A 71,668-nucleotide genomic window follows, 5' to 3' on the forward strand; every position below is an offset into this window, starting at 1 on the left:
TAACGCTTTTCATGTGAGCCTTTTGAAATCTTATAAGAACTAATCACCCAAAGATCCAGTAATTGAAGATCCGCTAGCATCAAGTAGACTTTGCCAATCTACTATGGAAGATAGTTAGTGGCTACTAGGTAGATTACATGCTTACGGTAACTTAGTCTCTCAAGCACCAAGTAGACTTTGCCAATCTACTCTGAAACATGTAAGGGCTAAGTAAAGACATGCTTGCAATCTAAGTCTTCCAAGAAGCAAGTGAAATTACTCATAATTGTGGAAGGATGTTGAAGGATAAAAAAGTCAGTCGAAGGGTAATGCAAAAGTCTTGCACCTGAGCTAGTTAGATTAAAGGTAAGTCTATGGTTTTTACCCAATTGAAGGAAAAGCAAAATATTAAGATTATATGAGCCCTTCTCCATTTAGAGAGTTGACTCTAGTCCTTCTCTTCTAGGTTTGACTAGGCCACATATCCAAAGGAAGTTGGATATATGTGTGTGTGTGTGTGTGTGTGTGTGTGTGTGTGTGTGTGTGTGTGTGTGTGTGTGTGTGTGTGTGTGTGTGTGTGTGTGTGTGTGTGTGTGTGTGTGCGCGCGCGCGCGCACTTTCCAATTCAAGTCAAAAGGTAGGAGGGAGTGAGTCGTTCAAGAATGGAAAGAAAGGAAGGGAAGAAAAGTATTCACTTACGCATCTAGTTTCCCATTAAGTGTTCACTTGTGAATGGTCCATGCACTAGTATTCCATTTTGAAGATTTTGGCAAGTGAAAGGAGGGAAAAGAGGAGGGCTTGTGGAACTTTGGGCATGCTCTCTCACACTCTCGCTAGTGCCCCATTGTGTCCAAGAAAGCTCTCTCTCTCTCTCTCTCTCTCTCTCATGTGGGAGCTCAAGAGATAGTCTCCATGCTCAAGCACTTGTATATGGATACAAATTCAAGCAACTAAAGTTCATCTTCTTATTCTCTATTATTCTAGCTATGCTAAGAGCTTGTTCATGGAGTAATCATATAAGAAATCACTACCTGTTTGCTTGAAAAATACTTTTGACCATCCTCATCTACCTCCATCCCTGCAGTTCTTTCTCCCCGCTTGGATGTTAAGGGCTTGGAGGGTTACACCATCAAATCATGAAGCTCATCATCTTCTTAGTTTCAAGAAATATTGGCAAGAGAACAAGCTGTATTGTGATCAAAGCTACCATTGAGAACTATCCTACAAAGTCCTTTTGGAGGGGGACTAGCCAAGAAAATCCGGTCCTCCAAAAGTTGCCAACCTTAATTGTATTATTCTCTTCAAGCTATGTGTATGATTTCATGTTCTAATCTGTAAATGATGCAACGAAATCAACTGTTAACCCTCACGGCACACGGACACCCTATGATCTATAAACGTTGTATTATTTAGAGTCAGGTATCGGGCTTGTCGAACCAATAGGAAAAGGGTAAGAGTGATCGCCGATGAGAGGCGCACTCTAACTGGGACATTCAAGGGATTAGTTGGCTAAGCATGGGCGCCCAAGTGTGAATGGGGTGAGCTCATATAAAAGCCAACTAAACCTAATTTTTACTCATTCTCCCATTTTTGCAATAGAAGAGTGCTCTTGTTCCATCTCCATCTCCATCTTCTTCTTCTTCACCTCCTTGTGTGTGTGTGTGTGTGAGAGAGAGAGAGAGAGAGAGAGAGAGGGAGAGTGTGTGTGCGATCGAGCATTACGAAGGCACGACGGCGGCAAGGCGGTTAAGCGCGGCACGACTGCAGCTTCCTCTTCATCGCGGCGAGGAATCCACCACGAAGGCAAGCGTAGAGCGGTGAGTGACACACCCTTTGCTCTCTTGAGCTTGCTAGTTTAGGCTTGTTGTGTGCTTGGAGCCGTCTGCGGCTCGCACACGGTGTATCGGCAAGTCCCTTGCTTCGACAGTGCGGCAAGGAGCGCACATTTTTGGCGCCGCTGCCGGGGATATGCCCTACACTAAGCTCGGTTAGCACTTTACGCTTTCTTGTGGTGCAATCTCTATCATAGGAAAGGCAAGGAAGGAGTGTGTGTAGTTGCATGGAGATTTCTGTTTTTTGCGTTTTCTACGTTTTCTGGTTTGCATTGCACAGTTAGCATTTCTTGCGTTTTTGCATTTTCTGCATTTTCTGGTTCTGTCAAGTTTCAATTTCTGCTATTTCTGCATTTTCTACGTGTTTTCTGTGTTAAATTTTCTGTCAAGTTCCAATTTCTGCAATTTTCTGCATTTTCTGTGCTTTTTCAATTTTCTGCATTTCTTGCGTTTTTTCAATTTCTGCAATTTTTGCATTTTTTTCTGCATTTTTTCAAAAAAAAATTAATTTTTCTGGGGGGAAAAAAATTCCGAAAAAAAAAATAAATAAATAAATTCCGAAAAATAAAAACGCGGGTGAGGGGGAGGATAAATTTTTCGATAAAAACGGACGGGTTGGTTTGTATAAAAGATAGATCGGGATCGGTTGCCCAAGCCCAAGCCCAAGCCCAAGCCCAAGCCCAGGCCTTAGTCCTTAGTCTTATGATATATACTTGACTCACTCTTATATATATACCCTACTCCCTCAAGAGAGAATGAGAGCATGTGGGACAAGTCCTCCACTCTCCTCCCTTCTCTTCCCACTTGCACCCTTAGACTTTCTAGTTTGGGCTTAGTTCCCTACTGGAAATTGACAGTTTTAGGGATTCCAAGGGCATAGAGTGACCAAACGGAGGGCTGTAAAGCACGGCACGACCCTTTGACCGAGACGCTCGTTTTGAGCTATCATACGCTCTATTCTATAGCCGGGTCAGAAAAAAAGGACCAAAAAGTCAAATTAAGGAAAGACTTGGGTTGCAAAACACCCAAAAATACTAGGTGAGCAGCCTTCACGGGCACTCACTGACACTTCTAGGGGATCAAGTCATATGAACCTACGCTCTAGACGAGTGTTAGAGCACGATCACATTGGTAGTGCCTCTGTTCATACGGACACCCATTACCCATCCACGATAGGCTCTAGACCCTCAGCGGGGACACAAGGTAGCACCACCCAAGACCCTAAAATAGCCGCTAGTGATTCCTCCTCCGACTCAAAAATCATGGAAGCATACCCTACCCAAAACACTGAGAGAGAAGGCCATGCACCTCCCGAAGCTCCACAGCCTAGTACTAGTATGTTTAGCCGTTTCATGGAAACATTAGGTAGAGCTACTCGCTCGGAACCTGATGCAAATGAAGCACACGAAGGGGGTGGGGAAGTGGACTCTCCTTTCACATCGCACGTGGACCCCACACCCCCAAAGAGTGTCCATGTGGATATCCTGCCAACTTCTTACCAAGAAGGCCCTGTTGAGATGCCTCCTTCAGAAGTTCCCTCTAGAGTACCGTTGGTGACAAGTAAAACCACGGGGAGCAACATTGCTTCTACCTCACAAGAAACCGTTAACACGTCGACTCTAGAAGGATTGTTCATTAATGATCATTGGACATACGACCTCCACACTGAGGTGTTGACAGATCTACACTCTGGCCACGCCTACCATGTAGGATGGATAGAGATTGTACAATCCACCTCTAGTGCCACGAGCATCGAAGATCAACAGAAAATGATCTGTAATGTTATCCATGGCATTATTCAATCAGAAAGGCAAAACCGAGGGGTAACTATACTCTCAACTGGCCCCATGAGATTTCTGGATACGAGCAAGGCTCAACAGCCCACTCTATCACAAATGGAGACTCCTCTAATGAGTCCCATGGACCCATCTTACGTCATTTCACCTGGGGTCTCTATGCAATCTGAGCCTCCGAGCGACAACTTTAGCTTCCCTAACTTGGCTCAACCCTCTATTAAGGAAAACACAGTGCTCACTCCAGGGATAAGCCTGACAGAGAATGTACCGATGACATCTACGGTTAGCGCAGTGCCACTACCTAGTGTCATAGTACCTAATATGGGGCCTCGACCGTATGTGCCTCTAGCCCCTTATGCACACATGGCCCCCACACCTCCAATTGTACCACTTGCTTATGCTCCTCGAGTGCCACTCCCTAGCCCTTATCCGAGTGGACCTATGCCCGGTTATGTTCCATATCCTGCATCATCCACACATATGCCAAGACCGGCACCCGTCCCTCTCCCACATATGATTCCAAGAGTACCTCCACCGGCCCTGCCTCCTCACATAGGTGACTTGGCAGTGTTTGCTCAAACCATAGGTCGATCTATCGCGGAAAATATGCGTCATGCATCTAATAGAGAGCCTAGAAGCAAGGCAGTACAAATTGCCAAACTCACGCAAAAATTCAATGGGGACGAAGATGCTAGAAAACACATTGAAGTGTTTGAACAAGTATGTGATTCCTTAGGGGAACGCAACGAACTACATAAGTGCAATGCCTTAAGCTTGACATTAAGTGGGAAGGCTAGAGATTGGTATAGAACCCTAAGGGTGGACGAGAAAACAATCTACCCTACCCTTCGAAGGTTGTTTCTAAAGGAGTACATACGAGAAGGTGTGCTTTGGGGTGTAGCATCTCAGCTACAGAAGGCTGAACGTAAGGAAGGAGAGTCAGTAAGGGACTTCATTAGTCGTCTAAAGCACTTAAACTCTCGCTGCCCTGTAAATGAGCGCTTCAACAATAACCAACTGCTTGATCGATTCATTCGAGGGTTGAGGAATGAAGGAATCTATAATGGACTAGTGATTAGAGGTATCACAACCTGGGAAGATGTCACTGCCAATGCAATCCAATTAGAGGACAACTTGATGATAGCAGGCATGAGGGTGTCTACTGACACGAGATCCACTAGCTCACAAGCCATTGAGTATGAACCCATGACTGCAAAGTCCATTGCCAATGAGCCAAAGGTATTTGAGACATTCTTGACAGACCTCACCAAGGCAATCCAAGAGTCTCTTTAAGGATAATCGACCCCCTCAAAATAGTCACATGTATCCAAGAAGGGAGCAACAATGGTGTTCCATTTGCTTAGGTCCACATAGCACTAGTGAGTGACCTACGTTTAGAGTAAAATTTAATGGAACTTGCAACGCATGTGGTAGGTATGGTCACCAAGCTAAGGATTGTTTAATGATCAAACGCATTATGGCAAATAGACCACATATAGCCTGAACAGATGCCCCTCGAGCTCCTGTATTGATGCCTGCTCCACGTGTTGAGCAACTACCGCAACACATGGTCCCTAGATCTCAAAATGTTGTACAAGCTACACCGCTACCACCTCCTGTGCTAGGACCGCAGCCCCCGCATCCAAGGGTCGCCCCTATGAACTAAGTGGGTTGCGAGCCATCTAATGCTTATGCAGATGGTTGTGAGGAGGAAATAGACACTAGTATTGCCTACGGACTTGATACATTGGAAGAGTGTCCTATATACTACATGGAAGATTGTTGGGGGCAAGTCAAGCCGGTTTATCAAGCTGCTGCTCTCGCATCCAGAGGTCAAAATATCAACACCCAGGCTAGGAGGCCACCTCTTCAATGCTACGAGTGTGGTGGACCACATCGAGCAGCGGAGTGCCCTATTAGGCTGCAAAAGAATGCTGCACAGATGCAAATGAATCAAGGGAGCACGTTTGCAATGCCAATACTCACATGTAATCGTTGTGGCATAGATCACTTGATTGCCCAATGCCCCTATAACCCAAATGCGCCTAAAATCACACCCCTAAATTTGGTCGAAATTTCTAGTGTGACATAGCCAATACCACCCGTCGCACCCGCTTATGCGATTACACGGTCCATGCTTCAAGGGCCAGGCCATATCCTCGAAGAGAGAGATACCGCGTCAGTTATCCAAGCAAAGAAAAAGAAGACACGAAGGACGAGGTCGCAGAATACGGGAAATTCAAAGCCAAGTTCCAAAACAAACATAGGAACAGGAGATGACCCCGTGTATATGAATGACCTCGAGGATGATTCAGATTCAATCGAGACAATGGAGACTAGAACCAATACCACAAAGGGAAAGACCGACAAAGAAAACCGTAACATGGAACCAAATGAAAACCGAATAAGAGAAAACCATAAAGAGCCTCTGAAAACACCACAAGTGTTTCCAAATCCAATCCAAGACCCCCAAGATAAACCGCAGGGGCAAAAAGGGAAGAATCGTAAAAAGAAAATTGGGACGTACCCAAACCCAGTAGATGAGAATGAGCAGGTGAAACATCTAAGAGGTTTAGTGGAGGAGACTCAAAGGAAACTAGAACCAGAACCCATGCATGTCAAAATTCATGACACAGTGTTTCCCACGCAAGTTCATCCACCCCACATGAACCATAGACCGTTAGCCATATCTAGTATCATCCAAGAAGGGAGTGAGGACGGGGCATCAGAAAGTGAGCAAACACCCTTCTTGTTGGAAAGGATGTTTAACGAAGGAATACCTGATCCCATTGAGGAATATGAGATTCCATCCTCACCAGTTCCTAGTCAAGGACCTACACCCTGCAAAATGCCAATGAATGTTGCCAAACTAGTGGACTTCATGTCTTCTGAGGTCCGAACCACGATCATAGCAAAGATGTATGGAGATCCTGAGTTATTCCTTGCACTTTGAGCATTCCTTAACGGAGAGCTACAAACGGGATTACCGCAGTTTGCGCAACCAAATAGGCCTGACTCGATTATGATTGATGAGAAAAATCATGTGCAATCACTTGACTTAGATGGACACGAGTCCGTGATCGAGGTACCCATTAACGAATTAGGGTAGTATTTTGAAGGCGACGAGTCTAATGCGACCCTACCCATCACTACCAAGGGATTAACTATAAAGGAAATTCTTGATGGTGGTGCGGGAGTTAGCATCGTTACAAAAGATTGTTGGGAATCCATGGGAAAACCCCGCCTCAGTGTTACTAACATTGTGGTAAAGATGGCAAATGGTACCATAGCCAAACCTATGGGGATGCTCAAGGATCTTAAGATCAAAGTTCTAGGATACAAGGTACGACATACGTTCATTGTAATGGATTTCTCTAAACACCTTATGTCATATGAAATGATTTTAGGACGACCATTCATGAGGGAAGTACAAATGGTTCATGATTGGTCTAAAAATCATGTCTATTTGTAATTCCAAGACTCTGTCCTTAGAGTGGATTTGGTGACTGGTAAGGTACACCCCTTAGGGAGTAAAACCATTATTGATCATCGCTCTGACACCACAGTTCACTCGGCCCCACTACAATATTGTTACACTTGTAAGAAGGATACAGACATTGGCCAAGATTCCCCTTATATGGATATCCTACCTGGGATGACTGAGTCGGACAATGTGGATTGGGTCCACCTAGCAGCAACCATAGACACTTGGGGAAATAGGGGGACGACCTGGGTAACACCTGAGGGGGATGAAATTCCTGTACCCTTAAATATGCTACAAGAAATGCATATCGCTTCCAACAAGACTCATCCTAATGTAACGAAGAAAACATACAAGTGGGTCCCTAAAGCTTCTTTAGTGACCATAGCTAGTGCTAAAAAACAGAAGCCTTGTAAGAAACGTACCACTCGCTCCAAGAAAAGTAAGAAAATGTTGCGATGGATCCCTAAACGACTATTGGAAGCCCAAGGCTACTATCAAGGAAATGATCAAATCTGGGTGCCAAAACGTAGATTGTGCTCTTACCTATCACCTGACCCAAGTGAGCCCAATCCCATAGCTCCAAAACGAATCAATGATCGTGAAAAGAAAAAAATCACAGAATGCTACACACCCGCTCCCGAGCTAGTTTGGGTACCAAAGAAAGAACGATTTGTTCCACCTAGCTCAGGAAGGGGGGAGTCCCATGAAGCTTCTAGCTCCTCATGTAATACATCCATAGAGGTAAAAGCTTCTACACAGCCTCCATCTATAGTAGTGGACCTCCATGAAGCTACAAAAGAATCCACACCTCCCAGTGTTCAAGAATCACCTGATGAACCACTTCAAGTTCGATCCTGGGAGAGTACCTTACCACCCTTGCAGCTTGACGAGGCACCTAGGGTAATAGAAAACTACTGGCAAAAATCCTCACCTATTACCAACTGGAACAATTGGTTTCAAAGGGTGACAAGCTCATTTCAAACGGTATGATCTACCCAAGGAAGGGGGGAGTGTTTGTGGACAGTCATCATTCATTTGTTCCCCTCTCAACCTTTCTCCCTGACCTCTTAATCTCCGATCTTAGGGAATGTACATATAAAGCTTTATACTCACAAAAAAACAAAAAATAAAGAGCAAGAGCAATTAGCAAACGAGTATGCACAATAAAAGTCAAAACATTGACTCAGACCTACACATTTACATCCGGTACATTGAAACAGAAACCTATGTCATAAAACACCTTTGATCCTCATCACTTGAGTGTAGAGGGTAGGTAAGATTAGTACGATAGGAGTGTTTCTGTTTTAGAGTTGAGAGATTAGCGAAGTTCTCTTTTCCCACTAATGTGCCTCCTGGAGGTATTCCTTTTGTTTCCTAGTGTGTACAGGAGCGTGTTGCTATTGATAGGATTTGGACCTTCATGGAATCTTTCTCTCGTTCACACTTCAAATCAAGCATGACCATCAACACAAACAGGTGTTTTATGTCCATTAGCATTGCCCTTATCTTTTGGCATCTATGATTGTCTGCTTTGATTGTGATTGGTAGCATAATATTCAGCGCATTGGCTTAGTATCAAACATTTAATTCAATGTAATGTTTTGTCATAATCAGTTGTTTAGGTGTAAAAATCAAGCAGTCCGACTAAGCTAGTTTGACCAAGCTAGGTAATAGAAATCTTCTCTTAATACCATGGGGAATGCCTTCCTAATAAGCAATGGTTACTTAGGTTCTTAATCCGATTTAGGCAGCATTGTATGAAATGTACTAGGGCTTTCTAGTGGGCTTAACCCTATTGACCTTTAGCTTAAGTATTATAAAGGGAGTTTACTAATGTGATGAGCCTGGGGAGGGTAACAGTGTTATATGACCCCCCAAAGTTACAAAATTAAAATGTTGAAAATGAACAAACAAAAAATCAAAGTGCCACACTGTAAAATCTTAAGCTGGAAGAGAAATCCCTGCTTAAATTGGTACTTCACTCACATGTATCGCCTATGGTACTAGAGCCCTAGAGGTTCCCAATGTGGGCGCTTTTCCTTGAAAAGCAAAAAACCCAAGGCATACAAAATAAGCACACACATCATAATTGAATCAATGTGAAAAGACTTTGGGGGGTCAAAGAAAAAGTAATCAGTCAGGCGATGATTTCATGAGAAATTCCTTTTATGGTAGCTTAACTACAAGGTTTTCTAGATATAGCCTCTAGTCAGCCCTCGAACATGAATACTTGGCTCTCGCGATTAAACAACTTAATTGACCACAGAAAATTAAGAAGCTTACCCATGGTATTAATATTCGATCTCTAGTGCCTTTCGACCGTCAAATTAGCGACCCCAGACTTGTTTAATTTTTTACCTTTACATCTGTTTTTGCATTTGATTACATTGCAATTTAATGTTCATTGCTAACAAATTGTTTGAAATTCTTTTACCAATCAATTTGTCTACCTAAAACTGCATATGCTTTTTCAGAGAATGCAATTACTGTGCCAATGTTGTTTGATTTTGCAGTGACTGAAGAAGGCTAAGGACATTCATCTCAAATGCTTTTCCACCTCGACGAACCAGCTTCAACTCAATAGCTTCCGAGGATGGAATCTACATCAGGAAGGGGGGCATGTTAACCCTCACGGCACACGGACACCCTATGATCTATAAACGTTGTATTATTTAGAGTCAGGTACCGGGCTTGTCGGACCAATAGGAAAAGGGTAAGAGTGATCGCCGATGAGAGGCGCACTCTAACTGGGACATTCAAGAGATTAGTTGGCTAAGCATGGGCGCCCAAGTGTGAATGGGGTGAGCTCATATAAAAGCCAACTAAACCTAATTTTTACTCATTCTCTCACTTGTGCAATAGAAGAGTGCTCTTGTTCCATCTCCATCTCCATATTCTTCTTCTTCACCTCCTTGTGTGTGTGTGTGTGTGTGTGTGTGTGTGTGTGTGAGAGAGAGAGAGAGAGGGAGAGTGTGTGTGCGATCGAGCATTACGAAGGCACGACGGCGACGAGGCGGTTAAGCGCGGCACGACTGCAGCTTCTTCTTCATCGCGGCGAGGAATCCACCACGAAGGCGAGCGTAGAGCGGTGAGTGACACACCCTTTGCTCTCTTGAGCTTGCTAGTTTAGGCTTGTTGTGTGCTTGGAGCCATCTGCGGCTCGCACACGGTGTATCGGCAAGTCCCTTGCTTCGACAGTGCGGCAAGGAGCGCACATCAACCCTGCGCAATCTATGGTTCTCATCTAAAGAAACCTCTTAAGGAAATACTTCCCCTTTTGTAATCACATAAAAGTACTAGATCTAGTGAAAATAGCCTTGTACAATCTATGGTTCTTATTTAAAGAAACCTCTTAAGGGAAAACCCTCCCCTTTTATAAATTAATTCTGTTTTAATCACATAGATGTACTATACGTTTTGATCTTAAGATGAAATTGTTCCAATGGTGTTGGACTAGGAGGACTGGTTCAAAATAGGGAAGAATCTATTCTCCAAAGCCTTGGCCGGTTCTTCCAATAACAACAACAATGAGAAGAAGAACGGTAAGAAGAAAAGAAACAACAATCCAAAGAAGAGTGAAGCTGAAAAAAATGACTTGAATGCAAATTGATATTGCAATCATTGTGGGAAAAAGAGACAATATTGGGGGAAGTTTCCAAAGAAACTTGGAGATTCTTTGACTTTTACAATGGCAGGGTTGCACTCACCAACCTTTTTACATTTGGAGATTCCCTCAGATGACTCTCCAAGGACATTTACGGCTGAAACAAATCTTGTGGTTTGAGATAGTCATGATTGGATTCTAAATAGTGGTGGCACGGGGTACATGACACCTTTGAAGAATGTTTTGTCTGGGAACACGGTGCTACTATTTTCAAGGGCAACAAATCTAAAAAATTTAATCATAGTGAGGGTTCCATGCAGTTGATTCTAGATTGAAGAGGGGGTATGCATACCTCCCGAAGTTTCTTTATGCTCCAAAGATGGGATTTCATCTTGTGTATGTGCACGAGGTGTGCAAGCTAGACATGGAGATGATTTTCATGAAGGATGCGGTGTTCGTTCATGATCAACACTCCAACAAGGAGTTCACAGGGAACAGAGTGGAGAATGGTCTCTATAGGCTCCATGCTCTTTCTTCAAAAGGATTCCCGTGGGTGATTTGTGGCATTATATGTTTGGTCATTTGAATCTTCAAGTTTCAATTCGTGAGTAGATGCTTAAAGGCTTATCAAATGTTGGGAGTAAGCATGGAAAATGTGTTACATGTATTTGTGGAAAGCAACATAGAGAGGCTATTTTGAAGCACTCTACACATCGACGAGCTACTGTAGATGGTTCACACCGACCTTTGTGGACCTATGCAGAATCCTTCTCTATGCAAATCTCTTTGCTTCATGTTGCTTGTGGATGATTACAGCCGCTTTACTCGGGTATATTTTCTAGTGCACAAGTCAAAGGCATTTGGTTTTTTCAAGGCTTAGTGTGCTCTTGTGGAGAAGAAGAGCAATGAAGTGTTGAAGACAGTTCAATCCTCATTCAATCGAACAAAGGTGGAGAGTTTACCTCCAAAGAATTCATACAATTTTGTGCGGACCATAGCATCAAGGAGAGCTTGTGAATATCGACAAAGAATGGAGTTATGGAGCGAAAGAGTAGGACACTGGTTGAGATGGTATAGACTATGCTTGAGCATCAAGAATGACAACGTCTCTATAGGTGGAGGTAGTTGCGATGACAGTTCATACCATAAACCAATCTCCCACCTCTTCAACTCCAAGAAAGACTCCTTTTGCGGCTTACTTTGGAAGGAATCTTGATGTCTCTCATTTTTAGATATTTTGGATCAATGCATACATCCATGTACCAAAGGAGCAAAGAAGAATTTTGACCCCCCTGAGTCGAAAAGAATGTTTTTTGTTAGCTAGAATACTCTTTTTGAGGGATATCGACTTTATGATCCAGTAAAGAAGGGCGTTATACTCAGTCATAATATTGCCTTTGACGAGCATATTCCTTGAGAGGGGTCTTTTTGTCCCCAAGTCTTTCATGAAAACCCTAGATTTGTTGATTCTTCTCCTACCCGTGTTCCTCCTCAGGCACAGAATGTCATAAAATCTAATATCTAACCAACCCAAATGATTTTCTCATATTAAATTGATCACTTAATGTGGGAGAATAAACGGGAACAAGTGCTAAGATATACATATGTGCTTATAGATCTATCTCAACACGGGGCCAATGGTAAAGGGACCCAAAAGGGAGATGGTCTATCAAAGAGCAAGGCTAACCAATGGAGCATAAGACCTTAGGGTTAGCTTCATTGAAGACCTCCAATAAATGTGTGTAAAAGTCCTTTGACCTTAGGTAAGCTAGGGCTGAGCTTGAGGTGGGAACCCGGCCCAACCTCGAGGTGCTTGTCCTACTTGAGGTGCTTGTCATGCTTGCGGTGTTTTTCATGATTGAGGTGCTTGATTAAGATGCTTGAGGTGCTTGACTGGCTCCATGCTTGAGGTGCTTGACTTGCTACATGATTAAGGTACTTGAGGTGCCTTGAGAAGCTTGCGTGAGATGCTTGAGGGAACACCCCCTAGTTCAAGTGCTTTGTCATGCTTGGTGAGTAAGGTGCTTGATCACCTAAAGTCAAAAGCATTCCTACAAGAGGGGGGGCGAGCCCTTTTCCTAGGGGCTAGAGAGAGAACACCCACTCACACACACAAGGGAAGCCCCAACTTGAAGAGGCAGCAAGGACACATGTCAGGCCCCTACCCATGTTACCTTCATGTGTTGCTTGAAGCCTATTGGCTAAGCTTCAAAGGGGTCCAATGATAAATTACATGAATTATCTAATTTTTTTAGCATTTATCTAGCCCTCTCTCTCAAAAAGGAAAGGGGGACACTTGTCTCAAGGCTACCCCTACTACTTGTAATGCCTCCTGCTCATGATTGGCTAGGCCTGGGAGGGTCCAATGAGCTTCAAGCATGAGCTACAAGGGGGGGTCGACCCAAGCTAGCTAGGGGCTTTCTTGAGGGGTATACTCACCCACACACACTCACAATCACTCTCATTGTGTGCTATGCAAAGTGCAAGAGCTCCCTCTCCAAGCAAGTAGAGGTTGAGAGCCTATACCAACACTCTTGGCTATGGAGTGCAAATCCAACCAAGAGCCATGCTTCAATGCTTGAGCTTGTCATCTCCTTCTTCTTCATTACTATGCTATTATGTATGCTAGCAACAAGAGCATGATAAGTGAGGAACTAGTTCTTTCTCCTATGAAATGTTTCTTCTTCCTCTTCCCTACCCTCATTCCCTGCTAGCTCTCTCCACCTTCGAAGGTGTTTGAGGTCTTGGGACTGAGGCTTGGGACAATTAAAGCTTTCTTCAAGTTCATGTTATGCTATGATTGTGATGCATGAAGCTTTCCATCTTCATTGCATCACCTAGGTCACAAGGAACACAAAGAATGTATTGTAACAAGTCTCTCTTAATGGGAGAAATCATAATACAAATGCCTATTGGAGGGGGGACCGGCTCCACATAAATCCGGTCCTCAACTGTTGTCATGTTCTCTAAATTCTCTCTCTTGCAAAAGTATTGTTCATGCCAAGTTAACTAATTGCTATGATTATGTTGCTATCTTCAATTATGTCTACCCGCTATGCTCACAAAGTTATTTCTTGAAAGTATTCTCATTAATTTCCGCTATTCCAAGTTCAATAGGCTAATTCCATTACATTGGTATCAGAGCATTTGGTTTCTCTTTTCTTGCTTAAGAAGAGAGGTCCTTAAGTAGCCTATAAATGGTTGATGTTGTTAATTATAATAGGGTAAGTGGAACTGGGATCTAATATCAGTTTTGTTAAGCCCACTATGTGGGGGATGGTGCACACCTCGGGAGCTTTGGACTTAATAATGGAGTCTTTTTAGACTTGCCTACGGCTTTACCATTATTGAGCCATAAGAAGTCCGAAAGGAGCTAGCCCTTGGCAACTCTGCTATGTTAGACCTACTCCTCTACTCTCTATAATTAACCACTTTGAGCCGTGGGTGTAGATACTTAAGAGCCAATTTTCAAAGGCTAAGAGGAGTGGCAACTAAGGTTTTGAATTGCCAAAGCATACACTAAGTACATACATAAAATTTTGTTAACATGGCTGACAATAATCAAGAGAGTAGAATGAACATTGATAGCTTTGATTTTGCACATGAAGGTGCTAATGATAATGCTCCCATGTTTGTGAATTATCTTGTGACTAGGTTGCAACAAGCTATGGGCAACCCTACCTTGCAAGCCGAAGTTACTCAACAACTTCGTGCCTATGGAATTTCCCTTCCTCTCCAAGAGGAGAGAGAGCTTAGGAGGCCTCTTGAAGAGACCCCCAAAAGAAGACTCTCTCCCATTCGAGAGGAGGAATCCAAAGAGAAAGAAAGCAATGAAAGTCTAAGTTCTTCTGAAGATGTGGCTCCACGAAGAAGGCGGTCTAGACGATCGCCTACTCCTCCCAAGAGGAAAAGAGCAACCCATAGTCCTTCTCCTCATCACTCTGAAAGGCAAGAGAGGAAACAAAGGAAGAAAAGGGCTAGGAAGAGGTCACCCTCTTCTCCTTCTTCTTCACCTTCCTCCTCTTCCGATGAAAGTTATGGCTATTCTCCTAGAGAATACAAGAGGGGAGGACATCGCAAATCATTTCCTGCATGGCGAAGGTCACAAAAGCTAAAGAATTTCAAGGAGGGAGGAAAGAGTATCTCTTTTCTCACCTACGATGGCACCTTTGGTGCTACCGACAAAGTCTTGGCCTTCATCCAGCAATTTGACGCGGCCTTTGGGGACGAGGGCTTCACAGAGTCCTCCAAGCTACGTCATGTAGCTATGCACTTCCAAAAATCAGCTCGTCAATGGTGGGCTAGCCTTCGTGGCAATGGAGAAGCCCCAAAGACATGGAAAACTCTACGAATTTTCATCATGAAGCAATTTCTGCCAAGCGATACTAAAGATAAAGTTCTTACCGAATGGCGCGGCTTGAAGCTTCTCTCTCATGAGTCTATCAACAAGTATGTAGACAAGTTTTGGGATTTACATCTCAAAGCTACTGTCTTTCAAAAGATAGAATTTGCCGAGCAAAGACAACAATTCTGTGCGGGATTACCTGAAGAGATGGCCGAATACATCAACTCTCAACGGCCCGGTACTATTACCGAAGTAATCCACCACACCATGGTTGCTTCACGCATCAATTTCCATCAAGGGGCTAGACGTAATGTCAAGCCCATGGAAAACAAAGATAAAAATGATGCAAAGGGAAAATCCAATGCTCAAAATAATTCCCAAGGCACTTCCAACAACAACAACAACAACAACAATCGGTCCAAGGAGAAGGGAGTTTACAAAGGTAAAAACAAACTCTCTCCTGAAGAGCTTGAAGCTTTTCGCAAGGACCATAAGTGTTTCAAGTGTGGAGAGCAAGGACATGGCTATCCTTCTTGCCCCAAGAAGAATACTCGCAATGAGACTCCTAGAGCTTCCCCCATCGAAGCTCCAAAAGAGGATGCTCATTGCAAAGGATCATCACTCTCCTATGCTTGGGGAAAGGTAAGAGAGCATGATGCCTTCATCTTGTTTGACCCTGGCTCTACTCTTAACTTCATATCAATAGAGTTGGCCACCAAGTTGGGCATTCAAGCTTTTGAGATGGGAGATATAGTAGTCGCTGATGCAGCTTTCAAGGGACAACAAGCCTCCGTTACTCCCTTGATTGGGAAGTTGAGGCTTCATGTCCAAAGCTATGTCGACAAAGAAGACTTCTTCATCTCTCCTCTCCAACATCAGGATGTTATCCTAGGGGCACCATGGTTTGATCGCATGGCTGCCAACATGAAGTTCCCTGAAAGGAGAATTTACTTCACTTACAGGGGAAAGAACATGTATATAGATGCTAGTGAGCGTGGTCGCACTATTCCACTTGTAAATCCTCTTTCTTTTGATAAGTCAATGAAGAGCTCAGTTTCTGCGTACATGATTTTTGTCAAAGAGTCTCCAAAAGATACTAATGTTTCATCAAATGTAAATGATAGGAATCAAGAAGAGTTAGACTTGTCTAATTTTCTAAAAGGATTCCAAGATGTGTTCATCGATGATATCCCTATGGACTTACCTCCAAAACGAGGGGACGATGACCATCGTATTGAGCTCCTTCCTGGAAGCTCACCACCTAACAAGCCTCCTTATCGAGTCTCACAAGCTCAACAAGAGGAGATCATGAGGCAAGTACAAGAGCTGGTAGACAAAGGGAATGGTGAGGCCTAGTTCCTCTCCCTTTTGTTCTCCAGTCCTTTTAGTGCAAAAGAAAGATGGTACATACCGTATGTGTGTGGACTATCGAGCACTAAACCATATCACTATCAAAAACAGATTTCCCGTACCTCGGGTAGAAGATCTGTTTGATAAGCTACAAGGCTCTACCTACTTCAGTAGGATTGACCTTAAGAGTGGCTATCATCAAATAAGGATAGTGGATGAAGATATCTTAAAGACCGCGTTTCGCACAACGTTTGGTCTTTATGAATATCTAATCATGCCTTTTGGCTTGACTAATGCACCAGCTACGTTCAATCGTTTGATGGAGAAAATTTTTAGACCATATCGAAAATTCATTGGAGTGTTCTTTGATGATATCATCATCTACTCCAAGTCTTTGGAGGAACATAAGCAGCATCTCCAAGTAATTTTTCAAGCATTGAGGGAGAACAAGCTTTATCTCAACCAAAAGAAAAGCGAATTCTTCCTTCAAGAGATTCAATACTTAGGTCATATTATCTCTAAAGATGGTATCCAAATGGATCCATCAAAGTTAGAAGTAATAAAAGCATGGCCTAACCCAAGAAATCTACATGAGGTAAGAAGCTTTATTGGTATGTGTGCATACTATAGACGCTTCATAGCAAGATTCTCTCAAGTAGCAGGACCACTACACGACTTAACTAAGAAGAACGTTAAGTTTGTATGGACTGCTAAGGAGCAAAATGCTTTTGAAAAACTCAAAGAGAAGCTTACTTCCCAAACAGTCCTTGTGCTTCCGGATCTCTCAAAGCCATTTAAGGTCCAATGTGATGCTTGTGGTGATTGCCTTGGAGCGGTTTTGCTTCAAGAAGGGCATGCCAGAGCATATGAGAGTCGAAGGCTCAATGGTGATGAACGAGTCTTGGGCATTTATGAGAAAGAGCTTTTAGCTGTTCTACATGCCCTAGACACACGGAAGCACTACCTATTGGGGACTACATTTATCCTACGAACCGACCACCAAAGTCTCAAGTATTTCATGACGCAAACCAAGCTTTTCAACAAACAAATGATGTGGGCAAATTTTCTTTCGCAATTTAATTTCCATATTGCTCACATAGCTGGTAAGCACAATCAAGTTGCCGATGCACTTTCACGACGACCAAAAGTTAATGCGGTGTCTATAGCTACTCACAATGATCTATCCTCTATGATAGATGAGTATGCTACTGACCCTGACTTTAGAGACATAATGTCAGCCCTTGCTTTGGGGAAGAAAGAGGAACCATTCACCTTGCAGGATGGTTATATTCTCCACGGCAATAGGCTATGCGTTACTCATTCCCTTCGTGAGAAGGTTATGTATGAATCCCATGCTCCTCCATATGCAGGGCATAGAGGTATTCAACCTACTCTCCGAGGAGTAGAGACGTATTTCTATTGGCCTACCATGAAAGTGGACATACAAGAGTATGTTTCAAAATGTGTAGTATGCCAAAAGACCAAGTATGATAGAGGGAAGAAACCTGGATTACTCCAGCCATTGCCTATTCCAAATTCACCATGGGAGAGTATATCCATGGATTTCATCTTTGGATTGCCCAAGTCTATCCATGGGAATACAGGAATATGGACAATAGTCGACAGGTTTAGCAAGCAAGCACATTTCATTCCTGTCAAAAAGACTATTAAGGCACACCAAATGGCAACTCTCTTCATATCTCAGATTTTCAAGCACCATGGATTACCCACATCCATCGTGTCAGATAGAGATCCTAGAATGACCAGTAATTTTCGGAAAGGTCTCTTTGAAAATCTAGGAACAAGATTGAATTTCTCTTCGGCCTATCACCCACAAACGGATGGCCAAAGTGAGATAGCCAATCTTACTATACTCGATCTACTCAAAACTTATGTTACCGAAGTAGATCAACGCTCACAATGGGAAAAGTATTTACCGCTAGTAGAGTATGCCTACAATAATACTGTACATACTTCTACGGGGAAAGCACCTTTCGAGATCATAGAGGGAAGACCTAAAAGTCCCTTGCTACTGAAAGTACATGGGAAGATCTTCGCCGCCGATGAGTATAGCCATGACCTACAAGAATCTTTTCAAAAGATTAGGGAGGCTATAGCCATCTCTCAACAAAGGTAAAAAGCTGCTGCTGATAAGCACAGAAGAGCCTTAATGTTCAAAGAAAATGATTGGGTCTTACTCAAGTTTCCTAAGGCTCGATTAAGGCAAACGACGGGCGAAAATCCTACGGGCCATCAAAAGTATTATGCTAAACTAGCAAAAAGATACTATGGTCCTTTCCAAATCTTGAAGCCTATCAATGAGACGGCTTATCAACTCAAGTTGCCCAACCATTGGCTTATACACAATGCCTTTCATGTAAGCTTACTTAAGCCCTACAAAGGAGAGCCACCAATTGAACCAATTATTGAAGACCCTCCCGAAGTCGAAGACCAAGAAGAGGTGCTACAACCCGAAGCTGTCCTTCGGCATGAAGGCAAGGTACTACGACATGGTAAGATAATCCGACGGTATCTTATTAAGTTCAAAAATTATCCTTTTGAAGATGCTAAATGGATGCAAGGAGTACAACTTAAGGATAGTATGAACCTTGTCAATGCTTACAATGCTACATTAGAGTAAGCAAATGTACAAATTTCTTTTAAATGACTCATGTTTTTGTCTTATATGACTAGTCCTCTTTTTAATTGTGCACAAATTTAACTAGTATGCATGCTTAGAATCATGTTTGTGATGACGACGTCTCTCAAACACCAAGTAGAATTTGTCACTCTACTTTGGGAGAATGAAATGGACTAAAGAGCAGACATGCTTGCGGCAGCTATGTCTCCCAAGCACCAAATGGATTAGTCATCCATCTTGGAAAGATGTCGTAGGTTAAAAAGGGATCCTTTACCCGCTAAGTACGATTGACTAATGACTAAGACTTTATCTCTTCTACCTCATAGTCGAGGACAACTATGATTTCAAAAGAGAGGTAATGTCATAAAATCTAATATCTAACCAACCCAAATGATTTTCTCATATTAAATTGATCACTTAATGTGGGAGAATAAATGGGAACAAGTGCTAAGATATACATATGTGCTTATAGATCTATCTCAACACGGGGCCAATGGTAAAGGGGCCCAAAAGGTAGATGGTCTATCAAAGAGCAAGGCTAACCAATGGAGCATAAGACCTTAGGGTTAGCTTCATTGAAGACCTCCAATAAATGTGTGTAAAAGTCCTTTGACCTTAGGTAAGCTAGGGCTGAGCTTGAGGTGGGAACCCGGCCCAAGCTCGAGGTGCTTGTCCTGCTTGAGGTGCTTGTCATGCTTGCGGTGTTTTTCATGATTGAGGTGCTTGATTAAGATGCTTGAGGTGCTTGACTGGCTCCATGCTTGAGGTGCTTGACTTGCTACATGATTAAGGTACTTGAGGTGCCTTGAGAAGCTTGCATGAGATGCTTGTGGGAACACCCCCTAGTTCAAGTGCTTTGTCATGCTTGGTGAGTAAGGTGCTTGATCACCTAAAGTCAAAAGCATTCCTACAAGAGGGGGGGCGAGCCCTTTTCCTAGGGGCTAGAGAAAGAACACCCACTCACACACACAAGGGAAGCCCCAACTTGAAGAGGCAGCAAGGACACATGTCAGGCCCCTACCCATGTTACCTTCATGTGTTGCTTGAAGCCTATTGGCTAAGCTTCAAAGGGGTCCAATGATAAATTACATGAATTATCTAATTGTTTTAGCATTTATCTAGCCCTCTCTCTCAAAAAGGAAAGGGGGACACTTGTCTCAAGGCTACCCCTACTACTTGTAATGCCTCCTGCTCATGATTGGCTAGGCCTGGGAGGGTCCAATGAGCTTCAAGCATGAGCTACAAGGGGGGGTCGACCCAAGCTAGCTAGGGGCTTGTTTGAGGGGTATACTCACCCACACACACTCACAATCACTCTCATTGTGTGCTATGCAAAGTGCAAGAGCTCCCTCTCCAAGCAAGTAGAGGTTGAGAGCCTATACCAACACTCTTGGCTATGGAGTACAAATCCAACCAAGAGCCATGCTTCAATGCTTGAGCTTGTCATCTCCTTCTTCTTCATTACTATGCTATTATGTATGCTAGCAACAAGAGTATGATAAGTGAGGAACTAGTTCTTTCTCCTATGAAATGTTTCTTCTTCCTCTTCCCTACCCTCATTCCCTGCTAGCTCTCTCCACCTTCGAAGGTGTTTGAGGTCTTGGGACTGAGGCTTGGGACAATTAAAGCTTTCTTCAAGTTCATGTTATGCTATGATTGTGATGCATGAAGCTTTCCATCTTCATTGCATCACCTAGGTCACAAGGAACACAAAGAATGTATTGTAACAAGTCTCTCTTAATGGGAGAAATCATAATACAAATGCCTATTGGAGGGGGGACCGGCTCCACATAAATCCGGTCCTCAACTGTTTTCATGTTCTCTAAATTCTCTCTCTTGCAAAAGTATTGTTCATGCCAAGTTAACTAATTGCTATGATTATGTTGCTATCTTCAATTATGTCTGCCCGCTATGCTCACAAAGTTATTTCTTGAAAGTATTCTCATTAATTTCCGCTATTCTCAAGTTGAATAGGCTAATTCCATTACACATAAGGAAAGTGTACCTACTTTAGATGATGCAGATGATAGTGGTTCTAGCTGGATGTATCAGTAGCTCCTCCCATGGAAAGCAACTCAGACAAGATACCAAAGTGTCTATTGGAGACCTTGCGAGATGCAATTACTTCAAATTCTCCACCAGATTGGCATGATGCTAGTACAACATGACGTTCTTACTGGTTTTTGATTGATGAGGTAGATGGGGATTTTATCACAGATGAATTATGCTTTGACGTTGATAATGATCAAGGACAAAGACCCTCTGAGAGTTGAAGAGGCACTTTCACAACCAATGTGGAAGTTGGCCATGCAAATAAAGCTTGATTTTGTCAAGAAGAATCACACTTGGGAGTTGGTTCCATGGCCTACCAAGTGGAAGGCAATTGGTGTCAAATGGGTTGACAAGAACAAGTACAAATTTGATGGTTCTTTCATGTAGGTATCAGGAATAGGTGCCCTTGAAGAAGCTTTACACTATGAAAGTACCAGTAGTTGTAACAATTACTAGCTGGTAATTGCATAGTAAGACAAGTAGTTAGAACCTAGTATAGGCACCTATAAATAGGACTCACTACTTTCATTTCGGGGTCTGTCGGTCTAACTATCAAGCTCTTATGTATTGATGAGCCTTTTGTAACTCTTGTGTCATCTTGTAACACAGTACTCAATGGAATGTCAATTGTACTTCTAACTTTATAATTTGAATATCCAACTAATTCAAAAGGTCTAGTTATGGATATTTCAAATACTTGCTTGAAAAGTTCCTCAATCTTTCTGGTCCAAGCTCACTTCTTACTCTTAGACTAGTACTACGACTCACTATCAAAAGAACGAAGAGCTGCTACTGGACTCTTCATTTGATAACTCACTGTCATTGGAACTCCCTCTTCCTTTGCGGCCCTTCTCCTTCTTGGCTTGTTGCTCTAACTTCAGAGCTCTCTACACCAGATCATTGAAATATTGAGTTGGTGTGGGTACCTCTTGCTCTCTTAGTTTCTTACTTCTTGAACCCACTCAAAAACCATACACACATTCGTTTGTTCATTTAATTGCGTGGTTAATTCCTTTATCTTCTTCACATAAGTCTCGGTCGATAGCTTATCTTGCTTGATTTTATCCAGTTTGCAAAGGATGTCTTCATCCTATGATTCTCACTATACTCCAACAATTAATCCTTCTTCAACTTATTGTAGGTCCAAAACTTGTATTCTAGATATTGATAGTACCACTTCCTCAGTGCATCCTTTACGGTTCGTGAAAATTTCTCTACCCATTCATCTTCATCGATATCCTTCATATCAACATATTGTTCAAAGGCCAAGATATATACATATTGATCATCCTTTCTACAGCCTCTAAAGGTTGGAAAATCAATCTTTAGATCACTAGACTATTCACCATATTTGGATATGTAATGGTCTTTTTTTTTCCCTTTTCAATTGGAATTTTTCTTGTGATATAATTTCCTTTCCCTATGCATGTGCTTGTTATAATTATCTGTGTCAGCTTCCCATCTTTCGTTGTAGTTTTCATCCATTTCTATAACACGGTTTATCCTTTTCACTAAGCTTTGTGCATGATCTTGCTCTTTTGCTATGCCTAATGGAATCACTAGCATTTGTCTTCTCCTTTGGTCTGCCCTTGTGATTCAAATGTCGAGACCCATGTGAATGAGAACGTCTCTCAACTCTCTCTGAATGACATCTTTTAAAAGTGCTAAATGATGAGAAGTCTAATGTCCTCTTCCTCCTCTATGGAGGATAAGTATCAATTTTCTCATTTTGAGAGTGCTTATGTCCATCAAAGCCTTGCTCCAATTCTGCAGCCACTCTGTTGATATGGTCTCGGTCCTTAGCAAACATTGTAGTTGCTATCCTCCCTCATGATAAAGGACATGGTGGCTTTATGTACAATTGATTGACTCTGAATTCTAAAGAAGGAGACTGGCTCCTATCAAGAGCTTTAGAAAACACTGAATTCTAAAGGAGACCGGTTCCTATCAAGAGCTTTAGCTCACCACCATGATCTCCAAAATGGAATGAATTGTTCACTTCATAGCTATTTCAGGTTAGAACTTCAAGAGTCAGATGATGTCAAATTTCAAATGACAAAATGAACATAACCAAACTTCAACAAATGACCACATGGAAAAGCCAAACAGACAATTGAACTGCAAGAATAGAACTAAATAATGAACATTGAAACACCAGAATAAGGGACAAAAGAGAGGAGACATCTACTAGTGGAATTTGTGGAGATTTCACATAATGTGCAAATGAATATACAAATGTAATGTATTCAACTAGGATCTTTTTTTGCACACTCGAATAAAAACTTCATTTCGTTTAAATATGAAGATTTACTGATACAACCAAGAGTTTATGCCCCTCTAGTAAGAGACATGCTTGTTGGTAAGGAAAATCACCACTAGTGCATTTAGGGACCAAAATCTCAACCACATTTCAAGTTGGCGAAATTTTCTTCTATAGCTATATGACTGAATGCTAAAACGTGTAATTTATCTTTTTTTGCTTGAGTTTTTTTTTTGTCATACGTACAATTGTGGGTGAAGAGATGCTATATCGACTCAAAAAAGAATATACAATCAACCTAAAGCACTACATGTGCCTTGAGGGGCAAAGATCCTAAAGTTGTTCACATACGTATCAAGATACAAGACACAGAGTTGCTACGTATAACCTCCCTAGTAGTCGATGCAACTGAGTGCATGTTTCCATTCTTTGACATTAACGTTTATCCATCATTTTGATCCTACAACATAAATAGCTTAGTGCCCTCACCCACAAAATCATCGAATTAAGCTACAACATATTTTCCCTCAAAGACATGAAGATTCTTGGTTTTCCATATTTGTTTCAGATAACAATATCTGGAGATTTGGGTGCAAACGAGAAAAGTTCGACTTTGCCATTTACTCCCTCGCAAGATCAGGTCGTTCGTAGAAAAGATAATCTTCTAGGTCTTTCCTACACAAATTTTGTACTCATTTTGTATGTAACACAGGTATGTTACTTATATGTATTGAGCTAAAAGTTGATTACAAACAAATAGGGGGTACATGCTTTGGGAAATTAGATCAAGTGGAGAAGCCCAACCGCTTTTGGATGGTTTGTAAGGGTTAAAAATGCATGAGGAGAATTGCATATGCAATTTGCATGACGAGAGATCGAACGAGAGAGAGAGAGAGAGAGAGAGAGAGATCTACGTGGCTTCTTCCTCCAATAAAGCTTCTTCTGTGTCGACGGTACTCAACATAAGGGAAGCTCTCACTGCCTGCTTCCGGTATTCAAGATCTTCATTGGACCTTCATTCCTTACACAGGTTTTGCCTGCTCTTTCTCTCGCGGCAAAAGCTAGGTTCCTGACCTTGTCCGTTTCTTGGGAATTCCATCTAAGAACTTGGTTGCCATTGTAATATTGTTCTAATGGTAGCCGCAGCACCGGTGTTGGTTCTTGACATATGATGCGGAAGTCCCAGAGTTGGCCGGCGAAGTTCTGGTGTTGATGCACATAGAAGATTCAATCCTCAATTGTAAGTATCTCTTGCTCCACTTTCTTCAGCAGCAACCTTATTCTTATGGTGAGTCTACCATATGCAACTTACTTCATAGTACGCAGGTGAACAAATTTTGATAACTTGGGAGCTGATTGTTACTGTGCGGTCATACGGTAAAGTACGATGCTATTCCATGCAGGAAAAATTAATATACATTCACTTACAATGTATATCAAAAACATATACATTGTAATAGAACGTATGTTAATTTTTTCTGCACCGTATGACCGTACAGTACGATCATGCTGGAAAAGTTAATATGCATAGAAGAAAAATTAATGTCTTCTACGCATATTAACTTTTCCAGCATGGAATAGCATCGTACTGTACGGTCATACGGTGCAGGAAAAATTAATATACATCCTATTACAATGTACATATTTTGGTGTGTTTCCTTATACAAACTCTTAAGATTCACCGTTGCATACAGGAAAAATTAATATACATTGTATTACAGGAACCGTCTTCTATCGTACAGTCGTAGAGTACATCATATTTGTACAAAAATGGGCATTCATACACTGTACGGAAAATCCCGTGTGAGTCTCAAAACTTTACTAGTTGATATGCAGATCGAGGACCATTGAGTGGCTACAAAGGCCCTTGTTTTGAGATGCAGATGAGCAGCTATACCATATGCGATGCAATTGAGCAGGATTAAGGTTGAGATTGACCCAAATGAAGGGTATTTGAATTGTCTACACATCCTTGACAGATACTTTAAGGCTATGCTAGCAGATCCAGGATCACAGATAAACTGATAGAAACAATCAAACAGATGAAACTCGCAATTTACACACACACACACACACACAGAGAGAGAGAGAGAGAGAGAGAGAGAGATGACACTTAACAAGATATTGTATTGTACTAGGTGTTCATGATAACTCCTTCGATTCATGCTACAAGCCAAAACGGTGCACGATGAGGGTTCATCAAGCCTACAATTACATGTCTGTTGACATTGAACGTAAGCAAGGCAAATGGTAAAAACCTGACTTCATTTTTTCTTCCTGGAAAAAGAGTACACAGTAACACCTGTTCGAGAATTCGCATCAGGTGAGTGCTTGTGAATAACTGTTACTTGAAAAAGCTTCGCAGCTTTTTTGAAAAAATGGGAGTCTTTTTTCCATCTACGGAGATGGGCAAGGATCATCGTCGGAGATGTCTCCTCCACAATGGCCTCAGCCTCTTTCATGCAATTGGGTCCAATATCTACCATATTTTCAGTTCTCATTTGCTCTAAACTGGTAGCATTTCGACCATCACATGGTGACAATGAGGCTATTTTTTCCACGGGTGATACATAGCATGCAACCGCTTCTTCCCTCAAAGAATTTCTAGATGTGCATTCTTCAGTCATGTGGGTAGACTTTTCGTCTGTTTTGCACTCAACACCTTGTGGCAGTAGCAACCATTTAAGAGTACACAAAAGGGGCTCAAACAGATGGTCATAATAGACCACGTCGGAGGCAATGATGAGGTTGAACGAGCAATCGATGGCCTCCACATCAGCTCGCTCCCCCCATCGAAGCATTTTTACAACAACAGAACCACCCAGACCAGAACTCTCGATCACATCTTGATTCAACTTAGCATTGTGTTCGAGGTTAGGGATGACATGGGGCAGATCTGTGATGGTAGAGTGGGCGCCAAGAACAGCACACAGAATGCCAACCATACCGGTACCTGCCCCGAGCTCTAAAACCCTCAAATTTCTACGTAATGAGGAGGGCGACTTGGTGGTGGGCAGATGATATGGGTGGTTTGAAAGCATACCTGCAGGGCCGTAGGTCTCCTCCAAGTACCAGCAGAGAGCGTGAGCGGCTGGCCATATTTGAAAAGAGAGGCCCTTGGATCGAAGCTCTCTCACTTTGATGAGTGCCTCTCCTCCTCTGAGCTTGTAGACTATGGCGTCTTCCTCGCTTGTTAAGCTCACCTGCTGCGTTGCTTCCTCAGTGCCATCTTCCTCTTCGTCGCAAAGCATTAAAATGCCGTCAGCATCCTTCGCCTGCATAGAGAGAAAGAGACAGCATAGAATGCTCAGTTGAGTTAAGAGTGAAAATGATCTTTACACACTGCCATTCAGTTTTAAGGGGGTGCTTTGGCTGTCCCCTGCCGAGTTTGGAAACGGCGGGCATTTGCTTGGTGGGAGTTGCTATGGAACATAAGATATACGCAGATTGACATCAAGCATCTAGCATTGAAGCAAACAAGTACAAAATGCATTGGCAATTTTTTTTAAAAGAAGTGCATGTGTATTTATTAAACATATATGATGATTGATTATCTCTATAGTTGTTTGTAAATTGGTCCAATTTCACCGCTTTCTCTACAACTGTTTGAGCAGTGAGACCAAGGCACTGCTCTTTGATGTACGTGTTCTGATAGATTTCGGAGCACAGTTGGTTACTTGATTAGTTGGTTGTGATTGTTGTCGCCTCGGATTTTGTTGTGGAACATGAGTGGATGAGTAGAACCAACTATTAAGGCAACAATAATAGCTCAGCATGGGACTTGATGAGCATTGGGAAGAAGCAAGCTATGTCCCATAGCGCTCACTATATAACAGAGAGCCACTAAAGGGGGTAATTGAAGCGAGCAAAGGGTTGCAGCTTAATCATTCTGCTTAAACGCTACCTCTTAACCTAATTTTGTAGTTGTTTGCAGATTTCCATTCAACGTGGTAATATGGGTCATTAGTCTCTAGATCGGGGATCAATCTTTTTCTAAATCAAGGGTTGTCAATTTTTCCTTATTTCTTGTAGAACGAGAGAGAGAGAGAGAGAGAGAGAGAGAGAGAGAGAGAGAGAGAGAGAGACGTGTTGTCACAATTGGAGGAAGCAAAGAGTCTTGACTATGGACCATAGAACTTGGTGCAAAACATATCTGAGGAGAAAAACACCAGGATAAAGGGCCGTCCTCATGCTACATAATGGTTATGCAGAGGAGAACGTTGGGGCTGTAATATATAAGATGCATTGCCAAACAAGGGCATACGTAGATGGCATCAATCACCTAGGAATAAAGTAAACATGTAAAGAGTGCATTGAGTACTGCAATACATCCAACTGTGAGAAACGAAGTGCGTGTTTATTTCATATATAGATACGGTGATCGAGATTGAGCATGTACTAGTGAAGAAAAGGTGTAGCTAAACTAAACTTAAGGAAGCATTGAAAAACTCAAAAAACACAAAATGAATCAATTATAATGCATTCCCGACCTGATATTTGTGTATGGATGTCATCCAATTGTGCAAGCTTAAGGACAATGTTTGTGTCAAGCTACATAAAAGCAACGTGATTAGTTAAACATTCCATCTTGCAATGAATCATCACAAAGTGAAAATCCTAATTATACAATGCACACCATACAAAAGTATGGTGGAGAGTTGGCATTATGGTCTCTCTAGAAATTATAAGAAACGAAAGTTGTGCTCTACCACGTAGGCTTTATGTGTTGATCAAGCAAATGCATAGGCATATTAACACAAATACAAAAGATATAGGTGACTTAAAGAGAAGTAGAGTTAACTTTATGTTCTACGTCATACACATTGTAGGGTTTATTGTAGTGATGAGTTCTCAAATCATAAGCTCTAAACAGCTATTCTAGGTTGAGTTAGTAGAGTTAACTAAACTAGTTCAGGCAGGCAGACTTCAAACAACATATTAGATAGAGACAATGATATCTAAATGGACATGATAACTGAAATGGGAATGCCACACAGACTAGAGCTGGAACTGAAATTGAGTTGTGGATTTGGATCAGTATAACTCGAATGGAGTACAACAACATGTGCCAAAGAATTGCTATGGGCTTTATAGCCAAATAGGTACAAGAGCATAATGAGCTCCAAGACACTAGACTCTGTGATAGTGGTGAAAAGATCTCTCGCAAAATGAATAGTGGGTCCCATTTATAGCCACTAAACAGGGCCTCTGACTAACTATTCACTGTGAAATTACCACATTAACTCGCTCAGTAATTATCAGTTCAGTCCTCAATCTAATTTTTTGTCTGGAGGTTGTTCCCACTGTCTACATTTCCTGCCCCCTTTCTTTGAATTTTGGAATATTTTTAAAATTTCACAGGTGATTCTGAAAACTAACAATCTGAAGAAGATTCAAAGGTTCCTTTTTTGATTTTGAATGGACTCCTTGACGTGGTGTCGGTGAAGCTTCGGGCTGGCTTAATATAGCTTGATCTTAGCTCCATTGTAGACTCTTGGCAACATTAACCCCGATAAATGTTTCAATCTCATTGTGCCATTCGAGAAGACCCAATCTATTTCATAAGGACCTAGACATGCCACTGTATTGGGTTTCTTTGGGCTAATGGGGGCTTTTCACAAGCCAGGCTCCCATACCCCTCTTCTCTCTTCCCCACCCCATGGAAACCCCCTCTTAGGGAGGGAGTGATAAAAGGCATTGAAAAAGTAAGAACAAAAATAAAGTATGAGTATGTAAATAAGTGAGAAAGGTAAAATAGGCCACCTCGTGCCTGTGGGGCAGCCTATCCCCACCCTGCCTCCTTTTTTCTTCACTGTTGCCCCACCATGTGTCCCTTTTCTTCTCCTCCACTCAAAAGGTCAACCCCCTCTCTCTTCCCCTTGTCCTTTCTCCTTTCTCTCTCCCCTCAAGCTACCCCACCCCTGTCCTGACCAATAATACGTTCTTTGTCACATGCCACCTCTCCTATCTTCCAAAATAGCATACCCCACCCCCTTTTTCTCTCTCCTACACTCTCCCATGATCCAAATACCCCCTCTCTCTCTAAAATTTGAAATCTCTCTTGTCTTGTAGCCAGATGGCCTCCCCCACACTCACACACACTCAGTTCTACTGAAAAAGGTGCCCACAAACCCACCTTTACATGATGGTTACCAGATTTTTCTAGTGTACACACACATCTGCACATAGATTTACCTCTGTACAGACTCCTCTCTCTTCCCTCTTGTAATTACTTATTTTCCATCTCACTCACTTTTTTTCATCAACCCATCTCTCTCTCTCATGAGACTACACACAGCCAGACAAGTGGGGCCCACAGTCACATGGCCGGTGCAGATAATAATTTCTTGATTTCTAAAAGTCTAGAAATCCTCCCACCCTCCCCTTTATAAAGAGGGGTCACCATCACACTAACGACACACACAACATCACCAGATAGTACACTATGCACTGTGTGTGCCTAGCGCACGCACACACACACACACCCACACCCACACCCACACCATCACGATCACCGCAGTCACCATGCTCGACTTGAGCATGACGGGGAATTTCAAATTCCGAGAAAACCTTTCCGAGCAATCATAAAAACAAGCAAAACCCAACAAGATACATATGAACTTAAATCATAATAGGAAACATTTAGCATCAAACTACATATTATCTATCTATCATTGTCCCTAAACACCTCCTCCAAAGCACGGCTCCTGGTCATAGATAATCAAGCCATGGTAGATGCTTGGGCAAGTGTGTGTGTGTGTGAAGGTGAGTGCCGCATCAGTCCATCTACCAATTCACTTAGTTATGAATGGCCCAGCTTGAAGAAATGGAAGAGTGCCACATTTGTTGTGAATGCTGCAGGAAGGTTTGATCTACTACAAAAGTGAACGAAGAGGCCCTCCAATAGTAGAGACACAAGCGCACATACAATGCGTGCGATTAAAAGGTTCAATGAGCTGGATGCAGTAGCATCTACAGTAATTCGATCGACACATTCACCATCGTCAACATCTCTACCTTCTCAATCGCAACATAATCTGCCATGCCCACAGGGCTTCAACATCTTCCCCTCCCTTCACGTGCGACTCTTACAAGATTGTGATCCCCTTATATGCAACAACTAGGATCCATTCCTCAGCTTCCTTTAACATGTCTGTTGTCCTCATGCTAGAGCCTCTCCACTACCTTGTAGAGTTGTCCCACCCCTATTAGGTTTTACTCTATTTTGTAAAATTTGAACAAAGTGAAATCCTATTGCGCACTTGTCTGAGCACCCCACAGGGTACCCCCCTCCAAGGGGTGACTGGGTTAAGTTGACTGCTACAACGTACAGCTTTGACACAACATTGTTGGCTAGGAAAGGCAAATATGAGTGTCTCCATTCATTGGATTTGGTTGGGCAAGCCACGTCTATTAGTGATATGGGGGCGGAGTAAAGGGATCAACAAATGCGCCTCAATCTGCAAGACAAGCGAGATCCAGGATGTTGGATCGCCACAATAGGGGGGCAAGACTTTTATACATATATCCTTGCATCATGCTCAGGGACACGTGCTAGCCGAGGTGGTTAAGATAGAGTACCTCGAGGTAGGACATCTAGGGGTCGAAGGGCATCCGTGACGTAGGGAGAGCGCTAGTATTTTTGCAAGACCAAGTTTGATCAGCGACAAATTAAACCTCCACCATTAATGCCTTCACGTGTCATATAGCGACAAGGTTGGGCAAGAAAAGGCTAGAAGCCTGTTGGAGTTACACTAGCTAAGGCGAGAAGGTCAATCGTAGTCATTTTCATCAACGACCAGATAAAGGAGTCCGTGTCAGAGTGGACTCTTTCTGAGAATTTTTTGAGTCCTCTTTTTGAGTTTTCAAGGCGAGTTGCAGAGAGGAGACCCTTATCAATGAGGGCTTTGTGGGCACGAGCCGGGGAGGTGATGAAGATCATGCTGATAATGATGACATGAAGGGTAAAGATAGGGCCTACATGATTGTGAAGGCACATGGAAGGAGGGATTTGGAAAGAATGAAGATGAAGTCCTCTCTCTCTCTCTCTCTCTCTCTCTCTCTCTCTCTCTCTCTCTCTCTCTCTCTCTCTCTCTCTCTCTCTCTCTCTCTCTCTCTCTCTCTCTCTCTCTCTCTCTCTCTCTCTCATATAAGCATAGAGCTTGAAAAGGAAACCGATTACATAACTGATAGGCAATTTCTGAAAAAACCGTATAGAAAGAGTGTCAATATGCAATATTACAAGCTCTATTATTATTGTTGCATCTCTCAAAAGAATTCATCGATGCGAAGACCGCATGTCCACACATTCCTAGTCAGCAAGAACGACGATGACACCGATGTAATGCACTTAAGCTGAAATTGACAAATGCTGGCAGGAAGGCAAGCTCCTTCTTGGGGGAGCCTAATTATTTGGAAGTAGCCTTGCAGCATTTAGCCAAGCAGTCGAGAGCATCAATCAAAGTACGACTTGTTTTGCAATACACAAGGGCGATGAGTTTTGTCGCTGGCCATGGCTGCAGCTACATGACGATTAAGCTTGACGAGCGCGCGGCTACATATCTCTCTCTCAAAAAAAAAAAAACTCTCTGAAGGAGTCCACGCCGGCATGGACTCCTTCAGAGAGTTTTTTTTATAGAGAGAGAGAGAGAGAGAGAGAGAGAGAGATCATGGGTTCGTCTTTTTTTCAAGCTTAAACTAAACGAGACATTGCAGTTGCATGATGATTGAGCTTGACGAGCGCACGGCTACAAGAACTTGTTCTGCAATACATGAGGGGGATGAGCTTCGTCGCTGGCCATGGCAGCAGCTGCGTGACGGTTGAGCTTGATGAACGCGCGGCTACATATCACTCTCTCTCTCTCTCTCTCTCTCTCTCTCTCTCTCTCTCTCTCTCTCTCTCTCTCTCTCTCTCTCTCTCTCTCTCTCTCTCTCTCTCTCTCTCTCTCTCTCTCTCTCTCTCTCTCTCTCTCTCTCTCTCTCTCTCTCTCTCTCTCTCTCTCTCTCTCTCTCTCTCTCTCAAAAGAAGAAACTCTCTGAAGGAGTCCGCGCCGGCTTCGTCGCCGGCCATGGCAGCAGCTGCGTGAGGGGGATGAGCTTCGTCGCCGGCCATGGCAGCAGCTGCGTGACGGTTGAGCTTGACGAACGTGCGGCTACATATCACTCTCTGATCTCTCTCTCTCTCTCTCTCTCTCTCTCTCTCTCTCTCTCTCTCTCTCTCTCTCTCTCTCTCTCTCTCTCTCTCTCTCTCTCTCTCTCTCTCTCTCTCTCTCTCTCTCTCTCTCTCTCTCTCTCAAAAGAAGAAACTCTCTGAAGGAGTCCGCGCCGGTGCGGACTCCTTCAGAGAGTTTCTTCTTTTGAGGACCGACTGAAATGATGCAGTTATACCTCCTTGAAATCATGTTGGGCATCGAGCACAGCAGCTTGGTGTCGCCAGGACTCGACAAGTCAAGAAATGCTCTTGCACTGTCTCCACATGCAGCTTTTGCACACCGCTAGAGCTGACGCTGAGATTGGCCAGCTCGAGCAATGCACGATGGCTGGCCCCTTGGAGGGTAAGCGCTGGCCCCAGGATCCTGCTGAACACCTTTGGGTAATAGCCTTGCACTAGCTTGCCGTCGTTTCTCAATAGATACTTGGTGAGCTCAGGATCCATCGACACCACTGTCGGCCGTCCCAGCAGATGAGTCTTGAACACGGTGCCATATCCGATCGTCCATATGACATGTGAGAGAGAGAGAGAGAGAGAGAGAGAGAGAGAGAGAGAGAGAGAGAGAGAGAGAGAGAGAGAGAGAGAGAGAGAGAGAGTGCGTGTGCTTGATGCGTGTGTGTGTGTGTGCCGCGGACTCCTTTAGAGAGTTTCTTCTTTTGAGAGAGAGAGAGAGAGAGAGAGAGAGAGAGAGAGAGATCACGGGTTTGTCTTCCATAACTACTTCAAGCTTAAAGTAAACCAAAAATTGGCATTCTGGCGAAGAAGCATTTTTCTTCAACAGCATATAAAATGCATTTTCTCTCACAGCGTGTGCAATATGGGCTCAAATCATTTCATTCTACCGACAACGAACTCGCCAGGATTCTCTCCCACGTCCAATGTCACCGGAATGCCCTTGTGCACCCAGACGGCTGGCTTGCCTAGAATGCTGTCAACCCTCCTCAAAGGAGAGTTCCACAACGTCAGCTAAGTTGAAGAGAAAGCGAAAAAAGATAAGGCGGAGAACAAAGTAGATCTAGTCAGCTATGATCTCTCGGAGTGTAAAGATTTTTTCATGGAGATTCTCCAAGCTCGACATTTTGTTGTAAAGATGTTTTGTATTATATATATATATATATATATATATATTTTATATATATATATATATATATATATATAGAGAGAGAGAGAGAGAGAGAGAGAGAGAGAGAGACTGGTTGCGTTCTTCCTGGTGGTTGGACATGGCAGCTCTTGGTTTGGCAAGTCCCTATGGTGTGCAAAACAGTGCGTTGTTGATACAATGCAATTCTTTCCCTCATTCAGCTAGCAAGATCTCCATACCACCTTATCTTGAATAGACACAAGCTCAAAAGATATTGAATTTTTCCACAAAAAATATGACCTTCCTGACATCTTCTAGATTTTTTCAAAGAATGATCTGAAATGGAAAGGAGCCACATCTTCAATCTTTGTGAAATAAGTTGTTCAGTTGATGCATGAAGCGGGATGTGATGTGCAATTTGGATGACAACCTCATATTATGAAGGCCAAAGTTGAGTCTCCATAAGGAGGCCATAAAGTTGAGCCTCTATGAGATGCTTGGCATAGATTTTTCTGTAGTTAATATCAAGGCTAGTACCCATGAGAAGGTGGATAGCTTAGGAGAGAATAGTAGCATTGCTGCCCACAATGTTGTGTTGTTGATGAAGGAATAAGCAAACAAATGTATAGTAAAGGTTTGTAGGCTTTAATGGCTATTTATGTTTACCAATTAATTATTGATTAAACAATTATTGTGTGTGTGTGTGTGTGTGTGTGTGAGAGAGAGAGAGAGAGAGAGAGAGAGAGAGACAGAGAGGCCAGCACCATAAGATTAAACAATGATTGTGTGTGTGTGTGTGTGTGTGAGAGAGAGAGAGAGAGAGAGAGAGAGAGAGAGAGAGAGAGAGAGAGAGAGGCTAGCACCATAAGAGACTAGCAATGGTGCTGACGTTTATTGTTTGGGTTTCGAGAAAGCTCTTTCTAGAGAAGAATTATACATATACTTGAGCAAGTCGCTTAATAACTTTGCTCGGTTTTTAGCTTGCTCGAATAAGTTCACTCGATGTTTGGTAGAACTCAGCATGACCTCTACACCCTTGGGCTATGGAAGATGAAGGGCAGCTAAATGAAGGATGATGGCCTTAACCCTCGTGCAAGTCTTCGCCATCAGCTCCCTCCTATTCGCCATGTGCTCTACCACTCTCTCCCTTCTCTTTCCCCTACCCTATGCTCCCTATTTCATCGCCTTATTCTCTAAATAAAGCTTGAGGTTTTGTGAGTATGTTTTTTGCAATGTTTTGCCCATGTGAGGTGTGCGGAATCGCCACCTAGTCTTGTGTTTGGAGTGAGCTTGTGTATGTGTGAAGGGTGTGCGGATTTGACATCCTTCTGTGGTGCCTAAGTACTAAGCCGCTATACTTACTCTCTCTCTCTCTCTCTCTCTCTCTCTCTCTCTCTCTCTCTCTCTCTCTCTCTCTCTCTCTCTCTCTAACTTGATCTCATTCCCCTTCCTCTTCACCATTACTCCCAAGCATCCATCTCTCTTGGATGAAAATTTTGTTATGGTTGTGTGTTGTTTGCGTCCTAGCCGCTCAAAGCTAGGTGGTGCCCCCTGTTCGCTTTACCGTGATAGGCGCGAGGCGCACCATTCGGCCCCCGGAATTTTAGAGGCCGTCGGGGTTCGGGGTTCGCTTTGATTCCGTCATTTGGTGCCCCCACCGAGGATCTTTTCATGAAACCCTTCAGTTTACAAGACTGAAACCCCTAAACTATTGTGAATGGATGAATGGCTAACAGGATTTGCTAACTGGACGACAGAAGGAGAAGATCTCCAAGCACAACTAGACGAACTCCGCATCTCCATCGAAGCTCGAGTGCCAGGCGTAACGGTAATCGATTTGCAGTGGGAGAGTCAACCAACACGCCAAACCCAGTGGATATACATAGGCGGAGTGCCAAGAAGAAGAAGGAGAAGGTCGAAACTACGTCCGCAACCTACAACCAACCCACAACAACAAGATTGAAGGAGCTCTGCACAATAGAGAATCAACACTATTCTACTTTGAGAATCGGATAACTCACAGTCAGTTTCCAAGTCGCACCTAATGCTGCAGCACAGATAACGGAAGCATTGGCTCACACTCTCACTAGAGAAACTAGGGATCTACTGGTTTTGTTTCAGGAAAGAACACCACCCTCTCCCACAAGCTTGGACAGTGACTAAGCACCTCTAAGCTTCACATGAATGAGTACAACCTACCTCAAACAGATCACACATACCAACACGTGTACGCTCAATCAAGGTAATACTGGACTTGAAGGCTCACTACCAGCACGTCATCGACACCATGCTGGGTGGGGAGCGCTTTTTTGAGGTTCTGGCATCAAATCAGCCATTTGTCTTAACTTTGGTACAAGGCAATGTACCGTTTGAAGTTTTAATCTATGTACTAGTATAAGAGGGTATGCACGCCTCCTTGTAAAGAAGAAAAAAACTTTTTCAAGTTAAGCAATGTGTCTTTCTAGCTCTCTCTCAGTAATCATGGCAAGTGTAGCATTTCCAACATTTAAAGGAAAGAAGGGGGAGGATTTGGTAACAGACTTCCTAGATGACTTTGAAGTAGCATGTGTAGTGAGCAACAAAGATACGGATGAGTCCCGGGTTAGAATCTTTAAGCATCTCATGAAGCTAGAAGCTAGATCATGGTACAATGCACTTCCACAAGCAACCAAGGATGATTAGGAGCCCTTAAAAACCACTTTTAAGAGGCGCTTTGGGGGAGGTACCACTTCAGAAAAGTTGTGGGACAAGTTGAGAGACTTGAAGCAGGAGGGTCTTTTAGAATATGCCACCTATGAGTCCAAATTTGTGGATTTGTGGGAACGGTGGGTTGAGTCACTGGCAAGGGGGAAAGCTGCACCCGATTTCCTAAAAAAAGAGTGGTTCACGCATGTCTTATGGCAGCTTCTCAAGGAGAAGGTGAAAGGTAGATTCCCGGCTACGTACGAGTTAGCCGTTGAGATTGCTTGCCTTAAGGACAAGAAGCTGCGAATGAAAGCCAAAGAAACCGAGTCAACAGAAGCAGGAACATCGCATCGACCAGCAACTACGACAACCACCATTCCACCACCACCACCGGCTCTTGGGGTAAGAGATGACCAACAAGATATGTTGGCCCATATTACTGACCAACTGCAGAATTTGTCTGTCCACTTAATACAGCAAGGGAGGAGTCAAGAAAGAGATCAAGACCCTGGAAGAGCATGACGACAAAACAGGGAGTATCATTGCTATAACTGCGGAGAAGACGGTCACGGTATGTATTACTGTCCCAAACCACGACAAAACTATAATAGAGGAGGTAGGAGGAACCAATTGTCGCTCCCTAGAGAAAGAACACCCCCACCCCGAGCACCAGCCCCACCAACACAAATTCTATGTCCACCCCAATCACCACTTACAATCATCCTACGCCCACCACCAATTGGTACCCACACACCAAGTATCATTGGTCTTGCAGGAGAGGTCAAGATGAGTGTAACAGAAGAAGGATCAAGTAAGAAGACTATTCAAAGAACTGAAGCAGTGAAACAAGAGGTTAAAGAATCAAAAGATGCTACCCAGGTGGGGGAGGTAAGTCAAGAAAATTGTGTTACAAATGTGAGTACATCTTTAACCTTGGATGAAATAGGAACAAAGCAATCAATCGACAACATTGGGCAGTAAGGGTAAGAAGGTGTAAAGTGTTGATTAGGCCTCGTCAGAGTAAGAGGAATGCAAATGGCATGAAAGATACAAGAGAAGAGGAAGACCAGCCTGCTAGCAAGGCTTTGCAGAAGATGGACAACATATCAAGCAAAGGGGAGGGCTTTGAAAATGAAATCCTGTGCACCAGCATGAACCCAGGACAGTGTAGCAAGATAAAGGAATCTTGCATCAAGGTAGTTTCACTAGAGGACCATAACGAAGAGATGAGTATGACTGAAGGTTTGGAGTTGGATATTGCTCCAGAGGCTTGGCAGCCGAGCAAGACTTTTTTTTGTAGTGTTATAGACTTAGAGATGGGTAATGCCTCTAGTCTATTGAAGGGTGTTATAAACTTGGATATGGGTAATGCCTCCATTTTATGTGAGGGTGTTCAGAGTAAGTTTGATGATCAATATGTTGCCAACCTTTTAAGGATGTTCGAAACTCCTCCACAACACAGCATTGTGTTTGCATGGGATGCATCAGACCTATGGCTATGGCTAGCCGCTATAACATATAGAGATAAGATCAGCATGGAGATAAGATCTAAGGAGCCATGGATAGACAAAAGGCTGATAGAATGCAAGAATGAAGACCTCATTCCCAATTTGGTACAATTTTTTACAAATAGTGCATCCTCTCTTTGGAGAAAGGTAAGTGGATTACGCTTGTATTTAAGCCGCAAGGTAGGTGGCTTGCTATTAGCATCAAAAAAGGAAGCTGACATGTTTGAGCATACCCAAAAGAAGCATGATATGCTTGCAGTTTTTTCCAGTCATGGCAGTAAGCAGGATTCTAAAGACAACTTGAGCTCACCACACCAACAAGGCAGCCATATATGGTGGATTCTTGGTACACTCTTGGGAATCATAATTTTTAGTTCTGTCTTTGTAGGAGCCAAGATGCTCATTTCCCCTCTCGCTACTGGTGGTTACAAATTTGGTCCAATTTTGCATGCAAATTTTATTGTCCGAACACTGCAGACAATGATCCTATTTTTCACTTGGGATCCAGGAGGGCACTAACACAGAGTTCTGGAAGCCATGGGCTTCCCATTTAAATCAACCGACACTATTCCAAGGAACATGCTATCACCCGGACCCGTTATACAGATTCATGAATATCCTAGAAATCTCACCAATGGCCAAATGGAATGGCTAGTTCAGAAGGCAACTCGATATCGGCTCCTACAGGTAAGCGGAAGAAGAATCAGAGTCAGAGCTAGAAGCATGAATGCCTCTAGCCAAAAGGGGAGGGCTAATGATGGGGGCTTTTCACAAGCCAGGCTCCCATACCCCTCTTCTCTCTTTCCCACCCCATGGAAACCCCCTCTTAGGGAGGGAGTGATAAAAGGCATTGGAAAAGTAAGAAAAAAAAAATTATGAGTATGTAAATAAGTGAGAAAGGTAAAATAGGCCACCTCGTGCTTGCGGGGCAGCCTATCCCCACCCTGCCTCTTTTTTTCTTCACTATTGCCCCACCGTGTGTCCCTTTTCTTCTCCTCCACTCAAAAGGTCAACCCCCTCTCTCTTCCCCTTGTCCTTTCTCCTTTCTCTCTCACCTCAAGCTACCCCACCCCTGTCCTCACCAATAATACGTTCTTTGTCACATGCCACCTCTCCTATCTTCCAAAATAGCATACCCCACCCCCTTTTTCTCTCTCCTACACTCTCCCATGATCCAAATACCCCCCTCTCTCTCTAAAATTCAAAATCTCTAAATAAAGCTTGAGGCTTTGTGAGTATGTTTCTTGCAATGTTTTGCCCATGTGAGGTGTGTGGAATCGCCACCTAGTCTTGTGTTTGGAGTGAGCTTGTGTATATGTGAAGGGTGTGCGGATTTGCCATCCTTCTGTGGTGCCTAAGTACTAAGCCGCTATACTCTCTCTCTCTCTCTCTCTTTCTCTCTCTCTCTCTAACTTGATCTCATTCCCCTTCCTCTTCACCATTACTCCCAAGCATCCATCTCTCTTGAATGAAAACTTTGTTATGGTGGTGTGTTGTTTGCGTCCTAGCCGCTCAAAGCTAGGTGGTGCCCATGTTCGCATTACTGTGAGACACGCTCGAGGCGCGCCATTCGGCCCCCGGCGTTTTAGAGGCCGTCGGGGTTTGGGGTTCGCTTTTCTCCCGTCGGGGCCTAACTTAGACTAATATAACAACACTAAGTCTCCTTGTTTGAACTCTCTGCTGACTTTGATCTTGTTGTTGTGTGAATGCTTCCTTCATTGCTGAACAACTTGTTGTTCCAACATGGCTCGCTGCCTGATCTCATCTGGTTGGAGCAACTCATTCAATCATTGCTTTAGATTTGCGTTGAAGTCCATGCCATGCTTAATTGCTAACCTAAGACTTGGGATTTCAAACTCCACAATACCACTGCCTCTATGCCATAGACCATTCTGAAATGTATCATTTCGCTGGTGACCTTGTAAGCAGCTTTATAAGCCCATAATGTTGTCTGAAGCTTTGCATCCCACTGATGTGGCTCTTTTTGAAGTATCTTTGTCAGATTTTCTTTATTGTTTTGTTATTGCTTTCCACATGTCCATTGCACTTAGGATAGTATGGAGTGGATTTATGATGCTTAACTGAAAATATCTCAGTTAGTATCTGAATTGTCTCATTCATGAAATGTGTGCCCTGATCTAAGACTATTTCAATGAGACATCCAAATTGGAAAATGATATTTTCATACAAAATTACTACCATCGATTTTGCAGTGTCATCTAGAAATGCCTTGGCTTCAACCCATTTTTTCACATAGCAGGTAGCCATTAGAATGTACATGTTCTTCTGAGGAGTGGCCTTCTTGAATGGACCCATGAAGTCCAGTCCCCGTTTCATGAACATTAACGGATGTACTAGAGTCAGATGTGTCTTGTCAATTGCTTTTGGTATTCTCATCCGTTGACAAATATCACAGGTCTTGCAGAGGCCTGCTTGCAAATTTTCTTGTAAGTAATATCAGTGGAGAAGTTCCCACCCGCATCCCCACTATGAGCCTCTCTGATAACCTTCATTCTTCTTTGCATAGGCACACATCTCCGAAGTACCCCATCAATACCTAGCCTCTATAGAGCTCCTTCAATGATGATGAACTCTTAGGGGGTTCACCTTTCAGTATCCCCTATATAATGTGCATTTGCTAGGTGATTAAAAACTTTTTTTTAACATGTTTGAATGAATAAAATGACCCCTTATTTGAAAAAAAATCTCCAAAATGGAATATAAAACCCCTTATTTTAATGTACCTCTATTCAATTGCCTAAAATTTTATCATTTTAAAACCCCTCTGGCTGAATTGATGTGGTACATTAACACGATTACCTATTGCACTTCCCGAGGGTGAACTTGAAAATCTTTATTATCAGTGCCTTTTTGTTCACCTGGGATTAATCCTCTGAAAATCCTCCAAACTAAAGAAAATCATATACATCCAGTCATTCTAGATCTGGTCCTTCTTCTATTGAATTTTGAAATAATTCAACATCCACTAGATCATCTCCCAAAGAAATTTCCGAGTACCCTTCAATGTTTCTTGACAAGAAATCAGCACCGCAATGAGTTTTTCCCAACTTAGAACATATCCTAAATTCAAACGCTGTCAAAAACATCATTCACCTAATCAATCTGCCTTGGATAATGAATTTATTAATCAAGAATAAGAGAGCTTGATGATCAATGAAGAAGTGAAACATCTTGCCCAATGTACAATGTGTAAACTTTGTAGTGTTGAAAACCATTCCCAGTGCCTCACACTCTGTAGTCAAATATTCCTGCTCAGTTGTGCTGAAGCAACGACTGGCAAAGTAGACTTGGTAGTCCATGTTTCCATTAGACTGGGCCAATATAGCTCCCATCACCATATCAGATACATTTACATAAACATGGAAAAGCACATTCCAATTTAGATGCCAAAGTATTGGCTTCCTGTTGATAACCTTCTTGAAGTATTGAAAACTGGCTTCACATTCTAGGGTCCATACAAACTTTTTTTCCTTCTAAGTCAATTCATATAGAGGAAGGGCTTTTTCCGCAAACATTTGAGTAAAACTTCTGTAAAAATTGGTGTACCCTAGGAATGAGCTCAGTTCAAATACATTAGTAGGTGTACGAGCTTGTTGAACACACTTCACCTTGTTCTTTGCCATTTCAATACCATTTCTAGAGATAATCTATCCTAGCATCTGGCCTTTTCATATCATAACAACTGACTTGAACAAATTTAGGCAGATTCTCTTCTCTTTGCATCTCTCAAAAACCATTTCCAAAAATAATAGATGCATTTTCTTGGAACCTAATTCGCTTGAGTGATAATCTAGCCAACACACACTCACTTGTATGCACGATGTTTATTTTTCATCCACTCTAGCTAGCATGATCCCATTCCCATCAAGTGGTATCAGAGCACCAGAAGATGCTAGCTAGGTTTCCCGTTATGCATTTGTGCAATTAGCAATCCCTAATCTCCATTTTCATATTAGTCTACACTAATCTCTTTTGGAGGTTTAATAACAATGGGATATGTACTCTCATTGAGGATGTGCCACTATCCACGTTGTTAAGCTAACGAAAGAAGATTAGCAGTACCTTCACAATTAATCCTTTTAGTAATCTTGCATCGCTCTTAGAACCACATCATTGCATTGTGAAATTTTTGTGTGGGTGTAGCTCTTATCAAGAGCTTTCCGTAGCACTTCTTTGAGTCTCAATCAGCCAAGGAGTGCCATTCGAATTGCTCAATTAAGATTTGCAATTTTTTGCTCCTAATATCTGTTTTTCCCTACAAAACTGAGCTTCAAATTGTGCGTGTGTGTGTGTGGGAGAGATTTTTCCTTTTGTATTTAAAGCTCCTCACTTTATTCTCCCCATCACCACCTTCTTTCTTGAAGGAAACCGTGGTGGGACTGCCCTCTTTACTTCGTTAGCGTAGTGGGAAATTCGCAATCCCTGGCCTATCATTAGTTTAAGGAGGTCAACCCTCAAAAGGGAGCGTCCACACACACTAGCATGACAGATTTCAAAAAAAAAACGCTTAAGTGTTTTCTATTGTGTTGTCGGTTTTGACTGGACCGGTGTCAGCCAGCTGCACCAAACCCTCACCGTTCGGCTCATCCGATGAGTCCCCATCTGGTGCCCTATCCCCACTACCCGAAAAACTTGCCCATCTACCCGCGCTTGCCCGTTCCGCCCCCGCCTGCCCAAGGTCCTTCTCGGTTGCCCGCCTTGACCACGCTTGCCCGGCCTGGGTTGCCCGACTGCCCACTTTGCTCACCTTTCATTGGAACCCCCGTTTCCCGCGTGGTGGCCTAATTAATCTCCTAAGAGGTGTTTTCCCCAAGGCCCTCTCAAGACCTCATTCTCGCATACAGAGTTCAACTAAGAGCACTCCCTTGGCCAGCCTTTCCATGGGCATTGTGAGCCCCAAAGCTCTCACCTGTTTGGCAAGACCTCCTACCTACAAGCAAAGTAAAAGGCACTAAAGAGAGTGTTCAGAAGACTTTTCCAAAGGCTATCGAAGCTTCAAATCATCAAAATTTCTCCGAGCTCCAAGCAAAAAGACGAGCTAGTCAAGGCTTCAAAGGTTCCCACTGGCATTAACATCAGGGCATTTGAGCTCCTTTGCCTCCAAAGTTAAGAGGCTAAAGCCTCGGCACTCCAAGAAAAAGGCTACAAGCACAAAGCTTCAAGGGTAACCTCTCGTGCATAGTTCTTAGGAGCTCCAAGTGGAGGGAGTTTTCAAAACATCATCAAAGCCAAGAGCATTACCTATTGTGAGGAGGGGCTTCACTCGAGTGAAGAGGAGCTTCACAAAAGGATCTCTCTCTCTCTCTCTCTCTCTCTCTCTCTCTCTCTCTTTCTCTCTCTCTCTCTCTCTCTCTCTCTCTCTCTCTCTCTCTCTCTCTCTCTCACACACACACACACACACACACAATGAACCCTGAAATTTTGTAGCCAAGCACAATAATTTGCAAATAAATTTTCTATCATCTCCAAAGGAGAAATTGTGCTCCTGTAAAGAGGTAGATACTGGCTAGGAGAGTCTCCTAAGCTAAGACCCCTCTATGAGCACAATGGGGGAAAAGGGAGTTGAAAAGTACAACGGGGAAGGACCTCACACCTGGAAAACAAAGTTAAGAGGTTGCCTAATGAAAAAATGTTTATGGTCTGTTATCAGCACTACCTTAGAACAACAAGCCGACATCGATGGAGTGTACACTAGGGCATCTACAGTCATAGCAAGTGCACAGAATTTGGCCAAGGACGAACAAGCATTAGGAATTATCATCACTTCCTTGCATGACAACTATGTGCATTTCATAAACAAATGCAAACATACACATGAAGCTTGGCATGTTCTAGAAAGTAATTATTGAGCAAGGGCCAAAAGAAGTGAAGTTAGTCTCAAAAGACAACTTTACAAGATCACTATGACCGAAGGGGAAGATATTGCTAGCCTAGTAAATAGGCTTAAGAGCATTGTCACGCAGCTCACTTACATCCAGGTTGAAGTACCAAAAGACGACAAAGTGGCCGTACTATTAAGTGCACTTACACCCTCTTATGACCACTTAGTCACCATTCTTGAAGAAAAAGAACCGGCTCCACCTTTCCAAGATGTCATCAACTCAATCCAACAAGAAGAAAGAAAGCAAAAAGATTCATTAACATCGTCAAGAGGGGCTTTTGTCACGACATCCTCAAGGGGAAGATATTCACCATCGACATCATTAACTAAAAGAAATTTTTATGAATGTGGAAGAATGGGACACGTAGCAAAATACTGCTACACAAACAAACCTTGCAACAACTGCGATAAGAAGGGACACCCTCCTTCTTGATGCTACTCAAATGGAGGCAGTAACAGTGGAGAAAGCAGCAGTAGTAGAAGCAACAACATAAGCTACGAAGGAAAGAGATCTAACAAAGGATCAGCTCACATGGTAGAAAGTGAAGAAGAAGACAAAGGCGAGAACAACCTTGTCTTCTATACGACATACTTTGAAGATGCAGGCTCTCTATTTGTAGGGGAGGACTTTTATTTTCTGTGTGGATATTATCATCTTGTGTGGATTTTGTCAGCCTGTGTGTATTTTTACCATCCTGTGTGGATACCAACTTATCATCCTGTGTGGATATTTCATCTTCAGTATTTTGTCTTAGTCCAAATCCCAAGGGGAGGATTGTAAAGTGTGGGTTTTAATTTGATAACATCTATGCATTGGAGAACTATACAGAAGAATCCAAGATCTGTCGAGCAACGTGTAACATGCTTGGACACTCAAAGTGAGAAATCAATAGCAGCACACGAATAGAAACTTCAAAATTATTGAACTTTTAGAGAGAGAGAGAGAGAGAGAGAGCGAGAGAGTTGGCCTGACGTAGTTCCGTGCCTAGAGGTATTGGCCCCAAAGTCTAGTGCCCCTTTTGGTATTTCTTTATCATTAGTCATTGCAAAGTACAACTCCCGAGGGACCTCTACTCTTAGACTCTACGTCCAGATGCTCTGCAGAGTGAGGCCCCAAGGGCTCTTTTACTCTTACAAGGGATTTCCCAAAAGCAATCAATTCAAAAGCAGTCAATTCCACATTTGTTTGCTCCCAAAAGCTACGAGCATGAATTAAGGATATTTGTATCTCTTGCCACGTGGCACAACCATCACAAAACATGAAATTTCCATATAGCCTACCACATTAGCCAATCAGTGAAATTTACAAAAATCTGCCACTTTAGCAGCTCCATACGATTTGGGCCTTTTCTCTTTTTCATTTATTTATGTGTCCCTTGGGCCCCATCGATTGGGCCCCATTGGACGAGACCCCATAAGTTGGAAACAACTAATAAACTAGTCTTTTATCCGTCTGGTCATGCCATGTCATCATTTTGTGACATATTCCCTCGTGAAATAATTGTAATCTCCCTTGATTGCACCTGCAAAATCAGACACAAGCCACAAACTAGTTTAGTAGACATTGACTCTAAGTACCAACGCACTAGATGACACATATCTAGCACTTACACAAAGTTGACAGTCATTGAACATCCACATCACATTCAAATCGAATCACATAAAGTCCATCAAGATCTTGGACCATGATATCTTGGCAATGTGTTTAGCAATCACATCTAAATCCACACCGGATCTCATTGATGTCAGATTGACTAATTCTTATTGCTATCATGTCCATCTCATATGGAATCTCAAGACTGAAATGTTGCAGTCATTTCGTCTTTCAAACATGCACTCAGACATGGCTCACATGAGAAAGCACACATAAATCATATTCTTTTTGGGAATTCCCATATCAAAGTACTTCTTTCATAAAGTCATATAGCAAAATACCGTCAGCCCATTGGTATCCCTGAAATCCAAAGGAAAATCGGTGACTTTATTCCATCTAGGTAACCTATGACAAAGTAGTGGAGTGACTCCCCTCTTGTGAAGTTTTGTTTGCACCAGATTCAACCGTGCTAATCTGCAGGATCTCTCGGAATAGACGAAGCTAGACCAAAAGACTCAAGGTAAAGTTCCAATATTCAAGGAGTATCTGCTAGGTGATCCTCCTCCATCCACTTTGCATCCAATATCGGATAGTTCTTGAACCACCGTTCACTTTACCTTTCTCTTTTCTTTCTATGTGAGCTAGTATCTGTTCTAGAACAAGAATCTCCTCGGTCTCTTCAGGTTGCTCCTCAGGCTCTCTGTCCACTCGCACCACACCTGGATCTAGGGAATTCTCTTATCTACTAGATGATTCCCTTTTCCTTTCTTTCCTTGTGTCCTGGGACCTGTGGGCAGCTAGCCTCCCCTATCCATTGGCACGTCGGTCTCAATTATTGCAACCCTGAGATAATGTATTTCACTTTGGAGACCTCACATAAAATAACATCATAGCTCGTCCCCAATAACATGCATCCACATTGAATCTAGTTCTAAATTTTTTTGGATCCACTCGGTTTGAACTTTATATTGAGCATATTAAACCTATAATCTTTGTAAAATAGGAAAATCTATCCTGAATCAAGAGAGAGCACCCAAAACCTCTTGATGATTGGTAAGAGAATATGTCCTTTGGCATGCATACAAGAGAAACTAATCCCTCTTTCTGGTAACCATAACCTTTTTGACATGATCAACAATAAGGAAGATACCATAAAAATTTCATACCGTGCATACCCCTTGAAGAAGATATCAAGCATCTGGTTGCCTTGCCACCTTGGTTATTGAGATGGCATACCATCTTCACCCCCTCTCACCGCATAGTCATCATGAACCTTTGCACAATCTATACCTATATCTAGGACATCCTCAATCAAGATTCTAGCTTGGTGAACTTCTACTTGTAAATTTGCATCCATAGCACCCTCCATTGGATTGGTAGAGCCCCAAAAATTTTATCATCTATCAAAGAGTTAGACATTGCTTTCTCTTGCAACTCATGTGATGAAAAATAATACAATTAAAAAATCCCTGCATATCCTGTACTTATGGAGGTTCTTCTTGCACCCCCTCTAAAAAGGTATAAACATCATAAAGCCCTTCTATGCCATTATGCTCATCTCCTTCAGATCCAACCAAGAAACTATTAATAATGGCATCTTCTTCTTCTTATTCTTCCTCTATGACATCAACACATGTAAACATATTGTCAGTAATAAGCATAAACTCATTTGTATTCTCATGCACATCCTATGTTTTCTCCAGAATCGCCTACACTTCATCAATTATTGCATATATAACTTTTATCTGTACAATCGTCTTCAAGAAACCTATTGATATGTTTGACTTTACATGCTTCCATGATGGTGAAAAATCTATTACTACCCTGTAAAGGCTCGTCTTCTTGAAAAAATCCTTGAGAACAACCTTTCTTGAGGTCACTAGCCTGTGAAATACTTGCCGCCGCAGAGTTTATATCTTCGATGGAACCAATATTGGAGGTAACATCCATGCGAGCAATCTTTGAAAAATTTCCATCAGTTTCTATTTTAGAATCCAATTCATTATTTATCTATGTTAGATTGCCCAAGACATAGTCCTCTCGGATCTAATCTCCTTCCAAAGCTGTATTTGCTTTGGCTTTGCTTCTTGCAAAAATGTGTTCCCAAAATTCATCATAGCTAAGGACCTCCATCTGATCCCCATAATCTGACTTTGTCCCAGTAATCTACTTCATTTCCAATTCAATAATCCTTGATATTTCATAAATAAATCCATCTAAAAAATATTCCCATTGTGGGATATATTTTTGCCAGCTCTCGATTGTGATCTCAAAACTCGGGGCTTACAATTTCTTCAAAAGCTGCAATCATCCGATCTTTTGGAACCCATTGACTGTTCATCTTGGCTTCATAGCACACAAGAAACCCTCAGGATCATGCCTTGAAAAACACAATATTAGTCAAGTATGGCATCAAGTGCCATTTCCACTACATCACAAATTTGCCTTTTCATCTTCATGGCCTCCACTTCGAGCAAACATCCCTGAACCTTGAAGCATCTTTGAAAATCTGGAACTGCTAAGCTCCCATCAATCACTTTTGCATTGAACTCTTGAATAAAATTCATATTGTTCTGGCTTCTCCATTTTCATCTCTCACCCCGGTCAGCTTCACATCAGGTTCACCAAAGATGTTGGAATGTGCGGTTTTCTAGGGTCAACTGGGAAAGCACCGAGCTTCTCACTGTGGGAGGTGCTATTGAGAGGGGGAGATAATCACGAGAGAGATGAAATGACTCAATAAACACAACTGAACATTTCAGATACTTGGTAGAACTTATATATACAAGAAGTAGAAGAGTTTTTTCTTAAGACCGGTACATTGTAGTATCATAGAATCCTCACCATGTGCTCAAACAATCTCAGTGGCACACACTTGAGGAGATTCCTACCTCACAATGTGCTCAAAACATCTCGATGGCACACACTTGAGGAGTTTCCCGTTATGTGCTCAAGCATTCATGCTCATGCATACAAGGGCCCCAATTTACCCTGCACAAGAGCCCCTCGACCCAAAGATTCTTTGGCTTCTCAAACATCACATAATTCTTCTTTGTTATGCTCTTGCTGCAACAATAACTGGCTATCTTGGGATTAAGATGAGAAACATATATATAAAAGCTTAATAATATAATAGCATAAACAAGAGCTCTTGAGCACTAGAGCTATGAAATTTAGTTAAGAGCTACGGATCTTAATTGAGGGCAAGAATTTCTTAATTGGCTATGAAAGCTTTAGGATTCAGTGCTATGGAATGTAGGCTTTAGGCTCGAGAGATATCTATCAAGAGCTTAGGATAATGGAGAGTTCGGAGCTATGAAATCTTAAGAAACATGATTAGAGAGATTAGAGCTATGGAAGCTTACACATATGAAGAGAGAAAGAGAGACCACATCCTTGCTTCCTTTGCTTTTCCTTCTCCCTTCCTCCTCTCCTGCTTTTTCCTGCAACTTCGTGAAAAACAGTAAATTACAAAAACTTAAATGTCTCCCAATCGGTGCAAAATTTGCCAATGCGCGTGAACAAAAAAAATGTAGAATTCCGTTTTCCTTGTCCTCGTGAGCCCATTTTTCATAGAAAACGAGTTTGGTAAAAAATTCACATAATAGGAATTTTTGGCCCTCCTCTTGCAGTACATGTAGTCTCTTAGCGAGTTCCCTTTTTACCACTGACCACATGGCCTCTTACTACCCAACTTGCCTTGCATGTTTTAAGATGCATTTCTCATATAACCATCCTTTTGTAGCATCAAATACTTGCACTTGAACTTACACACATACTTTGATATTTTGGCATATGTCATCGTGTCCCATCACTGCATACTCACTGTACAATTAATATATACACTTCAATAAAGTTTATTATGCATCTTTCAACCCTCTTCTCCATAATGAAAGTAGAGCGGTTTGTATTGTTTTATATTAATTAAAAATGAGATAAGCTTAATATTAATCAAGGGATCAAGATGAGAAACATATATATATGAGCTTAAGAATATAATAGCATAAATGAGAGCTCTTGAGTGATGGAGTTATTAAACAACTATGGATCTTTATTGAGAGGGAGAATAGATTAATTGGCTATGGAATATTTAAGCTTTAGAGCTATGGAGTTTAGGCTTTGAGAGAGATATATCAAGAGCTTAGAATGATGCAGAGTTTGAGAGCTATAAAAAGCTTAAGAAATATGGTTAGAGAGATTAGAGCTATGTAATCTTACACATATGAAGAGAGAAAGAGAGAGCACATCCCTGCTTCCTTTGCCTTTCCTTCTCCCTTCCTCCTCTCGTGCTTCTTCTTGCAGCTTCCTGAAGATTACGATAACTTAAATATCTCCCAATTGGTGCAGAGTTGGCCTATGTGCGTGAGATGCAAAAATGTTTAGAGCACTTTCTTCCTTACCTTTGACGCCGTTTTCACACAAAATGAGTTTTGTAAAAAATTTACAGAATATAATTTTTTGGCCCTCCTTATGCAGTACATGTAGTCTCTCACCCACCTTCCTTTTTACCACTTACCACATGGCCTCTTATTATCCAAATTTTCGTGCATGTTTTAAGAGGCATTTCCCATATAACCCTCTTTTTGTAGCATCAAATCCATGCACTTAAGCCTGCACACATACTCTGATACCTTGGCATACATAATTGTGTCCCATCACTACACAATTAACACATACACTTCAATTAAATTTAATCTACATCTTTTAACTCTCTTTACCATTGTGGAAGAGGATCACTCATGGAGGGTGTGTGTATGGCAATTGGCCTAGATGATAGCATTGAGCTGCTTGATATATAAGAATTTAGGGGCGTGAAAACACACATGTCTATTTCAAAGTCCAATTTTTCATAGTTGAATGCAAATGTAAGCAAAATGTATGATATGCTTGTGAAATTTGTGCAACAATCAACGAAGGACCCAATTGATGAGCAAAGTAGGATTTTTTTCGGCCTTGTCCCTAGAATAAAAACCCTTGGTTTGTAGGAGCACGGATCCAATCTAGAGGGGTTGCCCCTTCTCTCCATGGGTTAACACCAAGATGAAGAAGCACGTTAAATCCCTGGACCCCAAGATGCTTGAGGAATCTATAGTACAAACGCATATACATGATGATCTTGATGAAAAATCATTGCATAACACACAAATGTTTGACACTTCACATGCAAATTCATGAGAATCTCATGAGCATAATAAGAGAAAATTTGTAGTAGCTACATCTGATCCAAGAAGCCTGAGAGGCCTATGGGCCATCTGTCTAGGGACGAGTTTGAGAAAGCAAAGAAGGAAAATTTATGTTTTAATTGTTTAGGAAGTGGACACGACAAAAAGGATTGTCCTAAGGGCAAATCTACTATCCAAGGTATAGAGAAAGCAATGCACATCATGTAGTTTTCTCCTCTTGAGTCCTTTTCTCACTTGTCCAATGTGGAAGTAACCCACACCGAAGTGGTGCATGAGTGCTATATTATGGCCTCCATGTGGAAACCAACCTTTGATCCACACAAACTGGTGTGCATGCATGGGTCTATCCAAGGTCACAAGGTGAGAATCTTTGTAGAAAATAGTTCTTTGCACAACTTCATTAATTATAAGTTAGTGGAGCAGCTCAATTTTCCTCAAACTCCTAATCTCACTGCTACAAGGTAGCTATGATTAATAGCCATGATGCCAAGGTGTGAGATACAAAAGTAAAGGATGTATCACTAGAGATTCAAGGGTATCATATGTCCTTGAACTTTCAAGTTATGAATATGGATTAGGCAGATGTGGTACCAGGTTGGGAGTGGTTATATGCGTTAGGATCCTCATTAAAGCGTAACTGTGAGCATAATAGTTTTATGTTTGAATCCAATGATGAGCATGTACTGTTGTTGTGGGAAAAGGATGTTTCTTCCTTGACACTTATTTGTATAGTCAAGCTTATGAAGCTCTCTTCTCAAGATGACATAGAAGAATTCTTTTTGTGTTACTCATCGCTGTGTCATTTTTTGTCAAACGTTGATAATATTTTAATTAATGACAATTCCTCAACACCTCATTCTCCTCTCTCTTCTTTTCACATTTGGCTACTTCTCTATCACCAAAACAAGCAAATGTTGCTAGTAAATTAGAATAATTATTAATGGAATAGAAGGATGTGTTTTTAAACTATTTACCACCACGCTGCCAACACATTTGTGTAACATGACATAGACGTGGTTATAGGTAGTAAGGTCGTTAGTAAAACACCTTGTAGAATGAGTCTTTTTTAGTCTATTAAGGTGGAGCTTCAGCTTGCTCACTACCTAAGTAGAGGGTTCATTTAACCCAGTTCTTCACCATGGGCCTGCTGTCCCATTTTGTTGGTGAAAAAAAAGGATGGTAGTATGTGCATGTGTATGTAGATTATTATGGCTTGAATGCGGTTACTGTTAAGAATAAGTATGCATTGCCTAAAGTGGATGAGCTATCTGATAAACTCACCCATGCTTGTATCTTTACAATATAGATTTGCGATATCATCAACTACGCATTAGGCTTGCTAATATACCCAAACTTGCTCTTCGAACAAGGTTTGGATGCTATGAGTTTTTGGTTATGGTCATTGGATTGACTAATGTGCTAGGTACTTTCATGAAGCTTATAAATAGTGTCTTGAAACCATACCTAAGCAAGTTTGTTATCATTTTTCTCAATGAGATCCTAGTGTACATTGCCTTTGAGGAAGAGGACTTACAACATATGAAGCAGATGTTTGAATTACTATGGAAAAACAAGTTATATGCCAAGGAATCCAAGTGTGATTTTCTCAAAAACATGATTCACTATTTGGGGAATGTAATTTTGGTATGATGGTCTTCATATGGATAAATCCAAAGTGAATGCCATGCAAAGATGGCCTTTCCCAAAAATTTGGAAGAGCTTTAAACTTTCTTGGCATTTGTATGTTTTTACCGCCGGTTCGTTGAAAACTATGCTCGTACTGTTGTTCCTATGGCAGAAACCAATTGAAAGACAATGGGAAAACCTTTTAGCAGGGTGAAGCTCAATGGAGAAGTTTCAATGATCTCAAGGTTGCATTAGCTACACATCCTATTTTAGCACTTTAGATCCTATGGAACCGCTTGTGACAGAAACTAAAGCTAGTAATCATGCTATTGGAGTAGCCCTTTTGTAGGGGGTGAGATCAATTTCATTTGAATGCAAGAACCTTGATTGTGCATGGTCAAATATTGTACTTATAACAAAGAACTCTATGCAATAATTTTTGCTTGGAAAACGTGGTGACATTATTTATATGAGGCTCAATTTGAGATTGTGTTTGACCATGAAAGTATAAAATGATTTACACAACAAACTAATTTGAAGGGTCAAAAGGGTAGGTGGATTGATATTTATCAGGAGTATGATGCAAAGCTCTAGTATCGTAAAGGACGATACAATGTGGTAGATCATGCTCTTAGCTATATGCTTGAGATCAACTCTTTTCTCTTTACAGGGCTTCGAAGTGAGTTTTTGGAATTATTAAAGGGAAAATATGAGGATGATGAAACATACTTTAAAGTGTGGAGCCATGTAAAAATGATGGATCCTTCTCACTCCAATGCTAGCAATGTGTCTTTTTCCTCCACATCCAATTTTCTTCTTTTTTTCAATAAATGATGGGTACCTAATCCATAAGGGGAGAGTTTGTGTATCGACAGACGTAGACATTTGGCACCAAATTCTTTATGAATGTCATGACAATCCTCATGTAGGGCACCCAAACATTATGAAAAATTATACACTCATATAATGATAGTTTTATTGGTTAGGTTTATACGGGTATGTTCATGACTATGTCTCTTACATAGTCTCTTACATCCTTTGGAGATTCAAAATGGAAAAGACATGTGGAATATGTCTCATATAGTGATATCAAGAATACTGCATCCATCAAGTACAAGAAGTACTTGTGTGTGGAGGTAACTAGAAACACTCAGTGACATGAGTGAGAGGGACTTTGATAAACCTTGATCCACACTAGCTAAACCAAACTCCATGAGTTCCTAGACCATGTTGCACACCTTGTGACTAACAACATGTGCCAAACATAACCCTACATTGTAGGTCTATAACCGTTTCAATAGGGAAAGTAACAAGTTGCAGATCCCAAAATCCTTTGCTCATACATGACCTTGTCACGTGTCTCAAGATTTAATTGGATGAAAGCATTGTAGCATATGCATCCCACTTGTAAAATCAAAGCATATTTACAAAGGAAACAAATAAAATTATATGAGCACTATGAGGTGAAATGTATCGTATAGTTACCCAAAGTTCAAAGGAAACTTTCAAACCTCAAAGGTACATCACCAAAATTCCAGCCTCAAAAGGCCCACTAAAAGTAGAGTGAAGACAAATATTTAACTAAGAACCTTGGGTGTTGCCTTGGCAATCCAAAGTCCTTTCTAAGATTGTGAAAAGAAACTATTTAAACCATTAGGTAGCTAAGACCAGCATAGACTACCATGCTACCAATAGTAATTGTAGGTAGCTTATTAAAGTGAACTTAGTGACTATCCCTTGGCAATTGAGAACTTCTTTCCTTGAAAGCACAAGTGTGAGGAGGCCAATCAGTGACCATCAACACTTATGGAGTGATTATTTGGGTCATACTTGTGAAAATACCACTTGTATAGATGCAATTAGTTGTATAGACTAAGCAGGAAATCCTCTCAAGTTGGAGTCTTATTCACAATTGGATTTGTGAAATAATCATATCTCCCTATTGAAAGAAGAGAAAGATTCCCAAAACCAAAAGAAGGTATGCATACTAGGATTTCTTTGCTTTTTGAAACAAGAGATTGCCTACCTTAAGGATCTCTTAGCAGAGTCATGTTATCACATAAACTAATTGCATGAGACTATGCCTATCTGCTACAGACAAAAATCATCATCTAGAATGCATGCACCTTGTGTATATAACTAATTATATATAGTATATATTAATGCATTGAGATGCAAAAAGCACAAGCAAAGATACCAACCTCAATTGCTATTGAGTAAAAGGTCACACCTATGAATAACTCCTGCAACAATGTCAATAGAAGAATCATCAATAAGAATCATTGGAAACAAACAAGATCTAACCTCATCTTAAATAAGACTACAAGTCCAATGCATGTGGACATCACATTGAGTGGAATCCATTGTGACCCTTAGGTTGAGAATGATGTCCTTGATAGAGTAGGTGGTGTTATAGCAAAAACATGAACAATGATTGAGTGGAATTAGTTTCATTGTATTGGTAAGCCCTTGGTAATAATGATGGCCTCAATGGTTGAAATCAATATGTCTAAGTGCCTTGCTCGATAAAAAAAAAAGTTGAGGTATTCAAGCATGGTTTGACCTTGTCATGCTAGAGTGCCAATTCCCCAACCCTATGTGGGATTGCCTGTGATTCGAAGTCAATGAGTAGTACCTTGGCATGGGACAGAAGCCTTCCTTCTCGTTATGTCTTTCAAAGCACTTTTATTTGCACAATAGGAGTTCCTTCCAATTTAACAAAAAAACATTGTAAAAGTGCATCGTTGGCAAATTGTCTAAAAGTCCAGAAGCTTATGCTTGGTACTCTCTTGATGGGAGAAACCATAATACAAAGCCTTTTGGAGGGGGGACCGGCTCCATGCAAATCCGGTCCTCAACTGTTGTCAATAGCTTAATTTCTCTCTCTTTTGAAAGTATTGTTGATGCTATCTAACTAGGTGTTATGCTTTTTGTTGCTCTCTCCAACCAAGCACTCTTGTAATTCTCATTAGGAATCTATTCTAATGAAATGCCCACTATGTTCATGCTAATTTCCGCTACACACAAGTTTTTAGGCCATTAAATGTTACATTGGTATCAGAGAACAAGGTTTCTCTTTTCTTGCTCAAGAAGGGAGGTCCTCAAGCTAGCTATAAATGGTTGGTATTATTAATTGCCTGTGAGTAAGTAGAATAGGGATTTTTCAGCCTTGCAGTGCGCCTGCCTTCGTGTAGTTAACGGGGCATCACCGTCGAGAGCTATGGTCTTAATAGTGGAGTCCTACGGGGCTTGCCTACGGCTTAACCACTATTGAGCTATTAGAAGCTTGACAGGAGCCGGTGCTGTTTTGGTGTTGAAAGACCCTCTCTTCTATTCCTTGCAATTAATGGTATTCGAGCCGCGGGTACAGTAGCTTGAGTGCTTTTTCTAAAGGGGTAAAGAGGAGTAGCAACTAGGGCTTGAAGTGCCAAAGTACACCTAAAAAGTTTACACCTAAAAGTTGTTAGAATGGCTGACAATAGTAAAGAGAGTGAAATTAATGTTGATAACTTTGATTTTGCACATGAGCAAGCTACTAATGATGCTTCAATGCTTGTTAAATATCTTGTTTCTAGGCTTCAACAAGCCATGGGCAATCCATCTCTCCAAAGCGAAGTGCAACGGCAGCTCCGTGCCCACGAGATTCTCCAAGCTCATCACCATGACGAGAGAACACCTAGGAGGCCTCCTTGTGAGACTCCCAAAAGAGGTCTCTCTCCGATTCGGGAAGAAGAAGAGAATCCGTACGAAGGGCTCAAGAATTTACTTCTTGATGATGCATCTCCTTCCCAAAGGAGAACTCAAGAGCCTCCACCAAAGGAACGAGAAAGAAGTGAGTCTCCCGCCACCTTGGCGGAGATGGCTACACGAAGACGGCGGGCTAAACGCTCTCCATCACCACCAAAGCGGAGAAGACCATCACACTCTTCTCCACGCCATAATTCAAAGAGGGATGATAAAAATCAAGAGAAGAAAAAGGCGAGAAAGAGGACACCCTCTTCTCCATCTTCTTCATCCTCTTCCTCTTATGAAAGTGATGGTAAAGACGACGAAGATCAAGACAAGAAAAAGGCGAGAAAGAGGTCACCCTCTTCTCCACCTTCTTCAAATTCTTCACCTTCTGAAGAAAGTGATGGTGCAACCTTTGAACCATCAAAAAGGAGAGGCCATAGGAAATCCTATGCCGCATGGAAGAGGTCATCCAAGCTGAAGAAATTCAAAGAGGGAGGAAAGAGCATCTCTTTCCTTACCTATGATGGTACCTTTGGTGCTACGGACAAAGTCTTGGCCTTTATCCATCAATTTGATGCGGCGTTTGGAGATGAGGGCTTCACAGAGTCCTCTAAGCTACGCCATGTAGCTATGCACTTTCAAAAGTCCGCCAGGCAATGGTGGTCTAGCCTACGAGCCAACGGTGAAGCTCCACGAACATGGAAAGCTTTAAGAGCTTCCATTATGAAGCAGGTTTTGGTCACCGATGCCAAAGACAAAGTACTCACCGAATGGCGAAGCTTAAAGCTCTCTCCCTATGAATCCATCCACAAATATGTAGACAAGTTCTGGGACCTACAACTCAAAGCCACTGTATTCAAAAAGTTGGATTTTGGAGAGCAAAAGCAACAATTTTGTGCGGGCTTAACCGAAGAAATGGCAGAGTATGTCAACTCCCAAAGGCCACCTACCATATCGGCAGTTATACACCATACTATGGTGGCCTCTCGAATCAATTTCCAAATGGGGGCTAAAGAAATAATAAACCCACAGAAAACAAGGGTTCCAATGAGCCTAAGGGGAAGGACAATGTCCAAAATTCTCCTAAGGGCAACTCCAACAAAGCTAAAGAGAAGGGAGTTTACAAAGGTAAAAACAAACTCTCTCCTGAAGAGCTTGAGCGTTATCGCAAGGATAACCGGTGTTTCAAGTGCGGCGAACAAGGGCATGCGTACCGCGCTTGTCCCCAAAAGAACAACCGCCAAGATCTTCCTAGAGCTTCCTTGGTTGAAATCCAAGAGGAGGAGACTCACAAAGGATCTCCTCTATGCCATGCTTGGAGAAAGGTAAGAGAACATGATGCTTTTATTCTCTTTGACCCTGGTTCTACTCACAATTTTATATCTATAGAGTTGGCTACCAAGCTAGGCATACAATCCTACGAGATGGGAGATGTCCTACCCGCAGACAGTGCCTTCAAGGGGCAAGAAGCTTCAGTCACTCCCTTAATAGGGAAATTGAGGCTTCATGTCCAAGGCTATGTGGACAAAGAGGACTTCTTTATTTCTCCTCTCAAGCATGAGGATGTAATCCTAGGGGCACCATGGTTTGACCGCTTGGCTGCCAATGTTAAATTTCCTGAAAGGAGAATCTCCTTTAAGTTCAGGGAAAAAGACATGTATATAGATGCTAAGGAAATGGGTAACACTATTCCCATTGTACATACACTAGCTTTCAACAAGTCAATAAAGAGCGCTATTTCTGTGTACATGATTTTTGTTAAAGATTCTCAAAATGAACCTAATGCTTTAGCAAAAGAAAATAAAAGCAACCAAAAGGAATTAGAGCTATCCAATTTTCTCAAGGGGAGATTATGCGGCAAGTGCATGAGTTAGTTGAGAAAGGCATGGTTAGGCCTAGCTCATCTCCATTTTGCTCTCTTGTGCTATTAGTGCAAAAGAAAGACGACACATATCGTATGTGTGTCAACTATAGAGAACTAAATAGGATCACTATCAAGAATAGGTTTCCCGTTCCACGGGTAGAAGACCTATTTGATAAGCTACAAGGATCGACCTACTTCAGTAGAATTGACCTAAAAAGTGGCTATCATCAAATAAGGATAGTTGATCAAGACATTGTAAAGACCGCATTTCGCACCACATTTGGTCTTTACGAATACATTGTCATGCCTTTTGGCTTGACCAATGCACCAGCCACATTCAACCGCTTGATGGAGAAGTTGTTCAGGCCTCATCGAACCTTCACTGGAGTGTTCTTTGATGATATTATCATCTACTCTAATTCATTAGACAAACACAAGCAACACCTCCAGGTAATATTTCAAGTTTTAAGAGAGAATAAACTTTATGTTAATCGAAAGAAAAGTGAATTTTTCTTGCAAGAGATTCAGTATTTAGGTCACATTATCTCTCAAGATGGCATCCAAATGGATCCATCAAAGTTAGACGTAATAAAAGGATGGCCTAAACCAAGGAATCTTCATGAACTAAGAAGCTTTATAGGTATGTGTGCATACTATAGACGCTTCATAGAAAAGTTCTCACAAATTGCGGGACCATTACATGACCTAACAAAGAAAAGCGTTAGGTACACATGGTCTGCTAAGGAGAACAATGCTTTCGAAAAGCTTATCTCTCAACCTGTGCTTACACTACCAGATCTCTCAAAACCATTTGAGGTCCAATGTGATGCTTGTGGTGATTGCCTTGGAGCTGTTTTACTCCAAGAAGGGCACGCCATAGGCTATGAGAGTCGAAGGCTCGACCCTGTTGAGCAAGCTCTAGGCATATATGAAAAGGAACTCCTTGCAGTTCTACATGCCTTAGACTCATGGAAGCACTATTTATTGGGGACTCCTTTCATTCTGCGAACGGATCACCAAAGTCTTAAGTACTTCATGACGCAGACCAAGCTCTCCGACAAACAAATGAGGTGGGTGGGCAAATTTCCTTTCGCAATTTCATTTTCATATTGCTCACATTGCTGGCAAGCATAATCAAGTAGCCGATGCACTCTCAAGACGGCCGAGAGTGAATGCGCTTTCCATAGCAACTCACAATGATCTCTCTTCAATGATAGATGAGTACGCTATTGATCCCGATTTTAGAGATGTGATTTCAACCCTTGCATTAGGGAAGAAAGAAGAACCATTTACTTTACAAGATGGTTATCTTCTCTATGGCAATAGACTATGCGTTACTAACTCACTACGTGAGAAAGTAATGTATGAATCTCATGCTCCACCGTATGCGGGGCATAGAGGGATTCAGTCTACCTTAAAGGGAATTGAAACATATTTCTATTGGCCTACATGAAAGTGAACATACAAGAGTATGTTTCTAAATGTGTGGTATGCCAAAAGACAAAATTTGATAGAGGGAAGCAACTTGGATTGCTTCAACCCTTGCCAATCCCTAATTCACCATGGGAGAGCATATCCATGGATTTTATCTTTGGATTGCCTAAGTCTATCCATAGGAATACGGGAATATGGACGATAGTAGACAGGTTCAGTAAACAAGCTCATTTTATACCTGTCAAAAAGACTATCAAAGCCCATCAAATGGAAACCCTCTTCATTTCACAAATTTTCAAGTACCATGGCTTGCCAATGTCCATAGTGTCGGATAGAGATCCTAGAATGACCAGTAATTTCTGGAAGGGTCTCTTTGAGAATTTAGGGACAAGGCTAAACTTCTCTTCGGCCTATCATCCACAAACGGATGGCCAAAGTGAAATAGCTAACCTAACCATTCTCGATCTACTAAAAGCCTATGTAACGAAAGTAGATCAAAGATCCCAATGGGAGAAGTATTTACCCTTAGTGGAGTATGCTTACAATAACACTGTACATACTTCCACAGGAAAAGCACCTTTCGAGGTAATTGAGGGAAGATAAAAAAAGTCCCTTGCTACTTAAAGTACATGGGAAGATCTTCGCTGCAGATGAGTATAGCCAAGACCTACAAGAATCTTTTCAAAAGATTAAGGATGCTATCTCTATCTCACAGCAAAGGCAAAAGGCTGCTGCTGACAAGCACAGAAGAGCCCAAGCCTTTAAAGAAAACGATTGGGACTTGTTAAAGTTTCCCAAGGCTCGATTAAGGCACACGATGGGCAAGAATCCTACGGGCCACCAAAAGTACTATGCTAAACTAGCAAAAAGGTACTATGGTCCCTTCCAGATTCTTAGGCCAATCAATGAGATGGCCTATCAACTCAAGTTGCCCAATCATTGGCTTATACACAATGCTTTCCATGTGAGCCTATTAAAGCCTTACAAAGGAGAGCCACCTCAAGAACCAACTATTGAAGACCCACCGGAGATCGAGGACCAAGAGGAGGTGCTGCAGCCCGAGTCCATTCTCCGACATGAAGACAAGGTATTAAGAGGCGGTAAGATTATCCGACGATATCGTTTAAGAATTATCCTTTTGAAGATGCTAGATGGATGCAAGGCATACAATTAAAGGATAACCTAAACCTTGTCAATGCTTACAATACTTCCCAAGAGTAAGCAAATGTACAAAATGTTAAAAATGAACAAAGTTTTTATCTTATAAGACTCTCTTTTTCTTTATTGTGCATAAAAATTAAGTAGTATGCATGCTTAGATCAAGTTTGCGGAGACTACGTCTCTCAAACACCAAGTAGAGCTTGTTACTCTACTATGGAAGGCTGATAGGACTAATGTGCAGACATGCTTGCGGCAGCCTAAGGCTCTCAAGCGTCAAATGGATTAGTCATCCATTGTGGAATGATGTCGTAGGGTAACATAGGGATCCTCTACCCGCTAAGAAAAAGACTCATGAATATGCTTTATCTTCTCTACACCATAGTCGAGGATGACTATGATTTCAAGAAGAGGTAATGTCATAATAATCAATATCTAATTCTTCTAAATGATTTTCTCATATTAAACTGATCATTTAATGTAGGGAAGTGCCAGGGGAGAAAAAGCTAGAATATTGGTTAAGCTAGCAGACCGGCCACAGTAGGGATCCAAAGGAGGGAAAATAGGGATCCAAAAGGGGAGCCATCTGCAAAAGAGCCATGTGCAACAATGGACTAAAAAGACCTTAAGGTTCGGCCCCTTAAGACTTCCAAAATGCTAAGGTTCCAAAATTCAAAGGTTATGTCCAAAGGTCAACCCTAGGAAAATTGGATGCTTTGTGTGTGACCAAAAAAGTCTTTGAATATCTCTACATAGGAGGGGGCGAGCCTAGAAAGTAGGGGATGAGAGAGAAGGCCACACACACACACACACACACACACACACACAAGCTCCCTTTACACAAAGGGAATGAGGGACACATGTCAACTCCCTAGGCCAGATGCCCACAAGGTGTACCCAATTCCTATTGAATGACCCTTGAAGTGGACCAATGAGAATTAGGCTAGAGTAAATTTAGCCTAATTAATTTTAAAACACTTAATAAAAAGAACCAATGAAAATTAAGTCTCCTGGATGATTATTGTACATCCTGTGAAGGGGTCCAATAGGAATTGAGCAGCCCAATGGGCTACTTAATTCCTATTGGTCAGAATGGGAAAAGGTCCAATGGGGATTTAATTCATTTAAATCAATTAAGTTTAATTGATTAAGCTCTCACAAAAGGGGAAAGGGGGACACATGTCAATAGGCTATCACTTATACTGCTTAATAATCATTGGCTTAACTTGGGGAGGGCCAATGGGGAGATAGCAAGAGGGCTCGCCCAAGAGAGAGAGAGGGGGCTGATTTTTGCAAGGCATTATCACACACACACTCACACAATCTCGTGTGTGAAGAAAGAGAAGACTATCTCTTCCCAAGCTTTAATGGAGAACTCATCACCTACTCCAAGCTTGTGAGATAGAAGCCTACATCAACACACTCTTGGCATGTGGATGCAAATCCAACCAAGAGCCAAGCTTCAATGCATGCTCATCTCCTCTACCAAGCTAATTACTAAGCTAAGGTATGCTAATATGAGTGATTATGTGAGGAGATGTACATCTTTCTCGTAAGATACTCCTTCTTCCTCTCAATCTACTCTCATACCCTGCTAGCTTTCACCATCTTCGAAGGTGTGTGAGGTCTTGGGTCTGAGAGCGGAGATAATTAAAGTTGTGTTTGCTAAGTGTTTTGCTTAGTGCATGAAGCTTTCATCTTCATTGCACTAGCTAGTCTTGAAGGAACACAAAGAATTGTATTGTACAATGTCTCTCTTGATGGCAGAAACCATAATACAAAGCCTTTTGGAGGGGGGACCGGCTCCATGCAAATCCGGTCCTCAACTGTTGTCCATAGCTTAATTTCTCTCTCTTTTGAAAGTATTGTCGATGCTATCTAACTAGATGTTATGCTTTTTGTTGCTCTCTCTACCCAAGCACTCTTGTAATTCTCAGTAGGAATCTATTCTAATGAAATGCCCACTATGTTCATGCTAATTTCCGCTACACACAAGTTTTTAGGCCATTAAATCTTACACAACCACTAAGTGCATTCACATTGCTCGACCATCACATATGATGATATTCCAAAAGAAACGTTAAGCTAAACCCACCTACCTTGAGTCCTTTACTTCAAGGGGTGGTTGCATCTAAGAATTTGTATGAAAGATTAAAAAACATTAGTACAATTTCGACTTCACTAAGAGTATTGAACTGGAATTTCAACTTATTAGTAAGTCAAAAGGGCAGCACCTACTACTGCTACTAGGCTTACAAGTTCCCAAATGAGTTAGATTTGAAATTTTCTTATGTAAGAAAACGGAGCCTTTTAGTGTTTTTCATACAATGCATAACATCATTAGCTTCTGCTCGAGAGTCACCGCATACCTAGCTAGGTACGATTGGGGGCCCCTGCACCGGGCCGGCGGTCCTCTGCCCCCAATCGTACCTAGCTAGGTTCCTCTCAGGAGCTCATGATGTTGAGGTAAGTGAGAATTTGTCCAAAACTTTGTGTGCAATTATATGTATGCATGCACCTTGGAGATGCAGAGAAACGTTTCTTAAGCTGAACGTGTTCATGTGCAAAATGGGCCCAATAATATGAGTAGCTTGCAATAAGCAACCAAATAAGAGAACCCACCAACTTCCAATACTTTGTAGCATCACCCACATCTGAGGGGTCATACAGGGGAAACTTCTGGTTGATGACACCTTAAACTGAAGATGTTCAATGTACAAATTACTGAGTTAAATAGGCTTTTTCTGAAGACATGTGTATGAGCATTAGCTAAGTAACTTAGTTGAAGTTAGAATTTAATAATTTGAGATCTCTTAAGTAATGTTTCAGAAACACCATCAAGCATCAATCAATGCATACTTTTGTAGTCACACTCTAAAGTCTGAAGGGGTTTTACCCTGTTCTTGTTGTGTTGTTGATTCCCTATCACCTTCCTGTGGTAAGCTATCCTCATCCTTCTCTGTTGCACAGTCTGACTTCAGCTCCCCTTTCTCACATGGCAGCTCTTCCTTTGACATTGGCTTGATGATCACTGCATTTTTGTAGGAAAACCATCTTGACACAATCAGGAAGTAGAAAAGATTAATCCCAATCAAGCCAGCAACAATGTAATAGTAGTGGTCCAACCGCGCTTTGTTAAGGTTGTCATCGAGCCAGCTGACACTCCCATGCTTTGCAGATGCCTTTTGCACGGTGGTCAGCACAATAGCACTAATGTACACACCCACACCACTAATGCAAGAGTTGATTGAGCCTGTAGTACTTCTCATGCTCTCTGGAACTTGGTCGTAAAAGAACTCAGCTTGCCCAACGCCGTTGAATGCTTCGCCAACCCCCATCAGACATAATTGTGGAACTAGCCAAAACACAGACATCGGCACAACCTCACGTGGCTTGTCGATAAGCCCATTTGCGACCGCTATTCTCCTCCTTCGCGCTTCTACAATGCCTGAGAGCACCATTGCACATATACCCAAAGCATATCCCATGCCAATCCTTTGCAAGAAGGTAATGCCCCTATCGGTTTGAGTGACACGCCGTGCGTATGGTAGCACAACTTTATCATAAAGCGGGAGGACTATCATTATAGTGAGCATTGGGAAGACACCTGTGGATGCTGCTGGTAGCTTGAAGGACCCAAACATGTGCCTGTTCATGGTGTTGGCTTGCAAGACAGAGAAGGCCGTTTGCTGCGAGACAGCCAGCGAGTGCAACATGGCAGCAATCATAATGGGCAATGTTCTAACAATGAGTTTGAGCTGTTCTATCTGATGCACAGAGCAAAGCCACCATGGTCTCAATACCTTACCATCTTCTCCAAGCTCTCCATCTCTGATCACCGCAGCTTTGTCGAGAAATCTGAAATTGAGGTACGACATCATCGAATTCATGAGTATCGTAATCAATAAATGGCTGATAAAGGGTGTCCTTATGTTGCATTATATTCAAGCAATATGACGAGAATCTTACCGCAACTGATCCGTGTGCACATACTTTTCACCCATATGCCTGAACATGTCATCATCTAGAGGATCAAACAGAGCACCCATTTCCTGCGGCAACGCCGCTTTCCGCTTGTGGAATGCTGCAACACACACTCTAGCCAACAACTTGAGAGGGCTGCCAGCTGGAACCTCATATCTGTATAATGGGGCTCCTAGCACAAAGACTGTGATAGATATAGCCATAGCAATTGCGGGAATACCAAACCCCATTGCCCAGCTTATACTTTGTTGCACATACACCACAATGGTGGCAGAGAGGAGAACTGCAAGATAAATACCAAAGAAGTACCAATTTGAGTAGCTTTGAAAAGATTTCCTGCCTTCGCGCGTATCTTGGCTGAATTGGTCTGCTCCAAATGGATAGGCACACGGCTTTATGCCTCCGGATGCAATGGCAAGGAGTGTGAAAGCCAGGTAGAGAAAGAGTAGTTGGCCCGTGGTTGCATGCGGACATTCTGATGACGTTTGATTGCTTGAATTCAAAGGACATGGGGCTGGTCGCAAGGAGGAGATTGCTGCTGTCAGTACCAGAAATGACATTCCCTGCAATGCAAGTGCTTAGTGATGAAATATGGCAACTTTGGGGTCTTAACAAATGCAACTAGTTCCTCTCAGGAGTGTTATTGTTGCGATGGTGTCATGCTATGTGCCGATCTCCCTTTCATTTCTGCAAAGACAGTGGTGATATGGCAAGAGGAACATAGTCTCGAGAGGCCACCCATCCCAATGTTGTTCCTACACATGCGCGCCAAACCGCAAAGGTTTCCACAAGCTGGTCACAGCCATCCACACCCCAAAACCTTAAGGTGCTAGGGATCTCTGGTCTAGCCAATTTCTGCAAGCCTTACAGCCAGGCACTGCTTATAGTTGACAAGTTGAGCTGTCATGGACCTCTGGTCTAGCCACTTTATGTAAGCCTTATAACTAGGAACCACTTATACTCCACAAGTGGTAGGGTTGTCAGGGATCTCCGGGCTAGCCAATTTATGCAAGCCTTACACCTCGGCACCACTTATGGTTCACAAGGTGGACTTGCCAAAACAAGAGTTTTCACTTGTTCACAAGGAAAAGATAAACCATAATGTTATGCTACTTTGAATGGGAGTAAAAGTTGTGCCTAAGCTTGCGAAAAGATGTCAATGCAACAACCGACTTATTGAACAGGCCTACCATCAAGTTAATCAAGGAGGATATGATGAGGGTCCAGAAGCGGCCGAGGTATGCATCTGCAAGATAGCCCCCAAGAATTGGAGAGAGATAGCCTGTCCCACTGCTGACAGTGAGGATGTTGACAGCTGCTACTTGTTCCAAATGAAATTCCTGGGTGAGGTAGAGGATCATGCTAAAAAGTATTCCGATGGCCGCTAGCTTTTCGCACACTTCATTCCCTGCATAGACAAAAGATCGGTAAATTCTTGCACCATTAAGGATGATCCTAATGTGCTTAATTTCTTATTTGCTGGACTTTGTAGAGTTGAGTTTGCCTGTAAGGTGACCACATAGTGACGAATGCTCAAGTAAACAACTTGATGCAATCAGTAGAAATTGTGCGGCGTATGTTTGTGAGCGCACATGTAGAAGTTCATGGATACCAACACAACAAACATCATAGTGCACGCATGCAACTTGTTGACAATGTAACGCTAAAACTCAGTTTGCCTCATTACCTAGTACAAAGGGCATGGTCTTCCATCCTCCAGGCTCCATGGCTTGCTGTTTGTCTCTCAAGCGACGAAATGTCTTACGCATGGACTTCCACATTAAGTAAATTGAGTCAGACAGTTTGCCACCGTTTCTCATTGCCTCGATGCCCTGTTGTGGCTTGCTCAGTGAGGTCCTGAAGGTTAAGCATCTATGGAATTTGATTTTCTGATAATCCATGGCCTTACTCTGCATGAGCTTAGAAAAAGAAGGAAACACATTTTATTAAGCATATGGTATATGAAATAGAAACAAAACTATTATGTCCAGCAAAGGGCTCGTTATGTCAAACACAAACATGAATAAACATTTTTTCTTTCTTTGATTTCAGGACAAAAGCATAATTTTCCCAATAATTGTAAAGCTCCAGCTACTCTCAAGCAAGAAGGTTACTTAATGGACAGAGAGTTTAGTCGTTTTATGCTCTATGGCGCAATATACTGTGCAACATGCAAAAACCACAAAGAAAAGTGATGAGAGATGCAGGACTCTTCAAGCCACTTACAAGGGAGTGAGCAGAGCACAGCTAATGTGGGTGAATTATACCAATGAAAGGATTGAGATTCTTATGCATGAAGAGAGCAGTAGTGGTATTCACAGGTGAGAGTGAGGTGGGTCGCAAAGTAGGTGCAAAGCTTGTACTACAAATTGGCACAACATATGAAGCTCTATCCCCACAAGGAGATTTACAAAATTTCTCATGTACGAAAAGGGAGCCTTTTTCAATGTTTTTCATACAATGCATAACATCATGAGCTCCTGCTCGGGAGGCACCGCATACCTAGCTAGGTATGCGGTGCCTCCCTCAAAGAAGCTCATGATGTTGAGGTAAGTCATAATGTGGGAATGATTGTGAGAATCTGTCCAAAACTTCTTGTGCCCTTGCTTTGTGTTGCACATGCAGCTGTGACCCACATTTCTCTCACACACACACACACACACACACACACACACACAGAGAGAGAGAGAGAGAGAGAGAGAGAGAGAGAGAGAGAGAGAGTTACCTTGGCTTGCTATGATGGTGTTGCCTCCCCACACGGAACTGAAAGTGAACTGAGCTCTCAGCTCTCTCTGCATTTGCCTGAGGTTTGACAAGGGGAGCTTGTACATCTTCAAGCGTGTGTATGAGTGTGATTGTGACAATGTGTGTGTGTGTGTGTGTGTGTGAGAGAGAGAGAGAGAGAGAGAGAGAGAGATTGTGTGTAGGTACGTCTACAGAGTGTGAGAGAGAGTGCCTCAATTGTTTGTAGTAGTAGTGTGTGTGTGTGTGTGTGTCCAAATGTACCCCACTACCCTTCCATGTCTTCTAAAACCTTCTTGGTCCTTGAAATTCTAACAGGACAGAGCAATCCACAGTCCTTCCCATTTTATTCAATTTGTAATCTGCACAATTTATGGTGGATAGAATATCCCTATTTGCTAGGAGGAAAAGCAGCAACCAACTAGAACCAGTGAACCATGTGTCTCATGCACATTTTTCTTTCCATAAAGGACCAAAGGCAGAAGGCAAAAGTTGAAGTTTGCTGTCATCTTTACACATACTTTTTCCATTGGCCATGTTTTCCTTTGCATTAAAATAGAACTAGCTCTTTGAAATATTTGAAGCAAACCCCACAAATCTAGGGAAGTAATTTCTTTATCACATTGCTTCAATATTACTTCATGTGCAAGCCATTGAGTGTATAATCTATAGTGATTTGTACTTGTGTTTCTTAGGTAACTTTAATCTTTTTGGCCTACATAAGGCCCTAGTAAAGCATGGAACTTTTGCGGGCAAGAATCTACCATTGGATAAAGCTTGTCGATCATCGCCACATGACAATTTCTATGATGACAAACTTTTTGTCTTCTTTTTTTTTTTTTTTTGAAGAACTCACAATAGTGAATGATAGTAAACTAAACATCAAAAAGAATTACATAACAACCCCGCACAAACCGTGCCAGGGCATCATGAGACAACAACCATACATCGGCTAATGATGGGAGCCACACGGCACGACTAGAACAAAACCGCAACAGCATGACTAGACGATATCATAGATAAACAAGTGATAAAATCACAGGGCCTACCCCTTAGGTGAGTTAATATGCAAAGTGAAGCAAAGAAAGAGATCCACTTCTATGCTCTCTCTCTCTCTCTCTCTCTCTCTCTCTCTCTCTCTCTCTCTTTATATATATATATATATATATATATACACACACACACGCACGCACATTTGCTTAAAACAAATTAATTTTTCTTCTTCTCCCTTTTTTTTGGGTTCTTTTGGGTTTTGGGGGTGTGGGGGGGGGGGGGGGGGGCACTTAACCCCACAAAGTGAAACTAGAAATTTTGTTAAGACTATGGAGCCAAATGGTAGACTAGAATAAAATCATCACAGCTTGAAACATGTATCTATACACACACACACACACACACATATATATATTATATATATATATATATATATATATATATATATATATATATATATATATATATATATATATATATATATATATATACTATACCCAACCAATGAACATTCTCAATCTATTGGAGGACTTGTCCTCCATGTCAAAGGCATTTGCATATAGGCATTTGAGCAAGTCCACTACTTTCTTTTGTAATAGTCTCTTTGACCATATTCCAATGTGAGTTTGATATGCATCCCCTACAATGCCTACTGTCAATTGCACGTGAAGGGCCTCTCACTCATGCAACATGCAACCCAATCTATTCGTGCAAGTTGTTCACACAAGGGCCTTCTACCCTCAATCCATTCAACCCCATATTGCTCGTACAATGAGAGTCTCTTATTGACCTCATGTAGCCCCATGCATCCCCTATTACCCTCTTGCTCTTCCCTATCCCCTACCTTGTCCCACCCATCACTTACCTTATGTATAGTACACAAGAAGAGGGGGGGAGAGAGAGAAAGAGAGATAGACAGATTTTATCATCATCCTAGAAGGCCAAGTATGACCTATGGGACCACAACAACGTATCATGTGGAATGTTGTGGGGCTAATAGTTGATTCTCGATGCCCAAGGATTGTAGAAATGAGCGTTGCAATTCGGAGGCCGCATCTTGGTTAGGAGAGAAATGTACGGGGGGAGAGAGAGAGAGAGAGAGAGAGAGAGAGAGAGAGAGGTATTCTACCCTCCCCCCACCTATCGTTGTTACCATATACATATGGTAGTGATGTGTGTGAACACACGTAGGACCGCTGGGGTATTTTTTCCCTTGCTAGGAGGTTTTTCACCCCGTGCATTGTATAGACGTCCATCACTCTAGGGCTATCTTATCTTTCCATTGCACACTAAGTAATACACTCTCTATTGTGTGCCTTGAGCTTCCTTCGTCTTCTCCGAGCTGCGTGTGTTTTTCTACAACTCTAATTCCAACAATTGGTATCTGAGCAGGTTGCATCCTCCTCGGCTTAGTCGCCAGCAGCTCCAACACATGCCTGCTCACTTTCTCCTATTTTTGTGAGCTTTGGCAAGTGTTCGCATGTCGATAAATATTTTGGGTGTGTTGTAGAGCTCAACCTGCTCAGACTTGTGATTCGGGCTCATTTTGGCCTTCGTTTTCACTACAAGCAGTACTATGCATGCTAATTTGTCATTTTGTACAAAAATTCTATCAGTGCCATTTTTTGCATAACAGGTCCCTTATAGTCTTCTACGGTTTGTGCTATATAGCACGTGTTGTTCGTGCTTTCTTTCTCCTCTTTTCGGGTAGTTTTCACATCAAATGCAACATTTACCATGGCTGACAACAACACAAATGTGTTCGAGATGTTTGTTGTTGAGGACAGATTGGATGGAAAAATTACCCTATGTGGGCTTATATGATGCAACATGTTCTTGTGTAAAAGGGCGTTTGGAACATTCTGCAGGACATTGATGTACGTCCTGGTTCTGAGGATACAGGCGATGTTGAGGATGGTGCAGGTCTTGTTTGCAAAGATTGATGCTGTTAGAGCTGTTTTGCCTACCGACTGAGCAAGATTGGGGATGTAAAATATTCACAAGCATATGCATTGATTGTGTTTTCTATGAAGCGCACTATTACTCTCCATATTCATTCAACAAAATTTGCAAAACAGGCTTGGGATATTCTGGCTGGTCTTTATGCAAGTCACAATGAGGCAAAAATTGCATTGCTACATAAAGAGCTGGAGTCGAAGATTATGCATGAGAAAGATGACACGGATACTTTTATTGCTGGTGTCAAGGATATCAATGAGCAACTTATTTTTGTAGGTGAAGTACCCTTCTGCAGACTGTTCTTGATGCCTTGCCAGATTCTTACCAGACTTTTGCTAGTACTTGGAGTCTTATGACCCAAGGAAATCGTGAAGTTGTCAAGTTTGATGCGTTATGAACATTCTTGTTGCAAGAGTCACTTTCCAAAAAAAACAGGACTCAACAACGTACAATTGAATTGTCCTTTATTGGTACTCAAAGAAAAGATGGTAATAGTAATGTAGCCACTTCTCATGGTTCTTCTGGGAGTGCTAAATCGCCTATTCCTAATGCTTTTGCTGGCGAAAATTCGTCCGGGAATTCTGGTGATAAGGACAAAAAGAAGATGTGTTGCCATTATTGTAAAGCTAATGATCACTTGATCAAGCAGTGTCCTAAGTTGAAGGCCAAAGAGGCGAAGAAGAAAGAGGCTGGTTCCACTACAAATGCAACTATTATTGAGTCTTCTATGAAAGGAGAATGTGATGCTAATGTTGATGTAGAATGGGCTTTTAGTGCAGAGTGCACTTATGATCCTAATGTCCATGATGCATGTTTTTCAGTTGCTGCAGATGCTCAAGTGTGGTACTTTGACAGTGGTGCTTCAAAGAACATTAGCTCTCATCGTCGTGACTTGTTTACCTCTCTAGAGGATGTCCCTCATGGGAATCCAGTCACTTGTGTCAACAATGCTTCTTATCCTGTTAAGAGAGTAGGAAACATTGTGCTAACTGCTGCGAATGGAAGTTCTTTCATACTTGTTGATGCACTTTATGTACCTAGGATCAAGAAGAATCTTTTGTTTGTATTTGCACTTGCTAGACTTGGTCTTGTAGTCAAATCTGTGGATAACAGATGTACAGTACAAGATCTCAGTTTTGGTGATGAAATTGTTGCATCTGGCAATTTATGCCGTGGGCTGTATAAGATCACTTTGTATGGCAAGTGTGGGTAGAATTTTGCAAATGCTATTGTGGATACAAAGGCTATTTCAGATACAAAACTTTGGCGTGCAGCTTTTGGACATCTGAATTTTGCTAGTTTGTTGCGTTTGCAAAAATATGATATGGTTGCTTCTTTGCCGCCTCTTGAAGCACCTATCAAACATGTTTCTAAAGGTTGTATTTTGGGTAAGATGGAGTGTTCAAAGTTTCCAAAGGATGGTTCAGTTAGGGCCACATGGAGATTGCAACTTGTGCATGAGGATGTTTGTGGGCCCATGCAAACTCCATCCTTGGGCAATTATCTTTACTTCGTGACTTTCATTGATGATTACTCCAGGCATGCATAGGTATATCCGCTTAAAGCAAAGTCCAAAGTATTTATGTGCTTCAAACAATTTCTAGCTATGGTTGAAAATGTCTCAAAATGTACTATGGGCACCTTCTGTTCAGATCGAGGGGGGAAGATA

At 42.0% G+C, this 71,668-nt stretch overlaps 3 protein-coding genes and 1 pseudogene across 10 annotated transcripts; 2 read left to right on the forward strand and 2 right to left on the reverse strand.

Moving 5' to 3' along the window:
- Positions 1–23,878: 23,878 nt before the first annotated feature.
- Positions 23,879–25,617, forward strand: LOC147452610 (uncharacterized). The gene is made up of 6 exons (XM_086519276.1): positions 23,879–24,055; positions 24,311–24,373; positions 24,484–24,583; positions 24,670–24,720; positions 25,065–25,146; positions 25,482–25,617. The coding sequence occupies exons 1-6, from the start codon at positions 23,879–23,881 to the stop codon at positions 25,489–25,491; spliced, it is 483 nt and encodes a 160-aa protein (XP_086375402.1). The 3' UTR covers positions 25,492–25,617.
- On the reverse strand, positions 25,451–49,622 carry LOC147452611 (uncharacterized). Of its 3 annotated transcripts, XM_086518247.1 has the most exons (5): positions 49,543–49,586; positions 48,690–48,773; positions 27,834–27,894; positions 26,387–26,618; positions 25,451–26,296 (listed from the first exon to the last, which is right to left on the reverse strand). In XM_086518247.1, exons 1-5 carry the CDS (start codon positions 49,569–49,571, stop codon positions 25,608–25,610), a joined length of 1,095 nt encoding a protein of 364 aa, XP_086374373.1. In that variant the 5' UTR covers positions 49,572–49,586; the 3' UTR covers positions 25,451–25,607. The 3 variants fall into 3 exon arrangements, with proteins under 3 accessions (XP_086374373.1, XP_086374372.1, XP_086374370.1); XM_086518246.1 differs by having other exon boundaries at positions 25,451–26,618; positions 48,690–48,767; positions 49,543–49,622; XM_086518244.1 differs by having other exon boundaries at positions 25,451–26,618.
- Positions 33,746–34,248, forward strand: LOC147452612 (2-C-methyl-D-erythritol 2,4-cyclodiphosphate synthase, chloroplastic pseudogene; annotated as a pseudogene).
- Positions 49,623–62,930: 13,308 nt separating the features above from the next.
- On the reverse strand, positions 62,931–67,177 carry LOC147452613 (protein NRT1/ PTR FAMILY 3.1-like). Of its 6 annotated transcripts, XM_086518243.1 has the most exons (6): positions 66,532–66,695; positions 65,993–66,224; positions 65,496–65,713; positions 64,291–64,868; positions 63,448–64,179; positions 62,931–63,352 (listed from the first exon to the last, which is right to left on the reverse strand). In XM_086518243.1, exons 2-6 carry the CDS (start codon positions 66,219–66,221, stop codon positions 63,313–63,315), a joined length of 1,797 nt encoding a protein of 598 aa, XP_086374369.1. In that variant the 5' UTR covers positions 66,222–66,224; positions 66,532–66,695; the 3' UTR covers positions 62,931–63,312. The 6 variants fall into 6 exon arrangements, with proteins under 6 accessions (XP_086374369.1, XP_086374366.1, XP_086374368.1 ...); XM_086518240.1 differs by lacking the exon at positions 66,532–66,695 and adding an exon at positions 67,031–67,177 and having other exon boundaries at positions 62,931–64,179; XM_086518242.1 differs by lacking the exon at positions 66,532–66,695 and adding an exon at positions 67,031–67,045 and having other exon boundaries at positions 62,931–64,179; positions 65,993–66,215.
- Between the last annotated feature and the right edge of the window lie 4,491 nt (positions 67,178–71,668).

The sequence above is a fragment of the Adiantum capillus-veneris genome, chromosome 8 (genome assembly GCF_014529385.1).
Source record: "Adiantum capillus-veneris isolate H3 chromosome 8, ASM1452938v2, whole genome shotgun sequence".
NCBI lineage: Eukaryota > Viridiplantae > Streptophyta > Polypodiopsida > Polypodiales > Pteridaceae > Adiantum > Adiantum capillus-veneris.

What these genes read in the sequence shown, in the direction of transcription:
- LOC147452613 (XM_086518240.1), bottom strand. Translation starts at nt 66,221, where the DNA reads ATGCAGAGTAAGGCCATGGATTATCAGAAAATCAAATTCCATAGATGC. An exon ending in CCTCCTTGATTAACTTGATG is followed by an intron (nt 64,869 to 65,495) that starts GTAGGCCTGTTC and finishes CTTGCATTGCAG; the next exon opens with GGAATGTCATTTCTGGTACT. An exon ending in GTGCACACGGATCAGTTGCG is followed by an intron (nt 64,180 to 64,290) that starts GTAAGATTCTCG and finishes CCTCAATTTCAG; the next exon opens with ATTTCTCGACAAAGCTGCGG.
- LOC147452611 (XM_086518244.1), bottom strand. Translation starts at nt 49,571, where the DNA reads ATGTGCTCTCTCTTTCTCTCTTCATATGT. An exon ending in CTCTTTCTCTCTTCATATGT is followed by an intron (nt 27,895 to 48,689) that starts GTAAGCTTCCAT and finishes GCTTTTATGTAG; the next exon opens with CTTGACACAAACATTGTCCT. An exon ending in CATCCATACACAAATATCAG is followed by an intron (nt 26,619 to 27,833) that starts GTCGGGAATGCA and finishes CTCTCTATGCAG; the next exon opens with GCGAAGGATGCTGACGGCAT.
- LOC147452610 (XM_086519276.1), top strand. Translation starts at nt 23,879, where the DNA reads ATGAAGATTCTTGGTTTTCCATATTTGTTTCAGATAACAATATCTGGA. An exon ending in GACCTTCATTCCTTACACAG is followed by an intron (nt 24,374 to 24,483) that starts GTTTTGCCTGCT and finishes TTCTAATGGTAG; the next exon opens with CCGCAGCACCGGTGTTGGTT. An exon ending in AGAAGATTCAATCCTCAATT is followed by an intron (nt 24,584 to 24,669) that starts GTAAGTATCTCT and finishes CATAGTACGCAG; the next exon opens with GTGAACAAATTTTGATAACT.